Below are 72,089 nucleotides of genomic sequence, written 5' to 3'. Positions count from 1 at the left end.
GATTTTCGTAGACCAAAAATTATCATTTTAGTAGATCTTAACTTTTATTAATATGATTAATTTAAGGTAATCCAATCACACCTCATCAAAAAGGATTGGTGACGACTCCCTCTATTCGTTTTCATTTTTCAAAATCTAAGTCGATTCCCCTTTTTTTTTCAAAAAAATGGTTACGACAGCTTGGCGACTCCACTGGGGACAATAAGAGAGTCAAGCCACAAGTTGGTTAACTTTTGTCTTTTTATCAAAGATTGAAAATTTGGTTTTGAAATACGATCCTTTCGTTGCATTTCATCAGCTATTTTTGTGGTTTATGATATAATACCTGCTGCGTGTGTTTGAGTCTTTAAATAGTTTCGCATATTGCATTGCATGACCGTTGTGGTCACACCCTTTTAAATGGGAGCTAGAAACTACTCCTTCGTGAGGTTTTCACCTCCTTGCAGGATAGTGGGTCGCTTTCGGGATACATCCGTACCTATGTCCTCGTGAGATTTTCATCTCCGTGTAGCCATAGGGAAATGTATTCCCCTGAACTGAACTCGGTCCATATGAACCTATAATGGGTGAGGATCGAGGAATCTGTCGGTTCAGGTACCCTTACTCTAGAACTAAACCACATATAGAGAGACCTAGAAGCCCACCCTAGGTAGAGCCACTCCGAACCCCTAGTGGTCACCCAAATCGCTTTATTTGTTATTTATTTATCCTGTACTAACGTGTTTTGTTTTTTGTTTTATTTATAATTGCATTGCATTACATCATCACAGGAAGGAGGTGTTGATTCATATTTGATTGCTAAGTAGAACAGTTTGTCATAAGAAAATGAATTTTTTGATAAAGTGGATTATAACACGATTGTCTAAATATGGTCCAAGTAAACACAATGAAAGAAGGCTGATAGTCCGTGAAAAAATACAAGACTTTGCTTCATTGCCTGAGGATGCAAGCCGACAAAGATTATTCGAGAGTCGTCAAGTCTTGACTTTCTTAAAGGAGCTAACGAGTATCGCAGGGACAAGTGATTAATGAGTCGCTGCCTGGATCAAGCAAAAAGGAGCTAATATAGACATCTCTTAGAGAATTTGCAAGACTCGACCATAAGATCCAGATATGAAGAGGAAGATAGGTGTCTTCACTTGGAATATGAGAGAAAGGCCGTATATGTAGTCCGTTTCACATAAAGGATTTTTTTTTAGAAAAGTTGTTCTAATGAAATTGAATTCAGAATCAATGTCTTCCTTTCTTTTGCATTCATTTCATGCATTTGCATTGCATTGCATTATTTGCATTAGACTTTCCCTAAAAGAACCCTAATTAAGTGAAATTATTTCAGTTAACCTGGGAACCAACAAAAGTCAAGTGAATAGGCATCTTTACGGTATAAGGAAAATGATAATAGATATGGATCAAAGATTGGAAAGACGAGAACAACTTCAAAAAGAGATGCAAGACCAGTTACAACTGCAAATGCAAGAGCAATTGGCGAAGATCCAGCAAGATATAAGGGACCAAATGCTAGAGTCCCAAAGGAATATGATGAATCAGTTGTCCCAATTACTGATTAAGGGGCTAGGAAAAGGGAAAAAATTCCATGATCAATGCTGGGGAGGACAATGAGGAGCCTCTGTACCCTCCAGGTTTCACCCTGATAAACGATCAGAAATGTCCGCAGAATGTACCTATTGTTATTAGATCACAACAACATCAGGCCAATAACTCAGCACCCATGAACTACCCGACGAGCTTAGGTTCCAATCCAAGGAACAGTCCAACCAATCATAAAGTTCCTGATCTAGATGAAATGGAAGGAATAGAAAAAGCAAAGGTTGAACTAGCAAGACCACTCGAAGATCGATACAAGTGGTTAGAAGAAAAACTTAGAGTGATGGAGAATGCTGATTACCATCGCAGGATTGACGCTAAAGATCTCAGCTTGGTCCCAGATTTAGTACTCCCCCCGAAATTCAAGACTCTAGAATTTGAAAAATATAATGGGACTAGTTGTCCTGAAGCTCACATCATGATGTTCTACCGAAAAATGATAGGTTACGTTGATAACAATCAACTGTTAATTCATTGCTTCCAAGATAGTCTGATTGGGTCAGGGGCCAAGTGGTACAACCAACTGAGCCGTGCCAAAATTCATTCATGGAAGGACTTAGCACAAGCTTTCATGAAGCAATATGGCTACGTGACAGACATGGCACCCGACAGAATTACACTACTGAATATGGAAAAGAAGCGAAATAAGAGCTTCAAGCAATATGCCCAAAGATGGAGAGAGGTAGCGACGCAAGTCCAGCCGCCTCTTCTGGAAAAGGAGACCACGATGCTTTTCATCAATACTCTGAAAGCCCCGTTCATTAACCATATGTTAGGAAGCACTAATCTGAGCTTTTCAGATATAGTGATGTTCGGTGAGATGATTGAAAATGTAATCAGGAGCGGGAAGATCGATGTAGGAGAAAGCGGTAAAAGGTCAACCCCGAGAAACAGCGAAAATGAAGTGAACATTGTGAGCATGCCTTTCAAATTGCTCAACATAGGCCAACCGATGACTGTAACCACTAGCTATCAAGGCTCTTCGAGGCATGAATCTAACTCAAGGTCGAATACAGAAAGGCTCCGGTTTACACCCATCCCAATGTCATATAAGGAGTTGTATCAAAATCTCTTTGATGCACATGTGGTGTCTCCGTTCTACTGGAAACTCATGCAACCTCCATTCTGAAAATGGTATAATGAGAATGCTCAATGCGAATACCATACGGGAATAACGGGACACTCAACCGAAAACTGCACTACTTTTAAAAAGTTGGTCGAAAGGTTCATTAAAATGGGAGTTGTAAAGTTTGAAGATTCCTCAGAACTGAATCGCCCTGACAATGCAGTAAATACGATTTGAAAGTGGGGACAAGAGAATTGCAATGCCTTGAACAAGTCAAAATCCTGGAAAAAATATCGGGGAATCTGAATGACTTATCCGAAGAGGGATCCAGGGAATAAAAGTTTCCAAACCCTTGCATTACTTGGAAGTGTTTTGAACAATGGGACTGTGGAAGAGATCCCTTTATTTTTAGAGTTAATCTAGAGTAATATTCAAAACACGCTTGTTGCTTTAATCTTAGAAGCAATTAGACTCCTTTTGTGAAATAGGCTTGTGTCCTAAGTCTTTATTTCAATAAAATGCTTCTTTTTTGAGTAAATATTTTTTTATTTCATTTTATACTATACAAATAATTGTTCATAGATTCTTTTGTTCTTTGGACTAATTTCTTTCAAGTATTCATTTATTATTCATTCATGATCATACCATACAAATAAACATCCTTAGAATCATTTATTCTTTGGCATCTGCCTTTAATAGGTCCCCAGATATCAACGACATGAGCGATGTTGCTACTGACCCAGAATCTCCTTTTGAGCGAGATATGAGTCTTAAGAGCTCTTAGGACTTGGAAGATGACAGAGATTGTAACATATCTCTTGATGTGTTAAGGATGGTAGAGTAAGATAAAAACAGATCCTACCTTACAAAAGTCGGTAGACAGTAAGCCTAGGGCCAGAGAAAGAGGCAAAACATTAGAGTCTGCATCACTCCAAAGATAAAGTGAAACATCATTGAGTCGTTCCAAGAATTGAAAGATGTTTTCACATGATCGCATTAAGATATGCCTGGGCTACTAAGGGCTGTGGATGCAAAAAAGGGTCCATACGAGCGTCAGAAAGACACATGTTTATGGTCTTACATTAGCCAGAATAATCATAAGGTTTGGGCACTGTTGATCCACCATTGAAGGGGATTGTATCAGTCAAGCCATGAGTGCCAAATAGAGGAAGACAAAGACTTTTATGCCTCCTCAATCTCTTCACAAATTTTCTATATGAAGGGCACATATATTATGGGGATGATCTCTTCAAAAGCTTTTAACCGATACTGATTCATCTTTGGGGTCATCGATTACTTCGTGAAAAGGGTGAAAGTCATTTCATATGCCAATGTTACTAAGTCAACAATCATCAAATTCCAAAAAAAAAGAGAAAGAAAGAAAAAAGGTGCGAACAAAGAATGCCAGAAAAGATCATGTCTAACACAACTGTACAATGTCAAAAGTTTGCAGTTTGTACAAAGATTAGACGCTATATTGCAGTGCAGCAAAGGGAGCCTTGAAAAAATCGTGGAAGATAACCGAGACTTGTAAAATATGGCATAAGGAAGTGACCTTTTTACCCTTTATCCTTATCGAACGTTGGCTAGGACCTTAGCTGGGGCAACATATTGCTCATTGGTTTATGGGATAGAATCGACTTTTAAGATGAGAATCCTTTTCTCTAAGTCTCTTCAGAGTTGAAGTTGGATAAGGTAGAATGGATGCAATCCTGATAGGATTAATTAAATTTGAAGAGAGAGGGTTTAAAACTATCTATCGAAGTCCAATGCACCGAAAATAACTAATGCGAGCTTACGATAAAGAAGTTTATCCTAGAGAATTCCACGAAGGGAACTTGATGTTGAAGAATATCCCTCCTATACAAAAGGACATCAGAGGAAAGTGGATTTCAAACTAGGAAAGACCTTATATAGTAAAGAAGGCCTGTTCTGGAGGAGCATTGATTCTAGTCGAAATGAATGGCAAAGAATTGCCCAATCCGGTGAATTCAAATCCAATCAAGGAGCATTCTACCTAAAAGGAAAGAGGCCAAGGTGAAAACCCGCAAAGGGCACCTTGAAACAAAAAAAAAAAGAAAAATGAGAGGCCAAGGCGAAAACCAGCAAATGGCGCCTTGAGACCAAAGGGGATTTGAGTTGAAAACCCGAAAGCGGCAGCTCAAATTTGGATCAAAGTGGGGCATACATTAGTCTTGCTATGCCTGAATTAACAATGAAGAAGTATGCTACATCTTGGGGCATCAACAAAGTACCCCGGATCCCCTAAACACATATTAAGCTCAGAAAGGTCCTCAAGAAGTTGGTACAGGAAGCTCAAGCTGCTATATCTGGGGCATCTAGCTTCCATTTTTCCCATTTTGAATTTTTTATCTTTGATTCTTTTCACGATATGTCCGATAAATTTTCTTCTTATTGCATTGCTACCTTTGATTAACATATTCATTTTGAGTTAATTTCCTTCTTATTGCATTTGCAATTTTTGATTAATTTATTCATTTTGAGCTATGTTCCCAAACAATTTCCTTCTTGTCCATCGTTTTGATATTTTTCAAGCATTTTGCATTGAAATAACGATTAATGGACTAATAATACTTTCACAAAAGAAGTTCTGCATATTACTTTGGGAGCTTTTAAATAGTATAGGAGATTGAAACAGGACCATTATTCAGAACTCACTAAGCCTACGGGTTGGAAATATTTGAGCCCAAATTGAAATTATCTCATTGGGTTTTCTGTCAAAGATATTGGTTGAGCAGAAAAATTACATTGGTGTTATAATCCCGGCAAAGAACAAGCAATGGGATTATTCTCGAGAAAATAAAAATGGTATTATGTATTCATACAGATATCAAGCATATACATTTGTTCATTACACCTAAGAAATGGTGTAATAGATCAAATTGATTGAAGATGACGCAAATCCTATACCTCTGAGTGGCAGCAGGATGGATAGAAGAAATAAAATGATTATTCTCCTGAAATGCAACAGGAAGTACAAACTTTATGTCCTAGAAGGTACAGTGGAAGAAACTCTGAAATTATAGCGGGGCAAGCTTGCTGAGAAAAATGTGATTGTTTCTTTGATTTTTCTGTCAAGAATACCAACCGAACAAGATGGCAGCGTAATACGTCAGTGATAATGTCCTGATGAGCAACGAGCGATGATACCTTAAGCCTTTTTAAAGAGATCATTTTCATTCATATGTCATTCATAACACATCTAATTAGGAGCATTTGATTCATTTCGATCATAGCATCCTAATTATTTGACACATTCATAACACATCTAGTTAGGAGAATTTGATTCATTTCGATCATAGCATCCTAATCATTTGACATAAGTATAGATACATGAGACTGATTCGACAGGTCATGTCTCTAGAATCAGTGAATTCACAAGCCTTAACCCCCTAAGCAGTAGGGAAACAGACTGAATTGACAGATCTTAACCCCTAAGCAGTAGGGAAACAGATCGAAGATGATGGGATTTAACCCTCTAAGTAGTAGGGTAACAGGCTAAATTTACAGATCTTAAACCCCTAAGCAGTAGGGAAACAGATCAAAGATGATGGGCTTTAACCCCCTAAGTAGTAGGGTAATAGGCTGAATTTACAAATCTTAACCCCCTAAGCAATAGGGAAACAGATCGAAGATGATGGGCTTTAACCCCCTAAGTAGTAGGGTAACAGGCTAAATTTACAGATCTTAACCCCCTAAACAGTAGGGAAATAGATCGAAGGTGATGGTCTTTATCCCCATAAGCAGTAGGGTAACAAGCTGAATTTATAGACTTAAACCTCTAAGCAGTAGGGTAACAGGTTGAATTCACAAGCCTTATCTCCCTAAGCAGTAGGGTAATAGGCTGAATTTACAGATCTTAACCCCCTAAGCAGTAGGGAAACAGATCGAAGGCGACAGGCCTTAAACCCCTAAGCAGTAGGGTAACAGGCTGAATTTACAGATCTTAACCCCCTAAGCAGTAGGGAAAAAGATCGAAGATGACAAGTCTTAAACCCCTAAGCAGTAGGGTAACAGGCTGAATTTACAAATCTTAACCCCCTAAGCAGTAGGGAAATAGATCGAAGGCGATGGACCTTAAACCCCTAAGCAGTAGGGTAACAGGCTAAATTTACAGATCTTATCTCCCTAAGCAGTAGTGGAGCAGATCAAAGACGAAGGGCCTTAAACCCCTAAGTAGTAGGGTAACAGACTGAATTGCAGATCTTATCTCCCTAAGAAGTAGTAGAGTAGATCGAAGACGAAGGATCTTAACCCCCTAAGTAGTAAGGAAACAGATCAGAGGTGATGGGCCTTAAACCCCTATGCAGTAGGGTAACATGCTAGAAATTACACATATTTTCTCCCTAAGATGGCGTTGGAGCGGCTCGAAGCCACAACAGATCTCCTTGAAGTTTTAGTGGAGAATATGGAAGTCACAAGTCTTATCTCCTTGAAGTTGCAGCGGAGCAGACTGAAGATAGCGAATCTTATTTCCCTGAAGTTGCAGTGGAACAGATTGAAGCTATAAATAAAAAGATCTTATCTCTCTGAAATCGCAATAGAGCAGATCAAAACAAAACCTTATCTTACTAAAACTGCAGTGAAGCAGTGGAGCGGATCAAAGCAACAGGAGGCACTAGGCTAAATGATGTTACCTAAAGAAGATGAGCACCAAAGAAGTCAAGACTCGGCAACTGGGAAAATTGGTCTTTCTTGAAAGTCTTTGCTCTATTTTCATTACACGACAATGAGCAAAGAGGGGCAGCTGTACAAGCCCAATTTGCGGGCCCAAATTAATACCCAACTAAATGCCCCAAGCCCAAAAGAACCCTAGCCCAATACATTAAAGAGAAAAAAGGGAAACCTAAACACCCTAGCTGTTCAACCACCTGCCCTCTGACGCCTCTGCACCGCCACCTACTCCACCGCCTCGCAGCACCTCCACTTGCTCCACTTGCACCTGCAAAAGCCAAAAGAAGAAAAGACAGCAAGTATATATATAATAAAGTTTGTAAATGGCTATAAAAAGCCATACTAAAACCGATTGTAAAAAAAGGTTTTTTTGGAGAGACATTGAATAAAAACAAACAGTGATTCGAAAACAAATAACATCAATAAAATACAAAAGAAGAGCATCATCAAAAAAGGGGCTTCAATATACTAAATCACAGCAAGAACTAGCAAGGGCCGAATCGGAGGTCTTTTTTGCCTTTTTATCTCTTTTTTTCCTTTTTTCAATTTTATTGGTATATACAATATATATTCTATTAAAAACAATACATATATTACATATATATTAAATAATAAAAAAGGGGAAGGAAAATATACCTTTTGCGGTGGCCGACAACGGCGGACAGCGGTGGTTCGGCGACCGGGGCTCCGCCGGAGGGGAGAAGCTTGAGAGGATTTGGGGGAGAGTTTTCATCTTTTTCTGGAAAAGAATGCAAAAAATGAATTCTTTTTGAGAAAAACTTGCTTTTATAATAAGGTAAAACGGCACCGTTTTGTGCCTAGGGTTTGAACGCCAAAACGGCGTCGTTTCGTTTGACCCGCGGGCGACATAACCTGATGCCTAAGGATCCGCGTGTTTTGTTGCTACTGGGATAATTGCGTGCCCAGTCCTTCCGCTTTCTGGAGATGTTTTAATTTGGTCATTTTCATTTTTATAATTTTGGCCAAAGTTTGTTCATCTATTTCAATTTAATCCTCAAACTTCTTACTACACAAACCAACGAATGGCGTCGTTCTGGAAGCTGGGAATATTTCCCCTCAAGGTCCTTGTTCCTTTGTGCGCGTTACATTTGGGCCCCATACTTTCGTTTCATTTCAATTCGCTCCAAAAACTCCCATTTTAACTTCAATTCCGTCCTTTTCATATTATTATTATTATTATTATTATTATTATTATTATTATTATTATTATTATTATTATTATTATTATTATTATCATCATCATCATCATCATTATTTTGTTGCTATTGCTATTATAATTATATTTTATTTTTATATTTTATTTATTTATTCATTTTATTATTAATTCATTGATTTATCATTATTAACACATTCTTATTATTTTTATTAAAGTATTATTATTATTTGTTGTTCTATTTTTATTACTATTATTATCATTCTGAACATTATTATTAATATATTATTATTATTATTCTTATTGCTATTATCATTATCTCTTGTATGTTTATTCTTGTTAATATCGTTATTATAATCTTATTTTGTTACTTTTATTCTTATTAATATATTAATATTTTACCATATTATTATTTTCTATCTTTATATATATTATTATTATCGTCACTAACATGTATCATTATCATTAATATATTGTATTCTCTATTATTGTTGTTATTACTATTCTTATTATTCCTATATCTTTTTATTATTATTCCTTCTATTATGTATTATTAACATATTATTACTACTATCGTCACTATTATTATTATTGTTTCCTGTTATTATTTTCATCATTATTATTTATACCTTATTATTATTACTTATTTTTATTGTTATCTAATATACTATTATTATCACTATATTATTATTTTTCTAGTGTAATTTAATATTCTTGTCTTCATTATTATTATTATTATTACCACCCCTCTATTCTACTATTTGACACTCTTAAATCATACTATTACTGCTAACTTTTATTAGTATTATTACCATTGTATTATCTCTATATATATATATTACCCATTATTCTTTAAATACATTAAATTATTTCTACTCCTTATTCACATTATGTACTTATACATGTATATACACTTTTATATATCGTTCCGAACTTTAAAATATTTAGTACGTTTACTATCACCATTAGTATTATTGCCATTACTATTACTATCAAAACTTTTTAATAACTTTACGTAATATTTATAACTAGGTTTTTTTTAATACTATTAGATTATTTATCATTTCTTTTAGCTTATTTGTTATTTTATTTATTTTATTTTCGTCGTTATCATTCAAGTCTACATTTATGTTCATACTGTTATGCTCATTAATATGAGATTTGTATTCGTTTATTCATTCTTTATCTCATTATTACAAACTTATGTTATATTAACCTTGTCCCGACGGAAATAATTTTTTCATAAAAAGCGATACTCCGTATTTGGAATTTCAAGAAAATCGTGCCCTAACTTACTGGGTTTCGATTTTTCTCGTTTAACCTAAATAACGGAATATTCTTTTAAATCACGATACAAGTTTTAAAATGCTTATTCTTGGAGATACGAGGTGTGATGCCCTAACTTACCAGGTATGACATTTTGTTACCTCGAAATGAGATTTTTCGCAAATAAAGGCAATATTCGGTGTTCAAAAATTCGAGGAATCGTGCCCTAACTTACTGGGTTTCGATTTTCCTCATTCACCCTAACTAACTGAATATCCTTTTGAAGAGAAGTTAAAATACGTAGATTTTTAAGTAAAAAGCAAGCTCATTCTCAAAAGTTCGAGATGTCGTGTCCTAACTCACTGGATATGACATTTTGTTGCTTCGATATGAGAAGGCCTCTAACGTTCGAATGTTTTTACAAAAAGAGGAATCGTATTTTAAATTCTTTCGTGTTTTCAATATTTTCGACACTAAGACACTAATTAATCAACTAGGTACCAATTTTGGGCGTATCGAGGGTGCTAATCCCTCCTCATGTGTAACCGACTCCCAAACTCATCTTTTGATTTTCGTAGACCAAAAATTATCATTTTAGTAGATCTTAACTTTTTTTAAAATGATTAATTTAAGGTGATCCAATCACACCTCATCAAAAAGGATTGGTGGCGACTCCCTCTATTCGTTTTCATTTTTCAAAATCTAAGTCGATTCCCATTTTTTTTCAAAAAATGGTTACGACAATGAGAAAATCACTTAAGCACAAGACCAAATTCAAGGTTTTGAGAATAATGCAAAAAGTTAGGTTTCATGTTCACCCACCACACTTAAGATGTACATTGCCCTCAATGTACAGAGATAGATTATTCAAAATAAAGAAAATCATAAGAGGAAAGGAGGTGAAACTCCCTGTTAAATGGATGCGAAGCTTGATTCTAAGGCTGGAGTGTTTGGGAAAAGTAGTAGCTGCCATTGTTCTTAGCTAGATGAAGAAATTGGGTCATTGAACATGGCACTCGTGAGGTTTTGTTTCCCGTTTGTTTCCTCTTTCAATAAAATATTCCTAGCAGCTTTGCTTGGAAGTCTGTAGAATCATAAAGAGCTTATTAAGAGTTGGTGTGGAAGAGAGCGTAGTGGAATTACTTGTTAGAAATACTAGAAAGTGGAAAAAGTAAAATTTACTAATAGAGATATGTCTTTCGAAATAAAATAATAAAATTGAAATGAAAATAAAAATCAAAAGAAAAATAAAAATAAATAAAATAAAATAAGAATAAAAATAAGAATAATTAAAATTAAATAGGAGGATTCAATGATCCTCGTTAGTGGGACCCTCAGGTGGTGGTACTGGAGTGGCGATGTGAAAGTGTTAGCACAGTTGCTGCATCATGGCCTGCATGTCGTCCATCTGTCTGTCTCATTCTTGATCTCGCTCGTGGATCATCTCGAATTGTTTAGTGCAATACTGCTCGAAATGAGCGAGTCAGTCGAAAATGTGTGCCAATGAAGTAGCCGCATGAACTGGTCGCTCCCTAGGTGGCGCGGTGGAGGGTTCCTCATGCTGTGGGGGAACATCATCAGGGATGTCCTCAAGATCCTCCTCGTCAATCGCATGCGAGAGACGATACTGAGGAGGATCGGTCCCACATTGGTGCTCGATCATCCTCATGTGTAACATAGTCGTGATGCCCTATGGGGACATCTGACCTATCAGGCTAAGCGCTGATGATTGGGCCGCAGTGTTGAGGAGGCCAAAGTGTCTGGCAAGGCGCGTTACGTAGGGGCTGGTGGAGATCATTCCCTTCCTATGCCGCTCGGTCTGATGGCGAATAGCGAAAGCAATGAAGTATGCTAAGTCATTCACGTGTGTATTCGCCATGCACCATAAATATTAAGCGTCGTGGGTGTTAATGACACTGGTGCTCTCTCTCCTTCCGGTCAAGGTGTGTGCCAAAATGGCATGGAGATTTCGTAGGGAAGGGGCGAGAGCTGAGGCTTTCGAGCGGCTAGGGTCGTAGGTGTAAGAGAGTGGTGCCAAAGCCTTCCAGCACAAGGAGGGAGAAATGTGGATATTGTGTGGTAGTGCATTCATGTCCTCCTCCTCCATAAACTTATCAGTGTAAAGTCCCAGAGCAACTCCAAACTCTGAGATAGTCATCGCACGAACTAGACTGCCTAATCAGAAGTGAATGGTGCTTGGGTCATCATTGTTCGTCATCACCACCTGTAAATGAAAAGTAGAGCATAATTCTAAAGTTAGCTCTAAATAAGTGAGCTCGGTAATAGCGAAGAACCGTTCCCATGGGTCTGTGGATAGGAGGGCGCGGATGGCATCAGTGAGATGGACTTGCTCTATGGTAGCTTAGTCGATCCAATGACCTGTGGTGATGGGTCTTGCGCGTAGTATCTGAAATAGCTCCTCCTGTGAAGCTTGCGGAAATTAAAGGAACGGGTGCTAAATTTTGACTATAGCACGTACCGAGGAAGAACCCGGTCCCCTACATCTCTTTGAGGAAGGGACTGTGACCTTCTTTCCTCTTGATGTCGACATAATGTACCTAAAAATATATGAGCATTGATAGAATCCAAGAGACATCAGTGGTTAAGCAAGAGGCCTAAAACTAGTATATGTTATTTAGTGGCTTAATTAATTCAAATATAGAAAATTCTAAAGCAAATTACTAACTTGTCTAAAGCAAAATAGTACAATATCTATATAAAGCATGTAGAATACTAATGTAGTAATGCAAATTGGATAAATAAGGTTGAGAAAGTGAACCAAAGGCTGTTGTAATACAGTGCACGGGCATGTGGTGGCGAGCACGGCCGTGTGACTCGGGGAGGAAGCTGTGTGGTGGGAAAATGAAGGGTATAGGTAGGGGAAAATTGAATTTGAGGGTGGTTTGGGGTTTGGCAAGTGAGAATCTAGGGAATGGTGGCCGAAATAAGGATTAGGGGTTGGGGAGGGTAGATTTCGGCTAAGGTTTTGAAAGGAGGAAGAAGATGAAAAGTGGTTTGTTTATATAGGGGAGAGGCACACGGCCTAGGGCCACACTCGTGTACTTTAAGGGTGAGCCCGTATTTTTCGAATTTTGTGAGTTAGGTCTTGTCCGGCTACTATCACACGCCTGTGTGTCTTAGGCGTGTGTCAAACATGACAATGTCGCACGACCGTGCTGAGGTTTATTCACTTCTCCCACGCTCGTGTTTTATGGTAGCACGCTCGTGGATTGTTGTACATGGCTGAATGGCACGAGCGTGTCGTACTCCCGTGTCAAAGAAACAGAATCAAGCCTTGTCCCTAGCACGCCCATGGTTTTCTATCCCCACGCCTGTGTTTTTCCTATCCAGTTCACCCACGGCCATGTCGTACAGCCGTGGGGATTTATCGCACCCCGTTTTTTTGGGAAATCATGTCCTACTTCAACACGGTCGTATCGCACGGCCGTGTCTCTTACCTTGTTTGGCCACGGCTTTCGGTACGCCCGTGTGTCTGGCCGTGTGTGCTGAAAAACTTTTCAATTTAAAGACTAAGTTAATTGATTCGAAGTTTGAGAAGTTAAAAATAAAGAAATCAAAATATATTAGTGCCCGGGTTGCCTCCCGAGAAGCGCTTATTTATAGTCTAAGCTCGACTTACCTCTCCATTGATTTATCATGGTGGTTTGAGGAGTTCATACTCCTCGTTCCTGCTTTCAATCTTAAAATAAGGTTTTAATCGGGTGTTGTTTACCTTAAAAGTGTCGAACTTGGGATGACTCACCTCAACCGTACCGAATGGGAAAATACTGAGTACCGTAACAGGGATTTCCTCATTTGGTGTGGTAGTGACAATATGGGGATCTGCAGCATCTAGTAAGACTTTCTCGCCAACCTTAAGTTGATTAGGAGAGGTATCGGGCTTATTTTGGCATAGTTTTGGTTTATCATGTGTTCTAAGTTTGTGTTCTCGCCATTCGTCTAGCTCCTCTATTCGTAGCCTTCGTTCTTCATGGACGTCTTTGTTCTCTTCATGATAGTAGTGCACTGTCTCTGTTGTCTTGGTTTGAGGAGGTTCCTGCAAGGACGATTGAATATTAGTTTTATCATCGACAGGTTTTATAGCATTATCTTGAGTCTTAGAGGTTTTGACTGAGTCGCGTGCTTGGATTGTTACTGCATCGTCACCTGCACGAAGTGTTAGCTCACATATACCGACATTAATAATGGTTTTGGCAGTTTCTAAAAAGGGTCGTCCTAAAATTAACGGTACCTCGTTATCCTCATCCATATCTAAGAAGAAAAAATCTACTGGGTAAATAAACTTATCAATTTTAACGAGAACATCTTCAATAATACCTTTAGGAAATATAATTGTTTTGCCAGGCAATTGTATGCTCATTCTAGTCTGTTTGGGCTTACCGAGACCGAGTCATTTAAACATTTTATAGGGCATAACATTTATACTTGCCTCTAGATCAGCTAAAGCATTATTCACAGATAAACTACCAATTAAGCAAGGAATTGTAAAATTCCCTGGATCTTTCGATTTGTTAGGTAGCTTATTCTTTAGAATAGCTGAGCAGATTGCATTGAGTTCCACATGCTATGTAGTGTCTAATTTCCTTTTATTGCTCAGAAGTTCCATTAAGAATTTTGCTGAGTTGGGCATCTGTAAAAGAACTTCAATAAAGAGTAAGTTAATATGTAATTTCTTTAAGAGTTTGAAAAACTTACTGAATTGTTCTTCTATTCTGTCTTTCGTCATCGCTTTAGGATATGGCACACGAGATTCATGATTCGTACTTACCTGTTTGGGATCATTATTGTTTACCTCTTTTTGTCCTTTGTTCATCGCGTTATTTTGCTGTATTTCTGGCTCGGGTGTAATGAGCCCATCCTTATTTTGAATGCTAATTGCATTGAGGTGTTCCCTCGGATTAAGTTCAGTATTACTTGGTAAGCTACCTTGTGGTCATTCGAAGAGTAGTTTGGATAGCTGGCCTATCTGAGTTTCGAGTCCTTGGATCGATGCTTGTTGATTCTTAAGTGCTGTCTTGGTATTTTGGAAACGGGTTTTTGACACTGAGATGAATTTAGAAAGCATCTCTTCAAGGTTTGGTTTCTTCTCTTGTTGATAAGGTGGCTATTGAAAACCCTAAGGATTTTTTGGCTTTTGATTCCCTTGACCACCCTAGGAGAAATTTGGGTGGTTCCTCCAACCTGCATTATAGGTATTATTGTATGGGTTATTTTGAGATCTAAAGTTATTGTTACCCATATAGTTGACTTGTTCTTCTTCAGTTGTAGGATTGAAGGAATGGTATTCTATATGCACACCTCCTCCACTTGAGTCACACCTCATTACTGGATGTACTTGCGTAGAACCAAGTAAACCGTCAATCTTTTTATTGAGAAGTTCTACCTGATTAGAGAGCATGGTGACTGAATCGATGTTATAAATGTCGGCTGTTTTCTTTGGCTTTGTCCTCATAACTTGCCACTGATAGTTATTCAGTGACATCTCCTCTAAGAATTCATAGGCATCTTCCGGTATTTTATTGTTGATGGTTCCGCCAACAGCTGCGTCAATCATTTGTCTTGTCGAGGGATTCACACCATTGTAAAACGTTTGAACTTGCAGCCAAAGCGGTAACCCATGGTGAGGGCATCTTCTTAGTAAGTCCTTGTATCTCTCCCATGCATTGTAAAGTGTTTCTAAATCCATCTGCACAAAAGAAGAGATATCATTACGTAACTTAGCCATTTTAGCCAGTGAAAAATATTTTAATAGGAATTTTTCAGTCATTTGTTCCCAAGTAGTGATAGACCCTTGTGGTAACGAGTTCAACCACTGTTTAGCTTTGTTTCTCAGTGAAAATGGAAGTAGAAGATGAATGGCATCATCAGAAATGCCATTGATTTTGAATGTATCGCAAAATTCAAGAAAATTTGCCAAATGCATGTTGGGATCCTCATCCTGCAAACCATCAAACTGAACAAACTGCTGTATCATCTGAATTGTGTTAGGTTTTCGTTTGAAATTATTCACAGCAATAGCAGGTCTAACTATGCTAGATTCAGTTCCTATTAAAGAAGGTTTAGCATAATCATACATAGTACGTAGAGCATGATTTTGATTAGCCGCAATTACAAGAGGCAGCTAACTGCCTTGGTTTTCGGCCATCTCTTTGGTTGGGGGTTGAGTATCGTCTTCTTGCTCGTTCTCTGTGTATCTTAAGCTGTGCCTTATTTCTCTTTGATTTTTACGAATTGTACGATCGGTTTCTTCATCAAAAAGTAATGGTCCTGACGGGTTTCTTCTAGTCATAAACTATAAAAACCTGCCAAGAGAGAGAAAAAGTAAATTAATAAATAATAAAATAAAATAAAATTGCAAGAAAAATAAATGGCTAAAGTAATAAAAATTTAGTGTTCCTAATATTTCAGTTCCCCGGCAACGGCCCCAAAAACTTGGTCTCGTGATTCGTAATAAGTAATAAATATTTACAATGAAGATCAAATCTAGACTAACTATTATCACGACGAAAAGGCAAGCGCACCTATCGAACAATAGTATAGTAATGGCAAGACCGGGATATCGTACCCAAGGGAACCAAAAGTACTAGTAATAACTATCTTTTTATTATTTAGCCTAGGAATAAAAGGATTTGTTTATTAAACTAATTATCTAAACTAATTAACTAATTTAATTAAAGCAAAGAGAAAATTTGGAAGAAGACTTGAAGAAAAGCAATTGATAAAGACGACACCCAAGGAGAAATCCACCTAGGTTTCACTTGTTATTTGACTCTGAACCGAACGATTTATTCACTTGACTTAATCCGTGAGACTCCCTAACCTATGTTATTATCCCTTTCGAGACTAATAATGTCTAACCCTCAGTTGAATTCATCAAAATTTCTTTCTTAATTAAAACCCCTAAGGAAGCAGTAAATCACTCTATGGACTCCCATATTAGGTTTCACCCTAATCCGGCAAAATCTCGCAACCCTATTTCTAGGCGTTCGATCAAATCCACTTAATTATGCCAAATCTACTCTTAGGCAGGGTCTATTCCTCCTCTGCATAAGCACATCAAATCATGAATTAATACCCTGAATGTTAACTCAAGCATTAAGAACACATAATTAAGAACAAATCAAGTATTTATCATACAGTTCAGATAATAATAACAAGATCCATCATAGGTTTCATCCCCCTTAGGTAGCTAAGGGGTTTAGTTCATAATAAAATAAGAGTACATCTCAAAAGTATAAAAATAACAAAACATAAAGAAAACTCTAAAACCCCTGAAGGAATTCTGAAAGAGATCTTCCGTCTTGGAGCAGCTTCGGCTTTTGGGATGGATCGTCTGGCTTCCTTCAAGTAATTCCTGGCGTGTGGTTTTGTATTCCAAAAAAGTTCTAGAAGAGTGGCCCCCTTCTAGGTCACACTTAGGGTGTTTATATAGGCTTTGGATTGGCTTTCTTCCCCCCTAAGTATCCTTTTCCGTGTAAAATACAACTCTTTGAAAAAGGGACACGCCCGTGTGCCACGGCCGTGTGACGTGATTGCCAGGCCGTGTTCGATCCGTTAAATTTTACACGGCTCTGTGGGCTCAATGGCCAGGCCGTGTGAATCGTGAAAACCTTGGTCGACACCCCCGAAGGCCACGGGCATGTGAGATGCCCGTGTGGCAAGGCTTAGGCCGTGTCATCTTCTCGATTTGGTTCGTTTTGTCCCTTTTTAGCTCGTTTTTGGCTCTTTTTAACTCTTGGTGCTCTCCTGAGTACAAAACATGAAATAACCGGATTAAGAGCACCAAAATCCACAAATCTAGTAGTAAACATCCATAAATATGCTAAGTATTTGGGGTATAGATATGTATAATTTGGCGTTTATCAATTACAACTGGTGACGAACCCAATTCTCTTGATTCAACCCGTAGAACCTTACCATCCGGGCATTTTAACTTAATATACTTACTACCACAATTCACTGTTACATCATGAAGGGCTAACCAATCCATACCAAGTATTACATCAAATTCATCAAATGTTAACAACATAAGGTTAGCCAGGAAACAACAACCTTGAATCGTCAAAGGACAATTCTTACAACTTTATCAACTAGGACTAATCTACCTAGTGGGTTCGACACTCTAATAATATCTTCCGTATGTTTAACAAGTATGTTCATACTAGACGTCAATCTCATGCAGATATATGAATGCGTCGACCCCAGGTCAATTAAAGTAGCAACACTTATATTAAAAAGAGAGAAAGTACCCGTAATAACATCAGGAGCAGCAGCTTCCTTTCGAGCACGTATTGCATATGTTCTTGCCGGGGCTCGAACCTCTGATTTTGCAGCATCTTTAGTCACGACTCGATTGCCACTAGCACTCCCAGGGTATCTCGGAAGTCTACCTCGTAGAATGGGAGCACTCAACTTTGGAGCTATTTCCTCTTCTTTTTCAGCTCATTCTGGGCAGTCTCTGAGAAAGTGATCAAGAAAACATATCTGAAACATGCACCGGTTTTCATTCGGCACTCTCCGAAGTGAAATTTGTTGCAGCTCTTACACTTCAGTTTTTGATCATCTACACTCCCCACACTAGTCACCATCGGGGAGGAAGACTTTTGACCTCGTCGTTTAGAGCTTCTCGATCTACCCGAATATCCCACTGACAAAGTGGAGCGTTCATGTAGGCACTTGGCTTTCTTAGTGGAGAATGAGAGTGTTTTACCGCTAGACCTCTTGCTCGCAACCCGAGCCTCTTTCTTAGCTTGTTTTCTTTCATTATTAAGTTCCTCGGCCTTCTTGGCTCGATTGGCCAATGCAGCAAACTCCAGTATTTCCAAGATCCCAATCAACAACTTGATATCCTCATCCAGACCTTCCTCGAAGCGTTTACACATTTCTGATTCAGTTTGGACCCATTCAGTTGCGTACTAACTTAGTCGTATGAACTCTCTCTCATATTCTGCTACAGTCTTGTTCCCTTATTTGAGTTCTAAGAACTCCTTTTGCTTCGAGTCCAAAAATCGTTGGCTAATATATTTCTTCCTAAACTCTACTTGGAAGAAATCCTTAGTAATATTTTCTTTCGGCAAAACCAAGGATATGGTCTTCCAACAATTGTATGCAATGTCCTTCAAAAGAGACATAGCACACTACAAACATTCCTCGGGTGTGCATGACAAATCATCTAGCACCTGCGTAGTGTTCTCGAGCCAGAACTCAGCTCTTTCAGCATCATCATTAACTTTCGCTGTAAATTTCTGAGCCCCATACTTTCTAAGCTTATCTATAGGGGCTTTACCGATTCTCACTGGTGCCATACCTCGTGGCACATCATCATCAGGTTGGTTAGGGGGTGGGGGAGGTCTTGGAATATTAGGGCGATTTCTTAGATAATCCCCAAACCATTCATCCATCATATCAAAGAAGGCAGCTCGGGCCTCTTCTCGGCATTCTAACTCAGCCTTCTTCTACTACTAGATACAACTCGTTGTACGGAAGCTGGAGCATGGCTCTCGGCTCCCTCAGACTCATCTTGTGCTTGATTGGAAGACATTCACTATATTCAAAATAATTTAAACAATTAGGAGACGTCACGCTATCAAAATTCGAATAATGGCATGTATAGTGACCTTTAACATCCTCTACGGTAGTCCTAGAACCGACTAAACCTGGCTCTAATGCCAATAAATGTAACACCCCTCACCCGTACTCAATACCGGGATAGGGTTTGAGGTATTACTAGGACTTTACATTTAGAAACGTACCAAATTGGGTCACCAAGTTTTACTAAAATTTTAAGCTTGTCATCCATGAACAACTCGCCCCTTATCTACACCTTCGAGGCCTATAACATACCTAGATACAGTGCGGGACAAATTCGGGCATGTTCGATAAACCTTGTGCTCCTTAGAAAATTTTCCTTCTCATAAAGTGTTACACGCCCGTGTAGGTGGGCCGTGTGGACACACATGCCCGTGTGGCTTGGGGCACGCCCATGCCCTTCAGCCGTAGGCAACACTGACTTATCAACACGGCCATGGCACACAACCCTGCTGCCTGCCCTTGGACGACATTGCCTTTTTAACACGGCCATGGTGCACGCCCGTGTGGCCTACCCGTGTACAACTTTGAGCTGAAATTTTAAGTGCAGGGGACACACAGCCATAGCACACACCCATGAGATGGAGTCGTGGGTCAGACACGGCCTAGACACACGCCCGTGTGTCTAACCATTTGAACTCTAATAGGCTATTTTCAAGCCTTTAGTCACCCCTTTCTACTACTTGCTTAGTGGTTACCAAATTCAAAGTAAAACACAAATATACACTTGTAAGTAATCTTGATAAAACTAGTTGTATGGAAACCTCATATCATTGGTTTCATACCAGATAGGTTATTTCCCATTTAGTGTTTATGGGTTCCCATGTCACTTTAATTCATCCGAAATTGGCTCGTTCATGTAACTCAATGCCAAATGGGTAACAACACATCACTTGTAAATAAAACCATGCATAAATTCGTAGGTCATAGCCTACTTCAATTAAGCCAATTTTCGTGGCCATATACAAAGAGATAAACATATTTTTACATGCCTTCATTTGGAAAATCAAATGACACATATAACAAAATACTCAAAAATACTATACATGCCATTGAACAAAATGAACAAAGTCTTTATACCAAAGCTTGTCTAGTTGATAGTGTGTTGACTCTCCAATCGTCTTCCAGTCCTTATGAGTCCTCGAGCTCTGTGGAACAAGAGAAAAAGAGAGGGGTAAGCATTTACATGCTTAGTAAGCTTGAATAATCGGAAAGTAAACTTACCAAGTAATTAGCATACATCCATATTTAAATCATGAAATCATCAATTATGAAATGATTCCCTATCACATGCACTCAATCAATGAGTTAGTCACACAACAAAACATCATGTAATTTATGTAGATAAGCTCATCATTCATCATCTTATTGACATACATCATATTAATCCTGTTGAGTTTCTAGAAAATCTCGATGGAATACTCATTATCCGTCAATTCTTACGAATGATCATTTTACATATATGCACTTCCGCGAACCTCACATCTCATGGCAGGTTTACCAGTCCAGGCTAAATCCCCCATACCATGAACTCATAAGGTGATGTCAGGATTACGAGTCCAGGCTAAATCCCTTATAGAGAGCTCTAATCTGAATTACCAGTCCAGGATAAATTCAGACCCTAATTGAATTACCCGTCCGGGCTAAATCCATAATGCACGCATATTCTTCGAGAGGCTTGATCATTCAAGGATCACCCGTCTGGGCTAGATCTTTTTCATACTTGATATCACGGATTACCCGTCTGGGCTAAATCCTTACTACAACACATGCAGGATCTCTTTACACATATCAATGAGGGTTTATCCTTCGAATTCCCTTTGTCAACCTCAACCGAGACATTTTTCACATGTTACCATCAAATATGCATTTCTATGATTTTCATGCTAATAATAAATGCAATCATCATGCATTCATAAATCATTCAGTTATGCATATTAGGGGTTTACTTTAAGTTATCCGACCTTACCTGGTATTCTTTTCGGAGTTGTGTTTCGGTTATTTCGAAACCTTGCGTTTACCTTGATCAACCTCCAGAATTTGTTCCTCGGGGTCTATAACAACAAAATTAACTCATTAATACACTACATTATATATTTCAAGTTTAATATCTACCCCCGGTCCAAATGACCGTTTTGCCCCTAACCTTTCACATTTTTACTATTTAGTCCCTAGGCTCATATAATAAACACATGCACTTTTTATCTTACCCAAGCTAGCCGAACACTTTTCCTTCTTATGGTAGCCCACATTTTCCATTATTTTCTCATTTCTACCACACATTTACATCTTTTGCAAAATAGTCCCTATAAGGGTTTTTTTCATGAAAATTAACTAGGAAAAGATGTTTAATACACATTCATCTTTCATATTCCTCCATAATCCATCAAAATACAAGAAACTCATGCATGGGTAAATTTTTAAACATGAACCCTAGCATGAAATATGAGTAGAAATGGAGAGAGCAAGATACCGGGATTTCAAACATACAAAGAGCATGAAAAACGGGGCTTGGGAGCACTTACTATTGAGCTTGGAAAGCTTGAAAACCCTAGCTATAGAAACCCTTGAAATTTTGGCTGGACAAGGAAGAGAATGGGCTGATTTCGGTTCATTTTTCCCATTTTATTTCATTAAAATACCAAATGACCAAAATACCCTTAAGCCCTTTCCTTAAAATTCCATCCATAAAAGCCCAATTTTGTCCAAAAATTTAGAATTTGGGAAAATTTCTCTCCAAGACATTCTAATTCATAACCCAAAGCAATTTCATACAAATTGCTTCTAGAATTCAAGTTTTGCAATTTATTCAATTTAGTCCCTAATTTCCAATTAAACACCTTAATCAAAGAATTTCTTCATGAAACTTTAACACATGCATATACTCATATTCTAGGCCTCATAATAATGTTAAAGTAAATATTTTGATGCCAAATTTGTGGTCCCAAAACCACCATTCCGACTAGGCCCTATTTTGGGATGTTACATGGCCCATTAGGCCCAAATCACATTTAAATGGCCCATTTGGCCCAAATCACATTCACATGGCCCATTAGGCCCAATCACTTTCATATTCATGTTCTCATACAATTTTTCATCACATAGCATCAATTATCAATTTTTGCCTATTATGGGCCCAACAGCCCATCGGGCCCATTTAGCCCATTTTGGCTCGATTGGCCAATTCACAGCCTAAGTCCATGGAATCGCCCATGGGGCCTCAGGCAACCTATCAGTTTCCCCCTACGAGTGTTCGAGCACTCGTAAGACTATCATAGCTAAACTTTCGGCTTTTCGGTATTTCGGCTTTTACCGATCTACTTGACTGTTCAGTGTAACTACACACCTGGTAATAAAGCGTGTTGTAATTTCCTTAGCCGCAACCTACAATCTATATTACCCTTTAATTAATCGCATGCTTAATACATATTTTTACCAAAATCGAAACCTCACCTTTCACCTTACCTTACGGGACAAGTTATAGCAGCCCCTTCTTTAATCACTAACCACGATCAACTCCTAGATCTGCACCAATATTAACTATTAAAACCAGAATAATAGGTGAATTGTATCCAACACAAGTCCTCCTTCCCTTAACTATGACCATTCGGCCAACTAAGATCAGGAACAGTTACCAAAGTCTCTCACCTAAAGAGCAAATCGGCAGGGATCCAAAAGTCTGAGATTCGATACCTAATCCTACCAAAACAAATTAAAAGAAGTGAGGAACTGAATACTCGATACTTAACAAAAACTTATTGGGAGAGCAAACACTTACACTAGAATTGACTGAGTGGAAAGGGCAGTGGCAGCACCAAGGTATTCGGCCAAAGAGGTGTTCAGTCCTTGCAATTTGTTTGGCAAAAAAAAGGGCTATTTGGCACCAAGGGAAAAGAGAAGAAGAAATCGGCTCGACTAAAAGTGAATCACAGAGAATTGAATAGAGGAGGAAAATTTGCACAATGAGGAAAAAGAAAGAAGAACAAGGGTTTTCGGCTTTTAGAAGAAAGGATTTCTGGCAACAAGGTGAAGAAGAACTCGACATTAGCCTGGCAACCTTACATTCGGCACCTATATATAGCCTCTATAGCCGAATTTACCATATCCAAATTCCCATTTCGGCTCCACCTCTTCTTCACTCCTTATCTCCTCGTTTTTCTCTTTGATAACTCTTTAATCCTCTCCTCAAATTTCTCCTCTTATCACTCCCTACAGAGTTCATATCCAACGCCACCTCTGTCCATCTCTTAAGCAAAAATAAATCCCTCTTTTGAGCAAGGAGGGATTTGAACCCCTTACCTCCTTGCCTTGCACGTGACGCCACTTGCCACTCCACCACAAGGCTTCCTTGTGTCCAATTCTTCTTTCATTTATTCAAAAGCCCACCTACTTGCCATCAGGGTTCTTTTAATTATTAACCCACAATTTCCTTTACCCCTAGGTTTGAACTCACAACTTAACCAAGACCTACTATCACATAATTAACACTTGACTAAGAATGTTAAGCACAATTTTTATTGGAACCAAAAAAAAGAAAGTTCGGGATTTCAGGATTTTTGGAGCATTACAGTTTGTAATTTTTAGCGACATATCATTAAATGGTTTGGGTTGTGTTTTGATGCAGGAGGGTAAAGTGATAGCTTATGCCTTCAAATAGTTGAAACCACATGACAAGAATTATCCTACATATGATTTAGAATTGGCCGCTATTATGTTTGCATTAAAAATTTGGTGACATAATTTATACGGTGAAAAGTGGCATATCTTTACCGATCACAAGAGCTTAAAATATATAATGACTCAGAAATATCTGAATTTGCGACAACGAAGATGGCTTGAGTTGCTGAAAGACTATGAGTTGGTGATTAATTATAATCCAGGGAAAGTAAACATAGTCGCAGATGCTTTGAGTAGAAAATCATTATTTACTTTGAGAGCGATGAATATTCAGTTAACCTTGTCTAATGATGGTTTGATTCTAGCAGATTTGAAAGCTAAATCAGTATTTCTTTAGAAAATTTGTGAAGCTCAAAAGTATGATAATGAGTTGTAAGCTAAAAGAGTGCAATATGAGTCGACTAGTGATTCAGACTATCATATCGGATCCGATGATTGTTTAATGTTTAGAATTTGCGTACCAAAGAATTCCAAGCTCATTCAGAAAATTCTACATGAAGCACACAGTGGTTGTTTATCTGTTCACCAGGGGAGTACTAAAATGTACAATGACTTGAAATAGTTATATTGGTGGTCGGGCATGAAACGAGATATTTCAGAGTTTGTATCAAGATGTTTGGTTTGTCAGCAAACTGATGGTCAATCTGAGAGAGTGATACAAATTCTTGAAGATATGCTTCGTTGTTGTGTTTTAGAGTTCGAAGGCAACTGGGAGAAATATTTATCATTGGTTCAATTCGCATATAATAACAGTTTTCAATGGAGTATAAAAATGGAACCGTATGAAGCATTGTATGGTCTAAAAGATTCATGAGGTTGATTTGATTAGAGAGACTGAAAATAAAGTGAAAGTAATTCGCGATAGTCTAAAAGCAGCTTCAGATGGACAAAAATCATACGCGAATTTGAAACGAAAAGATATTGAATTTTAGATTTGTGACAGTATTTCTGAAAGTATCTCTGTGGAAGAAAATTATCTGATTTGGTCGCAAAGGCAAATTGAGTCCTCGATTCATCTGGCCGTATGAAATCATTGAAAAATTAAGGCTAGTAGCATATCGACTAGCGTTAACGTTAGAATTAAAAAAAGATCCACAATGTGTTTCATGTGTCGATGTTGCGCCGATATAGATTAGATCCATAACATGTAGTTTCCCCGTCAAAAATTGAAATTCAACCTAATATGACATATAATGAAGAACCAATTAGAATTTTAGCTTGAGAAGTTAAAGAATTGCGAAATAAAAGCATAGCTTTGGTGAAAGTTTTATGGCAACATCACAGGGTTGAAGAGGCTACATGGGAACCTAAGGAAGCTATGAGAAAACAGTACCCTAACCTCTTTTCTGGTAAGATTTTCTAGGACGAAAATTCCTAAGAGGGGAGAGTTATAACAGTTCGTTTTTAGTCAAATCAAAATAGTGGTTTTAGGACCACAAATATGAAGTTGAAATAATTATTTTATTAATATTTTAATGTTTACAGCATGATATTATGATTGTGTGAAAGTTTCATTTAGAAATTTTATCGTTTGAGTGTTTAATTTGATAAAAAGGGCTAAATCGTGTAAAGTACAAAACTTATGTTTTATTAGCAAAAGGTGTCTAATAGCTATAGAACCTTTAAGTGAAGGTTCTTATGTGGTAAATAGCCCATTATTTAGATAACTGATGATAATGGCTTGACATAATTGAAATTTTGAATTAGTAATAAGGTTAATTTTGGTATTTAGTAAATTAAGTTAATTAATTAAAACAAAACAAAAATTTAGCACATTCATCTTCTTCATTGTTGTTTCTTAAGGAAAGAAAAACACCATATCTAGGTTTTCATTCAGCCATGATATCTTTGCTCATTAAGGTACAGTTTTTGTTTTGTTTTTAATGATTTCTATGTTTTTGAGATCATTGCAAGTTAGTCTAGCTAGCCCAAGGACTAATTTGCAAAACTTTTAAAGGTTTAAGGTTTTTCCATTGATGAATGTTGATGCATTTTGATGTTTAATGGAAGAAAATGCATGCTTGTTGTTAGATAAACAACATTTGTTAAGTGATTTTTAGTAAAATGTCCAATTAGGGATTAATTTGTGAAATGTTGAAATTTGGTGGTTAAATTGTGAAATAAATGAAAAATATGGGCTGCTAGGGACCTAACTAAAATTTGGCTAGCTTGGGTTTTGATTGAATTGCATGAATTTGTGATTTTATGAAATAAGGACTAAATTCTAAAAATGTTGAAATATTAGGGGTAAAAGTGTAAATGTGCCTTAATGTATTTTTTGGACTAAATTGAATAGAGAGATTATTAAATAAGTTAATTTTTATTACATTTAGATCAAGAAAGGTGAAATACGAATTTAGATCGGGGAAAGAACAAAGTTTCAGATTAATCGATTTAATTCACCGTTTTTGTATCTGAGGTAAGTTCATATGTAATAAGCATTGTTATAATTGTGTTTTAAATACTTTGATATTGCATAAACTGTTAATACGACCTTACGGACACGTTCGATGACATTTCGACAAGTATGAAGTCTCGGTTGAACCTTAAGAATAGATTAGGATACAAATGACATGCCATTAGGGGTTATGTGATTTGGGTGCTAGTCCGTACGTCCTACTGGTGGCTGAGTTATCCGGCATGTGTTACGGATACTCTTCAGCTTGTGTGAGCAACACCGTGTAGCTTCATCATGACCGTCAGCTTGTGTGAGCAGACCCATTAATAGCTCTAGTGTGAGCAATATATGTGATACGAGATTGAGATAGCTTTGGCTATATATGTGGCACTTAGGGTGCGAGCTTCCCCAGTATCCGATAGTATTTCGAATGGTTCAACGGGTATATCAAAGATAAGGATAGGTATGAGATTGATACGAGATGGTATAGGTATGTACATGAATCGTATAAGTATTGAATCGATAAAAGCTGTGAAATTCATATCAAATTTGTAAATGAAAATGTGAAAGGTTTGTTAGTTAATATGAGTTATGTGTTGAAATATTCAAATGATTGAATTGTGTATTTATGAATAGTTGATTTTATTTCATACGAGCTTACTAAGCTTTATAGCTTACTAAGCTTTATAATTCCATGTTTTATAGTGAAATTAAGCTGGCTCGAATTCAGGGACTGTTGGAGATTTCATCACACTATCCTACTATCACCTTGGTACTTTTGAACTTAAGTATATTGAGTATATGGCATGTATAGGAACTTTGGTCATTTTGATATATGTGTTGGTAATGAATTTAACCATTTGAATTGGCTTGTAAATGTCTAAATTATGCTTTTCTATAAAGCCATGAGAGTTGGCTTAATTTGGTTGGTTTGGTTGTGTATACATATATGCATATGGTTTTGGTTATGTGTTAAATAATGGATATGTGATGCTTGTTGATAATAGGTATTGTGGATGTCAAATAGTAGATAAATTTAGAATTAGTATGCTTATGGGTTTAGGTAAATTGATGCATGTTTGAAAGTGTCCATTTAGTTGAATTGGAAATGTGAATTTAGTATAAAATGGAATAGCATTTTGTGGTACATGTGAGACTTGTTGTTGTTGGTGTTGAAATGGTATAATTTATGCTTGGTTGAGTTAGATGAATGCCTATATATGCTATGTTTTGGTGCTAAATGGGTTGGTTTAGGTGTGTACAAGTTTGGGTGGCAAATTGGCTTGGTAAATAGCCTATTTTTGTCTACATGGGCAGAGACACGGGCGTGTGTCCTAGCCATGTGTGACACAAGGTCTGGTTACACGGCTGTGTGTCCCCTAATGTTGAATTAAAAATCAAGTCAGTATACTCCGCACGGCCCAGCACATAGGCGTGTGATTGGCCATTTGGTCTAAGTCAGTATACCCTACAGGTTTGGTACGGCCTAGGACATTGCCTAGCACACGGGTGTGTGTGTTGCCATTTTTAGGGCACACAGACGTGTGTGTTGGTCATGCGACCCAAGTCAGAGAGTTACATAGGGTCAAACATGGACTGGGACACTGCTATGTGATCCCATTTCGAATGTCCACACGTCCTGTGACACGGGCGTGTGTCCCCTGTATTTTGTAAAATTTTCTAAGTTTTGTAAAAATTTCCTGAGTTATCGGTTTAGTCTTGAAGCTTTCCGAATGCATGTTTTGGGCCTCGTAGGCTTATAATAGGGACAATATGGTTGTTTGTGAATGTCGTTTTTATGGATTTGAAAATTGTATGTGAAATGAATGTTTAATTGTTTTATAAGTCTGATAATGCTCTGTAACCCTATTCCGACATTGAATACTAGTGAGAGGTGTTACATCATCTCTAATTTCATTGCGCATGTCAAACAAGTCTCTAGGGGTGTTTCGGAGTACAACATACCAACCGTATAAGTTGGATCTTTCGAGTAAAAAACTTGTTTGACTTGAAAAGAAAATACATATAGCTCGTCTATCAATTGTTGTCCAGTGTGAATTAATCGAGAAAAGTTCACCATTGTAAAACCAAATTGATCTTCTCCACCAAGTTTTACTTCATAAGGGAGATGGATTAGCAAGTGCACCATAATAGTGAAGAACGAAGGTGGAAAGATCTTCTCCAAGTTGTATAAAGGCAAGGCAACTCAATCTTCTACTTTTTCAAGTTCTTCAACAATCAAAACTTTGCCACAAATAGCAACTGGTAGTAAATCTTACATCAAGATGTGACAATTATGTGATTTTAGGGAATATAGTCTTCGATCTTTAAGACTTGCACATCGAGATATATTTGATGCATTCATATTTGGGACCTTTATATCTTTTAACACCGTATAGAACACATCTTTTTCTCTCTTTGACATTGCAAAGATGGAAGGCGACAACTGATATTTTCCATTCAGAAGTAATTAGGGATAAAGATCACGCTGAATTCCCATGTCAACTAGATCAAGTCGACTCTGACAATTGTCTTTCTATTTTCTATTGACATTCAGAATTGTGCCAATGATGTTCTTGCAAACATTCTTTTCAATATGCATGACACCAAGATTGTGTCGCAAAATGTGATGCTCCCAATAAGGCAACTAAAAAAATGCTTCATTTTTTCTACAAGTCTGGCTTATTAGGATTATCCTCTTCAACAGATTAATCATCACTCTGCCTGTCAACATCACCAACATATGCCTCCCTCGGTCTTCTCTTTGTTTGCGTGTTGGGTGGTTGATTCATCTTTCCATGAAATTGATATCTTTTAACATGAACAAGATTTCAAATCTATTGGTCTGAAATCAAATAGAGTCCTCTGAAATCAAAATTTATGATTTCCATCTAACCATTGATGATGCCTCATATAAGAGAACTTCTTCCCATTATATAACCATTTCGAACATGTTTACACCGTACAACAGGGACAAGCATAACGTCCTTTGGTACTCTAACTAGATAAATTGGCATAAGCCGGGAAATCATTAATAGTCCACAACAAAGCTGCATGTAAATAAAAGTTCTCCTTTCTCAAGACATCATATGTTTCAACACTCGCCCATAACTGTTTCAACTCTTCAATAAGTGGTTGTATATAAATGTCAATATCATTTTTGGGACCTTTCTCTCCAGGAATAACCATAGATAAGATAAATGAATATTGCTTAATGTAAATCTAGGAAGGTAAATTGTAAGGAACATGCACTACAAGCCAAGTACTTTACGAAGCACTCATGATTTTAAAAGGATTAAATCCATCAAATGCTAGCCCAAGCCTCACATTCCAAGGATCACTTGCAAAGCTTGGAAATTTTACTATCAAATGATTTCCAAGCTAAAGAATCCGTAGGATGCCTTAATAATCCATCATCGGTTCGTTGATTATGATGCCACCTCATAGACTCGGCTGTCTTTGACGACATGAAAAGCCTTTGAAGCCTTGGTATTAGTGGAAAATATCACAAAATATTTATTAACTTATTTCTTAACTGTGCCTCACCTTCATTCACATCTTCTACATTCCTATTCATCCAACGAGATTTACTGCAAACATGGCAAGACTGTTGGTTTTTCCGATCACCCCAATACAACACACAGTTATTTGGGCAACTTGAATTTTGTTGTACCCAAGGCCTAAATCCTTTATTAGTTTTTTCATATCTTTGCATAAATGAGGGATTTTTGCAAACGGAAACATATCTCTCAAAAACTCTAATAGTAGCGTAAAAGAGTTTTTGGCTCACCCTCCCAAATATTTTAAGTGAAAAAGACGAATGCAGAAGGATAGTTTTGAAAATTTCAATCCCTCATAAAGTTCTTCATTCATTTCATTAAGTAACTTGTAGAACTTCGCCGATTATCCATTTGGCTCTTCATCAGGTGCACTTCTTCCCATTTCGGTAAAAGCATTTCCACCAATATCACAATCATCAGATGCAATAATTTCAGGTGGAAACGGTTGCAAACCATGCCCGCAATATACCTTCCATGACATCTTCTCTAATAGACTGATCGTAAGCATTATGAGGATAAGTCGGACTAATCGTTAAAGAGGTTCTACAAGGTGTACACTCTCCATGGAAAATCCATTTCTTATACCCTCGAATAAAGCCATCAACAATTAGATGTTTGTAGACAACTTCACGAAAATGCCAATTGATGTTGTCATACTTCTTACACAGGCAAAGAATCATATTCTCTTGGCTTACATTTTGAAATGCAAAATTTAGAAAAATTTATCCTCCATTTCATTAATCGTTGCTTACCCTTGACAAATCCATCCAACTGTTATCCATTTCATAGTTCTTGGAGTCCTCAAATCAAAAAATATATATTGGTGACAACATTTTATGTTTGGCTATTCCAAATTCGCTATAAAAAAAATTACCTTGAAGATTTAATGCATTGTATTTTAATGAGTGTAAACTAATTCAGATAAATTGTTTATTTATAAGAATAATTAATAGTAGGGAAAACAATAGTGTAAGTTATTATAATCATTAACTTTAAATGTTTAAATGTTTATGTAAGTTATGATAATCATTTACTTTAAATGTTTAAATGTTTATGTAAGTTATATAATCATTATTTTGAAATATGATTATTTATTTAGTTAATCGAAAATTAATTAATTATTCATAAAATTATTATGAAATATGATTATTTAATTAATCAAAAATTAAATAAATATTCATAAAATTATTATGGAATATGATTATTTATTTAATTAACTGATAATTGATTATTCATAGAATTATTATAAAATATGGTTATTTAATAAATTAATCAAAAATTAATTAATTGTTCATAGAATTGTTATGAAATATGATTATTTAATTAATTAATCAAAAATGAATTAATTAGGGTTGCAAATCCACTATTGTCAACAAAAGGATAAAGATAAAATGTAAATGTCAAGCGGAGCAGCCAACTTTTTAGGAATATATCATTTCAATCCTTCCCTCGGCCGATCAGCCTAAATATAAATTAAATTAGAAAACTATATAAATTCTATAAAAAAACATATAAATTATAAAAATAAAAAATATGATAGTTGAAAAGAAATTATATGAAATTAATAATATTATTATAAAAATGTAAAGAAATATAAAATATATATAAAAATATATAAAATTTATTAAAAGTTAAATATTAAAAAGTTGAAAACCAGTTAAAAAATTTAAATTTTTTTTAAATTATTAAAAAAAGTGAAAATCATTAATTTTTTTTTCTAAAATGATTAGAAAATGTGAGAATTTTAAGAATTTATCCATTTTCGTCGTGGCATGAAAATGATAAGATATCAAATAAGGAGATGGTTGCATGAAAATTATATCTAAGCACTAATAAATGTATTAACGATAGAAGATTTTGTAGTAAAATCAAGAGTCTTAGTTAATTAAAAACATCTCATACATATAAAACATATGATCATAATTCTGAAATTTTCAATAAACTTAACTCTTAATATTTACATATTTTATCAATTTAATTTTAATTAAAAAATATTAAAAATATTTTTTTATAAAAATTATAAAAAAATATAATGAACCTATGATATAAATATTCATTTAGCTTTTGACTTGACACCTCTTCTCAATTTGGTATTTATAATCCCTGAATTTTTAATTTGATTTTTTTATAATTAAAACTAAATTAACAGAAAATATCAACGTGGAAAGCTAAAAACCAAATTGACAGAATCTACTAACATTTGAGAGGGAAAGATTAAATGGAAATGTGACCAGCAAATCAAATTTCCAAAATTAGTGACTAAATTTTTTTTCTTATAATTGTTTGATGAAAATAAAAATTTTTATAATTAGGTTGACTACCAATATAGCTTACTCTAGTCGTTTTATAATATTGCTCATAAAAGTAAGTAATTAATATCAGAGTAAATAGCATTTCGTATTGCTAAATTTAAACTAGTGTGTGAAACAGACACCACTAAACTAAGTGGCAGCTCATTCAAATATTAAAAGAAAATTGTATTAGTTTTTTTAATCAATTTTTATTAGGCTTAGTTAATACTTAAAAACAAAGAGAATATAACACATAATAAAGAATCCATGCATAAATAGGTAATTGATATATATCAGTCATATACCAATACAAAAAACAGTATACTTTTCAATTGATTGTATAAAACAAACAGAAACTAAACTCTTCCTATTACAGTTTACAGCAAATTAATCCATATACATAAAACAGTATACTTTTCAACCAAACTAAGAACATTACCCGAAATTTAAAAAAAATTAGATATAAAAAATAATTGAATGAAATGAAAATTTACCAGATTACTACTTTATCTTCTTTTCTAGGTTGCTATTTCTGGTGAAGTGTTTATCCAGAAGAGATGTTTCTGCGTTGCTAAATATTAGGATTTGAAAGATGAGAAAAAAAATTAACAAACAAACCAAATGAAAAAAATGAAACTTACATAGCGATGCAGCAAAGGGCTGCCGACAGAGAGGCACCAGAGGGCTGTTGACGGCGATGCAGCAGACGTTGGGGAAAAGATTTAGGGATTTCAGGGAAGGGTGGAACTGATTTGGGGAAAAAAAAGTTGGGGAAAAAATAAAGGGAATTAGGGAAAAAGTTAAGGATTTCAAGGAAAGGCAGAACTGATTTGGGGAAAATAAAATGGGGAAAAAAAAGAAAGGGATTTCGGGAAAAAATTAGGAATTTCGGGGAGGGGGAATTAAATTGGGGGAAATGAATTGCGGAAAAAGGGAAGGGTTCTAGGAAAAATACTTAGGGATTTTAGGGAGGGGGAACTAATTTGGGAAAAATGACCAAGGCATTTTGGGGCTAACAAAATGGAGCCTTTTCACAAAAAATTAATACATATTCGTGGCGTTTAGACCAAAAACACCACTATTGCGCACCTTTTGCGGCATTTTTAACGCCGCTAATGCTTTACCTTTTGTAGCTTTGTTCTTATAAACGCCGATATTGTTTTACTTATTGTGGCATTTTTGGTCCAAACACCACTAAAAACGCCGCTAAAGTCTTAATTTCCTTTAGTGCAAATCCAATTTCAGAATCTCATTTTTAGCTCAAGCAGGGCTCAACAAATCAACCGAAATGACCATATGGCCTACCAAGCCAAACCGTGTGGCCTACACGCCCTACCTGACTTGTTCGTGTAATCACACATGCCTAGGTGTTCCACACGGCCTGGCACATGACTGAGTGGCGTAGTCTTTCAAATTTGATTTTTCACTAAAAATTCAAATTTTCGTGACTTTTCACGGTGTCTACTGATTAGAACACACACCTGGATGCTCCTAAGATGTCGTCTCAACGGTAGTGAATTTAGAATCTATAAACGATATCTAAATTGAACTTATTAACAAACACACACCAAATCCGAGTTAAAGCATTCGCCATAAGATTACTTAATAAAACAACCCCTAAACTTCGGCGTTTGGTCACTTACTCAAAAAATTAGCAGTCTTACAACACTAAGTCGCTGGTGGAATATTGTGCGTAACGAACTTCATCTAACAAAGATTACAAAAACGTTTAAGTCGAGGATTTTTGGCCAAAATACAACCATCTACCTTTCGCATAAAGAAGTGAAAAGAAAACATCTTTACTACATGAAGAAGGAACTAACGAAATTTACACAGGGACAATAAGACCAACTATCCATCCAAAAGCTTGGCACAGAAACCAACACAAAAGAATCAATGACACAACATATGTGATAGCCCTAAAATGACCCTAGTCGGAAAGCGGTTTCGGGACCGCTAAACCGAGTCACCAAATTATTTGAATATGATATTTATTGTCTAAAATATGTGATTATGAATGTGTGAAAGTTTTAAGCTTCGATTTAGTAAATTGCATGTGAATTTAGTTAATAGGACTTATGTGTGACACTTCTGAAATGTGATAGGTTAACCTATAAGGATCTATTAGTGCATGTAATCATAGGGGTGGACTTGCATGTCAATTTCCCCCATTTAATTACTAGTGGCCGGCCATGACAAAGGGTGATGGGCAAAACATGTCATAGACATGTTATGTTGGTGCATCATGGGAGGAACAACAAAATAAAAAGTTAGTAATAAAGAAATGGAAAAAGGAAAATGATGAAAGAAAAAAAAAGGGATCATCATTCATGTTCTTGCTAGCCGAATCTAAAGAAAAAAAAAAGGGAACAAGAGCATTCGGTGATGAAAACAAGTTGTGTCCTTTGATTCTTCTTGGCCGAATTGAAAGGAGGAAGAAAGGAGTGAAGCAATCGACCATTTTAGGTCAATATTAAGGTAAGGTGTTCATATTAGTTCTTGAAATTTTAGTTGATCTTGAGTGAGATATCAAGTTATTTTTTTTGTAACCCATGATGAAATTTTGATTTTGGATTGAGTAAGGTTTTTGACTATGGTAGTTAATAATGGTGAGTTTTGTTGTTTCATGTTAAAGTTAGGTGAATGATGATGGATGAGTGTTTGAACCATAAAAAGAATTCGGCTACCTTGTTATGAACTAGGGCCGAATGTGAGTTGGTTGTGGTTGAATATTGCATGCTTGGTAGAATGGTGGATGAAAGTGCCGAATGTGGTCTTTGGTTTGGCATGAAGTGATAAATAAAGGTTTAAAAGATAGCTTAAGTTAATTGATACTCACTAATGAGTTCGAATGGAAGCTTTGTTATGTGGGAAATGAGTGGCCGAGAGAGAGAATTATGGACTATTTCCGAATGTATGTTGGATTGATAGAGTCTCCAAATTGATTTTATGTGTGTATGCATGACCGAATATAATCGGCCACATGAGTAAAGAAATGGGTTATTTGACATGTGGTAAAGTTAAGTGTTAAACGAAATGGAAATGAAATCATATTGGAATATGTATACTCGACCACATGAATGAGTACATAGGTTGATGTGTATGTTCGGCCATAGGTAAACATGTTGATGGCTTTATCTTGACTTAGAAAATTCGGCTAAGATGAATATTGGCTAATATGTTGAGTTGATTCATGATTTCATAAGTATGTGACTTTAGTGTCTAATGTATATATATGAGCTAAGTATCTTGAGTTCCTCTTTTGATGCTCAAATGATTAAATCAATTTATTTGTTAAATTATGCTCAAGAGCAAAGGGGAACTAAATCCGATAAAGGGAAGGAAAAAGTGGTCGAATAGCCATCGAAATCGTTCGACAACATTCAAGGTAAGTTTTCGAGCAATGAGACTTAGTTTATGATTTGATTAAGTCATAATGTATGTGCATAGAGATCGTGTTATAAAGCAAACTAAACCATGCTATTTGTATGTGGCTAGTGAGCCGAAATGGGAATGCTTAATACGTGACTTGTGTTTGAACTCTAATTATGAAAATGAAATTAGATGTGTCATGATTTATTGATATGTGCATGAATGTTCGGATGATAACCGGGCTAAGTCCCGAGAGCATTTGAGCTAGTGGCTAATTTCGGGCTAAGTCCCGAAGGCATTTGTGCGAGCTACTATATCCGGGCTAAGTCCCGAAGGCGTTTGTGTGAGCTATTATATCCGGGCTAAGTCCCGAAGGCATTTGTGCGAGTTATTATACCGGGCTAAGTCCCGAAGGCATTTGTGCAAGTTACTATAACCGGGCTAAGTCCCGAAGGCATTTGAGCTAGTGGCTATATCCGGCTAAACTCCGAAGGTACTTGGTTTGAGAACAAGTGATCTTGCTGTAATAATTTAAATTGATACGCTCGTAAAACCCAACGATGAGGTACGTTTCGTATATGCATTAGGGTGGTGATTCCGTTTAAATAGTATTCGCTCAGTAAATTAATGAGCTTCCGGCCTTGGATAAGTTAATCTTTTGTGTATGAATATAAGGGTTGGTAATGTGAAGTAAGTATGATATTGAGAATTTGTGCATATGAGATTATCCGTTTAGCCATATGAATGCTATTCTTTGGTTGTGTCTAATTTCATGGCTCAAACTTACTAAGCATTAAATGCTTACTCCGTTTCTTTGATTCTCTGTTTTATAGATTTTGGGTTCGTCAGCTATCGGACTCGGGATTGTTGAAGTCGAAGTCGTCCACACTATCAAAGCCCCTTTTTGGTACACTTTTGGTTGAACTTTGAAATGGCATGTATAGGACTACCCGTTTTGTTGTTGGTCATGGACCCTTTGGTTTTGTGTAAATTTGGATAGCCATGCGAAAATGGCTTATATACACTTTGAGCTTAGTATTATAATCGTCTTGTATGATGTTCATTCAGAGGTATGGAAATGTTTGGGAACGATTAGCCGTTGGAATGGTTAATCATGATCATATTTTGTGCTATATATGCTAAAGGGCTAGTTGAATCATGGAAACTATGTAATAGGTAAAGTCTACCTTAAAAATAGATGCTGATAGCAGCAGTGACGTGAATGTGAAAAATCACTAAAAATAGTAGAAATGGAATTAAATAGTGAATAAATTATGTAATCGAACCTTGATGAATCTATTTTCATAGAAAAGTAACAAAACGATCCTACGAACAGTATATTATGAGATATTTAAGTTTTCGCGAAACAAGGCGAGAACGGTTTCTGGATTCCCTTTTCCGACTTTGGAAATTCATTATAAATTAACCAGAGATAATTAAAAGTCATTCCATATATGTATAGATTTCGTTTTGAGTCTAGTTTCCATAGAAACAAACGGCATCAATATTGAAGCCCTGTACAGGGAGATATCTAGGTCGCAATGCAGGAAGGTCAAGGTAGTCGAACCCTGTAACAGGGGAGACTTTAACTAATAAACAGTACTAATTGGATCGACAAAAAATTCTAGAAAAAAATTTGTGGATGGATATATGAGTCTAGTTTTAGGGAAAAATTACAAAAATTATTTTCTAGTTTTGGAACTCAAGATATGATTTTTAAGGTGACAGTGACGCAATTAGTCAACTGTCTGGAAATTTTTAAAATGGACTGTGAAAATAAGTGAATTAAGTCTGTTAACCCCTCGTGTCCGACTCCGGAAACGGTCTTGGGTACGGGGTGTTACAACATAGATAAAAGTGATGCTAGAAACAGTAGCAGACAAATGGCTACTAGGAGAAATAGGGTTGAAAACAAAAGAAAGATGAAAAGAGACTAATAGAGGAAACCAAAGAGAAAAATCAATAGTCAAACACAAGAAAAGAAAACCGAAAGATAGAGACTAAGGGAGAGAGTTGGGCGGCAACAAAGGAGAAAATTTTGGGGATAACTTCCAATAATTTCAAAAATTAAATCAGATAAAATCCTATCTAATTTAATTAGTTACCAACCTATCAGTTTGTTTAACATTAAAGTTTGACCGAAACTCTAACATCATGGACGGCAGCAACAGTGACGACGCAAAAATTAGTTTCATTTTTGTACAAAATAAGATTTGAACTTGGAACTTAAAATGTAACACCCTAAACCTGACCTAGATGTCCAGACCGAGTTGGAGAGTTACATCATCCGTTCTAAAAGTCATACTATCATAACACAATCAAATTGAACCAATAGTCACATAATATTCATTACAACAATAATTTAAACATATAACCTTCATAAGTCCATAACATCATAAAACATAAATCCCCAATAGTAATGCTAAAAAGGAACATTAAGTGTTTGACCGAGCTCCCGTGACACCAACCCGTTCAAGACTAATTACCACCTAAAATCCAATCAATAAAAGGGTAAGTTGTGAACTCAGTGCGTAAAAAGGAATGTAATTCAACAACGGTTACTTATAAAGAAATTTCCATTTCAAAGATTCGATTCAACGTAGAAGCATGTTCAATCCAGATTCAAAGCAGAGGTGTTACATATAAGTACATATTTCCTTCCAGTTTAGATATAGTGCAGATCTGATTCAAATGCAATGTTCCTATTTCCATCCGCTACACACCAACTTCGACCATCCCAACACACCACTATGGACATTTAATGCTCATCCATCCCTGCATACCTTTAGAGTGTTCAATGAGACTTTCACAGAAACGCAGCTTAGCTACTAGATCAATATGCGACAAGCGCCAGAATCAGAGTGATACTCATTGTGGCATAGCCACAAATTTAGTATATACTCCCTTTCTCTTCACAATCTCCCACAACATGTTAATGCAGAATGCAATTATCCGTAACACATGTTTAGTCATTCTAATACATTACATAATTAATAAAACAGTTCAGTATCAGAGTGGTATTATAGTGCACATTCAAGTATCTGATTCACAGATCAATCTCAGTGTATCAGACAGTTCTTATATAAACAAATTCAATCATTTGTACATTGAGGAAACCAATATCAAAGTTTAGCAACATTCTCAGCCTCAGAAATAGTTTCTCAGACCCAATATCCTGCCACATGGCCTGGGCACATGCCCATGTACCTTGGCCATGTGGTTTTTAAGCACAAACAATGAGTTACATGACCTGGGCACACGCCCATGTCCCTAGCCATATGGTTTTTATTCCTCAAACAGTGAGTTACACGACCTGGGCACATGTCTGTGTCCCTGGCCTTGTGATTTTTATACTACAAACAGTGTTTTACACAGCATAGGCACATGCCCGTGTCCCTAGCCGTGTGATTTTTATACTACAAAAAGTTAGTTAAATGGCCTGGGCACACGTCCGTGTCCCTGGCTGTGTGAACCTTTCACTAGCATGGCCACACACGGCCTAGACACACACCTGTGTGGCGTCGACAACCACCATTTTTGGCGATCCAAAACTTGCAAATTAAAGTTTTCGGCACGCACCTGATTTTGTTTTGACAGTGAAGCAATACAGAGACTACCCGAAACCTAAATAATCATTCCACAATCAATTACACTATCAATTCCAACATTTAGCAAGATCACTTATCTTTAAAAACATGTCGAAAGGTTCGACACAATTCTATTCCAATTCGTACACTTACCTCGTACGAAACAGGAGAAATCAACCTAACACGGCGGATTATCTTCTTTTGCAATATCCCTGCCTAAACAAAATAGCCAGTCGAGTGTTTATCAGAAGATCAACTAAACGAGCAAAGTCCCATTTTTAACAAAAGAATGTTAACAGAACAGAAATCACAACGAAAGGAAGTTGCAACAGAACTTACACAAAATTGATCTCACGGGTAACAAGACTTCACAATCACACAAGATTAATTGCAGAAAAGAAGAAAGAAAAAAAAGAAATTAAAAGAAGGAAGAACTACAAAAATTAAAGAACCAAAGTTTTGAAAGAAAGAAAGAAAGAAAGAAAAAAAGAACGATAACTTTTTCTTAGACTGATTTAAATTAACCACCACCCTTCCCGACATTTGCAAAAATATTTTCCTAATGCGTACGATGGGATTTGAACTCGAAACCAAACAAAATACAGACAAATACATAACCAGTAAACCAGTAGGCTCATTCTTGTCACCATTTCACACTGAATTGAACTTAATCGGGTAACGCGGGCTCATGGGTTTATTTAAAAACACAAAAAAAATTCAATGAAGTGACTCGAACTCCAAATCTTAAACCCAAAAATAGAGCATAGTGCCAAAAATACAAAAGTTAATTATTGTAGATTCTCACAATTAAATTTTTAAAATTTTGGGGCGTTACATAAAAATAAGCTAAAACTTTACCATTAAATCAACAAACTCATTCTTGCCAACAAACATAAAACATAACCTATGTGTGAACGGCTAAATGAAGAGACAAAAGGAACAAAAATGTAATAAAGGGATTTGAACACTGAACGTTAGATTCGTAAATAAGACTCTTAACCACTAAATCAAATTAATTTACTTAACATAATTAAACTTAGAAATTATAAACTTTGGTGCATTACACAAAACTATTGAGGAAGTAATGATTCTTTTAAATGAAGTTTATAAATGTTTTGACTTTTGATAATACCATGACAATCCTTCAAGTTGCATGATTGTCTTTTTTTTTTTAATTTAATAGATTTCAATTTTCCACTACGTGCTAAATCTAAACTACTTGAAATTAACTCCATTTATAGCTTCTAATGTTCATCTCTGTTCCTCGTAGTTTGAATAACAAACACTAGAGTTTATTTTCTCTTTTATTGACAAAATTGAAACAGAATCATTAGTGATTCAATACATGGCTAGCATACAGGCTAGCAAGGCAAAAACAATTGACTTGTACATAACTGAAGTAGGCATCTTGCCATTGTCTTTTCGAAAAAGGAGTGCTTGGTATACTGGCAAGTTTATGGTAACCAAAACCAAGCAGAGCAGAATTTGCAACCCAAATTGGTCCAAAACCTTGGAGTCCTGATCTGCATCCATGGTGGCCTTCTTGATTGCCCCTAAGCTACCAAACAGATTCAACATTGCAAGTGTGGCTAAAATATCAAACATTGGTGAAGCAGCACCAAACTCAATCAGCTCTTGATCATATCTTTTTGAGACGTCTTCATCAGCTACTTTAGCAGTAACAACAAAGTTTAGCTGTGAATACCCTAATAGCTTCAAGATGGTTTCGAAGAAGGCAAATAAGTATGAAGTTGTTCTCTTGATCAACCACATCCGTTGATCATTGCACCAACCTCGGAATGTGCCTCCGCACCATAGAAATTCAGCAAGGCTATAGGCACGGTGTACAAAGGTAACATATACAAATGGGAGCACCCAGGGGCTTGATATCTGCACAAGGCCATGGTTTTACAGTCGCTCATATAGCACCCTAGGATATAGATACTTAAGAATTTAGGAGCTTCATACCTTAGGAAACAATGAGATGCCTTTAAGTAAGCAAAGACACGGGACAACAACAATATACCATGTAGCCAAGCAGTTTGCAGCCCACAAGTGGTGAGTTGAGTAAATAAGTTGAAGTTTAAGAGGGATCTTTCTATGTCCATACAATAAGGGGCAGTATCTTGAAAAGAACAATTGAAGTACACCTTCCACCCACCTCTTATGTTGTACCAGGTTCTGCAATAATGTTATTGGTGCAACTCCTAAGAAGCCTTTTCTTTCAGGGTTTAAGTATATGGATTTCCATCCATTACATTGTATACTCATCCCTGTAACTCCATCTTCCACAGGAGTTCCATACTTTAAACCCATCTGCCACCAAAAACTTATTATGTGATACCTTTAACCTATTAAATTCATGTAGTTATGTAACATTAAACATGTCAATGCTTAGAAATAGAGAAAAAGATTGCAAACGTTAGAATTCTAACTCAAACTAGTTAGATACCACCTCTTATGGGTAACTGTAATTAACTGACTAAATTAAAATACGGGATGGTGAGGAAGAATGAAATGCACCTCTTTCCCCCATGGTGTGTTGTGTTCAAAAGTACAACTTGCAAGAACTTTGCATGTTTCTTCAAGGAAGCTTGCACTTTCATTAACCTTCTTATCATTTATTTTCTTCCAATCAACCTTATAGTTTTTCTCATATTTCTTCCCGCAAAGAGTCTCTCTCCTGTGGAAGCATCCTGAGCCCATGTAGCTTGGTCCTCCATTTGCGTCAAATCCTAGAACCTCCAGCTTCATTGTTGATATTGTTGCGGAAGCGACGATAATATTAATAACAATATTATCAGAAATATTTAGATAATTATTATGCCAACAATTATACTAAGAAAATTCCCAGTTAAATTGGAGGGGTCACAATGGTCCCGCTTAAAACCCAACAACTAGACAGAACTCACTTAGATATTTATAGCAATAATAACTAAATAAATATAACCAACATAAAGCTATTAAATAAAAGCAAACAAATAAGAAATAAAATACCAGAGTTTTAACGAGGTTCGGCCAATTTAGCTTACGTCCTCGGACACTACCAAATTAATATTTCCTCTAGAAATATTACAAAGGAGAAGATTTTGGGATGATACAACCAAAGGGGGAGGGGTTCTATATATAACAAACCAAACCCCCTCCCTTTCTATCTTTTCCTAATGTGGGATATTGCCAATATTCAACAAATCTCCACCTTGGCGATATTCCACATCTTCGAACATCTTCTCATAACACAAACTTCAATAGTGTCTTCAAATTTGCGCCAACGACGCCATATCAAATGTGTCGGACATTGATCAAGTCTAAACAATGTTCAAACTTGGCCCTTGTAACCACCTTAGTCAGCATATCTGCAGGATTCTCCGTAGTGTGAATCTTTTGGAGAAGTATCTCCTCTTCTTCGAGAATTTCCCGCACAAAGTGATAGCGAACGTCTATGTGCTTCGTTCGTGCATGAAAAACTTGATTCTTTGCTAAATGAATAGCACTCTGACTGTCAGAATACACCTTAAGTTGTTTCTGACCAACTTCCAAGTCTTTAAGCAATCCATGAAGCCAAATTGCTTCCTTCACAGCCTCTGTAATTGCCATATACTCTGCCTCTGTTGTAGACAAAGCCACCGTGGACTGTAAGGTAGATTTCCAACTAACTGGCGCTTTCGCTAAAGTAAACAAATAGCCAGTTGTAGACCGTCGCTTATCCAAATCACCTGCATAATTAGAATCACAATATCCAACTATGCATTGACCAAATGATTCATCCTGCTCGAATGCCAATCCGACATCTATGGTATTTTGGAGATACCGCAGAATCCATTTCACAGCTTGCCAATGACCCCTGCCCGGATCATGCATGTACCTGCTAACAACACTAACAGCCTGTGAAATATCTGGTCTCGTACATACCATTGCATACATCAAGCTTCCAACTGCATTTGCATATGGGACTTTTGCCATGTACTCTTGTTCTTCCTTAGTCGTTGGAGATAACTGGTTACTTAGTTTAAAATGAGGAGCAAGTGGGGTACTTACAGGTTTTGTACCTTCAGACATACCGAAACGTTGTAGTACCTTCTCCAAATACTGTTTTTGTGACAGCCAAAGTTTGCCCCTCTTTCTATCCCGAGTTATTTCCATGCCGAGAATCTTCTTAGCTTCCCCTAAATCCTTCATCTCAAACTCTTTACTCAACTGAGCCTTCAGTCTATCAATCTCCATTTGGCTCTTTGCTGCAATCAGCATATCATCAACATACAAGAGTAAGTAGATGTAGGAATTATCTTGAAGCTTGCGCAAATACACACAATGATCGTATTTGCTTCTTTTGTACTTCTGGTCCTTCATGAACCTGTCAAATCGTTTGTACCATTGTCTCGGAGATTGTTTCAATCCGTACAACGATTTGCTAAGTTTACACACCCAATTTTCTTTACCAGCAACCCTGTATCCATCTGGCTGAGTCATATAGATTTCCTCCTTCAAATCACCGTGTAGAAACGCGGTCTTCACATCAAGTTGAGCTAGCTCCAAATTCAACTGCGCTACCAAGGCCAACAAAATTCTAATGGAGGAATGTTTAACAACTGGAGAAAATACCTCATTATAGTCAATTCCCTCCTTCTGAGCGTAGCCTTTAGCCACTAACCTTGCCTTGTAACGAACATCTTCTTTGTCGGGAAATCCTTCTTTCTTTGCAAATACCCATTTGCAACCAATCGCCTTCTTCCCTTTTGGTAGTTGTGCCAACTTCCACGTCTTGTTTTTCTCTAGAGATTGCATTTCCTCTTCCATTGCACCTAACCATCTATTATTCTCTAAACTCTGAATGGCTTCGGTGTAAGTGGATGGAATATTATCAACAACTGGAAGTGCATAAGCTACCATGTCAGTGAAACGAGCTGGTTTCTGAATTTCTCGTCTCTGCCTTCTGACTGCAATTGGCTCTGATTGCTGTTGAGGTTCTTGGGTAGAAACCTCTTCCTCATCTGACTCTGCATCTGCCAATGAAGAATCACTAGTGGTACCTTCTGCTGGAATTACCACACTCTGCTCAAACTCCACCTGCTGCGGAGTACACTCCACCTGCTGCGAAGTACTACTCACTCCTTCTGGATTTACCTTATTCAACATGGCAGATTCATGAAAGGTAACATCCCTACTGATTATCGTCTTCTTTGCCTCTAGACACCACAAACGATATCCCTTAACACCAGCATTGAAGCCCATGAATAGAGCCTTCTTTGCTCTTGGATCTAACTTTGATTCTTTCACATGATAATATGCAATAGAACCAAAAATGCGCAAGGTGTCATAATCAGTAGCAGGTTTTCCATACCATTTCTCCAAAGGAGTCTTGCCATTTATAGCAGATGATGGCAAATGATTGATGAGATGTTGAGCGTACGTCACAGCCTCAGTCCAAAACTTTCTATCTAATCCAGCATTAGATAACATACATCGAACTTTCTCCACAAGCGTTCGATTCATACGCTCTGCCACCCCATTCTGTTGCGGTGTTCCACCTACGGTGAAGTGCCTTACTATGCCACAATCTTGGCATATCTTCAGGAAAGGATCGCTTTTATATTCTCCACCGTTGTCTGATCGGAGAACCTTAATCTTCCTTCCTGTCTGATTTTCAACTTTAGTTTTCCACTTAAGGAAAACTTCAAGCACCTCATCTTTGTTCTTCATAGGGAACACCCAAACTCGTCTGGAAAAATCATCAATAAAGGTGACAAAATAACGTCTTCCTCCAAGTGATGGAGTCTTGGACGGTCCCCATACATCAGAATGCACATAATCCAGAATACCTTTAGTATTGTGAATCCCAGTGCCAAATTTCACCCTTCGTTGTTTTCCCAGAACACAATGCTCGCAAAATTCAAGTTTGCAAGTCTTTGTACCTTTCAATAATCCTTGCTTGGCTAGAGTTTGCAAGGATTTTTCACCAGCATGGCCCAAACGCATATGCCACAGCTGTGTTGCCTCAGCGTCCTTCTTGGTACTCGTAATTGCTGCTGCTGTTGTCCCGACCACTGTACTACCTTGGTAGTAATACAGATTGTTCTTTCTTATGCCTTTCAACATCACCAATGCTCCTGAAGTTGCTTTAAGAACTCCATCTCGTATTGTCACAACTAGGCCTTTAGATTCTAACGACCCCAAAGAGATGAGATTCTTCTTCAACTTTGGGACATATCGTACATCCCGCAAAATTCTAGTAGATCCATCATGACTCCTCAGTTTAATTGAACCTATCCCGGCTATTTTACATGTGTTATCATTACCCATGTAAACAACCCCTTCATCTAGTTTTTGAAATTCAAAGAACCATTCCCGAATGGGACACATATGATAGGAACAACCAGAATCCATGATCCACTCATCTGCATATAATGTTGAAGATGTCATACTAAGAGAAAAGTCTGACTCTGCTTCACTATTGCATTCTGCAACATTTGCATCTTGCGGAGTCTTCCCTTTTTTCTTCAATTTTGGACAATCTTTCTTCCAATGTCCTTTTTCTTTGCAAAAGGAACATTCATCTTTGGCAACAGCTCGACCTTTGGACTTTCTTCTCTTCCCATTAGACTGACTTTGCTGACGACCTCTTGTTACCAATGCTTCCACTGCTGCTTCACCTGAACCTTTCAACTTATCCTTTCGGCGTAGTTCATAGCTATACAATGCAGCAGTTACTTCATTGAAAGTTACTTCCGATTTTCCATGAAGTAGGGTAGTTTCAAGGTACTCAAACTCCTCAGGAAGCGATCCCAACAACATTAACGCCAAGTCTTCGTCTTCAAAAGTCACATCCAAATTCAACAAATCAGCCACCAGCTGATTAAAATTGGTAATGTGCTCGTTCATCGTGGTACCAGGAACATAACTGAAACGAAACAGTCTTTTCTTCATATGTAACTTATTTTGACTGTTCTTCTTCAGAAATTTCTCCTCCAATGCTTTCCACAATTTACTTGCAGAAGTCTCTTTACTGAATGTATACTTCTGCTCTCTGGAAAGACATGATCGAATTGTACCACATGCCAATCGGTTGATGGTCTTCCATTCTTTATCATCAACCCCTTCTGGTTTTTCTTCCTCAATGGCAATATCTAGACCCTGTTGAAAGAGGGCATCTAGAAGCTCACTTTGCCACATGCCGAAATGACCTGTTCCATCAAAAATTTCCACTACAAATCTCGTATTTGCAGTTCCAATCCTCGGCAAAATGTACGAAGTGGAAGTTGTTGATATGGATGGTTTTTCTTCTGTCATTTTTGCCATAGCTTCTACTTAATAGCCACCAAATGCAGAATACCCACAAGCTTTAGGAAATGTTTCTGATGTGTAAGATCAGACTAAGCTGCAAACACAGAGCATACTACAAAACCTTGGCTCGGATACCAATTGTTGCGGAAGCGACGATAATATTAATAACAATATTATCAGAAATATTTAGATAATTATTATGCCAACAATTATACTAAGAAAATTCCCAGTTAAATTGGAGGGGTCACAATGGTCCCGCTTAAAACCCAACAACTAGACAGAACTCACTTAGATATTTATAGCAATAATAACTAAATAAATATAACCAACATAAAGCTATTAAATAAAAGCAAACAAATAAGAAATAAAATACCAGAGTTTTAACGAGGTTCGGCCAATTTAGCTTACGTCCTCGGACACTACCAAATTAATATTTCCTCTAGAAATATTACAAAGGAGAAGATTTTGGGATGATACAACCAAAGGGGGAGGGGTTCTATATATAACAAACCAAACCCCCTCCCTTTCTATCTTTTCCTAATGTGGGATATTGCCAATATTCAACAGATATAACCAACAAAGACAGACCAAAGAGAACCAACAAGATCATCATCAAGATTAATCATCGTGTGCATAAAACCTTTTCAATTATAGGCTAAATTACTTACTTGTAGCATTACTCGTAAAGAGCTACCATAAATTTCATTTTTGGTGAGATTATAGAAACATTGAGGGAACTGTACATAACCAATTTCATCTCCTTTCTCTTCATCCATGAAAATGCACAAAGAAGATTTGATTGTTTTTGAATTGTTGGAATACATGTCGCAATCCACATTCAAAATAATTGGAGCATTGGTTATCTTTGATGATACCCTGATCTATATTCCACCATAAAAATCATTCAATAACAAGCAAATTAATATACCTTCTAGAAAAGATATAGCTATATATAACATGCTTTAGTATAAAAATATACTAAACTAAAGGTAAAAAATCATCCGAACTTAAATTGTTTTATGATTATCAATTAAGTTTCAAATATCTATTTTTACCCAGTTGACTCAATTGGACGAAAATTGATCGTCGCCTCTTACCAATTTTTCTTTTTTTTTCTTCAATCAACTACACTATTGGATGAATCGTATATAAAATTACTATAGGTATGATAACTTAAAAGTTTGCAATAAAACAAAAAAAAAAAGTTCCAACAATTATTTAATTTTATAAGCATTTTGTATTTTTTTTTTATATTTAAACATGCATAATATTAACTTACAAGAGCATTCATGGAACCAGCTTTGAAATGGTGGTGATATTGGGGTCTTTTCTCTCTTGCCAAATACACTAGAGTTGGCAAAGGGTTTCCTTCAATATCCGCAGCATTGGTGCCTCTTCCATCTATTAGTATCTAAGAATCATTAATTAAAGCACCATTAACTAATTAAGCTCAACTATTCAAAGCTTATCAATTAGGAATTTATGAAATGAGTAATTACTTGAAGGATGGTCTGATGATCATGTTTGCTTAAAACAAAGTCCCATTCACGAAATCCTTTGTGTTGTTTCTGAATGTATTCTGGAATTTGGTTCAATTTTGTGGTGGTTTCAATCCTCATTTTCATGTCCTCATATAATTTCTGCATTCATCAAAAACTATAAATAAGTATCCTCACATAAAAAATGTTTACGAAAAAATTAGAAATTTTAAGAAGTTATATAATTATATCAATCCTCATAAGAATATTAAATGGACTATAATTACTTTTTAATTCTATTGTTATTTTTTATAACACGTTAAAATGTTATCATGTTAAGAAGTTTTACTTAACATTCTATTAAAATGTTATCTCCTAAATGAAAGAAAAAATTCAATATTATAAATATAATTATAAAAAAATTATTTAACAATTGAATTATAAGTCGAGTGGTAACTTATATTTATAAAAAGAAATTCTCATTAATCTTCGGTCCAATTTTAAGACACTTAATTTCTAGTTATTTCATTTAAAAATTTAATTAAAATAAGAAAAAAAAACAGCCATATAATATTATTTATTACTTTCTTAAAAATAATTTTTTAATAGTTTCATTGATTAAATTGGAGCGATGAGCTGATAAAGTGGAAGATGAGGTACTTTTTAAGCACTTTTCTTATCCTTTTCTATTAATTTCATTAAATAATTTGTTCCCTTGTAAGATTATGGTGTTTTTTTCTTATTCATGTAAGTTGGGTGTTGTTTTGTTAAATAATTTCCCATCACAAAAGTCTACCTAACCATTTTGCTCTTTCAATAAGATTCCATCAATAATTGCACAATAAAGCAAAATTGGAAGCAATCATCCAACAAGATGCATGATTGGTCCATCTTCGGTGTACGAAAACAAGCCACTATTCAAAATTAAAATTTACCTTGACAGAAAGCCACTCTTGGACATTGACTAGTTCAGAAGCTGTCCTAAAGTAAGCCTCAGGAGACGTTGATTCAACTTGGAACTTCTTGCAGAAAGGCAGCCATGTCTTTGAGAAATTTGCAGCCTCTAACATGGCATAAAACGTTAAATTCGATCCCCCGTCATCTGATAGATATACGCTTAACTTCTCAGGTGGATAATCATATGCCATCATTGATAGAACTGTATTCACCACCAGGCTCGGTGGCTCTATCAACGGGTCTGCCGTGCACACAAATATGTCGATGCCCGGTAGTTCTTTTCCGAACCTTTCCAAGGTTGAAAGTAAGGAATTTAACGTAAATAGTCAATTATGAAATATAAAACAAACTAGCATGACAACATAATTAAGATATTTATGTACCTTTGAGAGAGCCTGTGTATGAATGGAATACGGATGACAGCGTTCCATCTACAAACAGTGGTGAGAAGCCAATAAAACGAGAACCATAGCTCAGAAAGAAACAAACCAATCCAAGTCCACCTCTCAGCTTTTCCTCCAACTGGGAAATATCTTATTCTATACATGATAATGAAGCAGATGCCAAGAAAGATTGAAGCTGCAATGCACCTGAACAGTATTCGTCCCTTAACTTTCCTCGTTTCGAACAGGGGGACATATTCTTTTTTTGCCATCTCTCTCTCTTCGCACAGCATTGAAATGGGAAGGGAGCTATATATTTATAAAGTGGGATCCCATCACCTTTCTTATTTTCAAGTAAATATGGGATTAATATGTAAACTCCAAATTAGTCTAACTCTAAAGAATTTAAACTTAAAATTAAATCAAACATAAAATGAGGTCAAACCATAATCATCAAAATAAATAATTTCAATTGCTTCAACTTAATTAAATTAAGCATATTTTAAAAAATAATTTAATAAAAACAATAATTATAAATTAAATCATTAGTTTGTAGTAGTTTATAACTAGGACTTTGTCTCGGTTAATTTATAAAAATATGTTAAAAAAACTGTGTTAAAATTCTACAAATTTACTGATTTATGTTGTTTTTGAAGAGACACTAAAAACGTATTCTACAGGGTAGTGAAAACACATCACGTAGGATGCATTTTTAGTGTTTCTCCTAAAAGCCCGTCCTATAAGGAGCGTTTTCACTGTTACATTAGTAAAAGCACGTCCTATGTGACAAGTTTTCATTGATGTGGTAGTAAAAACTAGTAGTAAAAACATTTCCTATAAGACATTTTTTTTTGTCTCTAAAAATAGTATAGATAAATAAATTTGTAAAATTTCACCGGAATTTCTAAAATAATTTCTTTTCTACATATTATTATTAATTAACCACGTTTTGTTTTGTTTAGAAATAACAAAAAAAATGCAAAACGAAGTCTGGATAGAAATCTTTTTTCATTATAATAAATGTGTTAGGTATCACATGTAGATTTTAATAAAAGTGGTCGACTTAAAAATGGTATTGTTTTGTTTAGAAATAACAAAAAAAAATGCAAAACGAAGTCTGGATAGAAATCTTTTTTCATTATAATAAATGTGTTAGGTATCACATGTAGATTTTAATAAAAGTGGTCGACTTAAAAATGGTAGTACGTTTATTATTTTTATTTTTCAATTTAACTTTTTTTTCAACTAAAAAAATTTGAAATGATTTTTTAATAAAAAATTAATTAAAATTTTAAAATTTTAAATATGATGGCTCATATGACAATTTATATGTACTCTGTGTTAATTTTTATAAACTTTTTATATTTTTAATTTTGATTTTGATTTATTTTAATCTTTTAATTTTTATATTTTTTAAATTATTTATTAACGTGACATATAAAATAAATAATATTATATTAGCATAATATACACATAAATTATCATACAAGTTATCACATCAATAATATTAAAAAATTATTATTTTAATTATTATTTCTATTAAAAAATAATTTAATTCTTTTTTAAAAGATTAAATATTAAATTCAGCTAAAAAAAATTAAATGAACAGAAAATGTTATCATTATGCCTTTAAGAAAAACACCATAAAAATTGATTTTTTTTTCTTAATTCACAAATTATACTTTAAACTACACGTCTTTACTTAACTGGATACATAAACTTTTTTCTATGAATAGTGAAATTTAAACAATTTGTCTGTTACCAAATCCTGACATCATCAGGAAAAAAATATTGACGAATTGTATAGTGCCACATTAGCATCCATACAGTGTTTTAAGTGCTTTTATAATTTTATAATTATTCTTAAAAAAATGCAAATTGATTGAGTACATTGCTTAAATCCATAAGAAAAGTTTTGGATGAAACCTGGGTTGAGATTTTCCTCTATTATTTTTTTTTCCAAAAAGATCTTTCCTTTTTTTTTAATGGATGTGTCATCTATCACACTTGACTTTAATAAAAGTAGTACATTTATAAAAGGTGTTAGATTAAATTTAGTTTTTTAATATTAAAATTTTTTTTTGTTAATTTTATTTTTATTATTATTTTAGTTAAATTTGACATTTAATTTTTAAAAAAGAGTTAAATTTAACTATTAATTTTTTAAAAAAAGTTAAAATGATTTTTAACAAGAATACCAATTAAAATATTATTTTTTTAAATACGATAGTCTACATGACAATCCACATATACTCAATGCTAATTTTTATATTTTATTGATTTTGATTTTGATTTATTAATTTTTTAATTTTTATAATTTGTGAGCTCTTTTTTATGTCACATCTCAAAAACCAGGTTAGAAGAAATTGGGTTAGTAAAATCAAGAGTGGTCACGTTCTATTTTTGAATTTAAGTTGTAGGAATTTTGTTAAATGAATTGATCTATTGTAGTGGTTAAGTGTTGTGCTTGTATGTAAGAGGTTCTGGGTTTGAATTCTCTTTATTGATTTTTTTGCTATTTTTTGTCTCAATCTTTATCTTTGAACCTCTGGTTAATAAATTATTTTCTGGGCAAGTATAAATAAGAATTAGTCTGTTGATTTACTGGTAAGGATTTAACTTACCCTTAGTCCTGTGTTTGAATTACTCTGTGAGCGAAGTGGAATTCTTTTTGCTAGTCTCTATTTGAGTCACCCATTTAGTGGAATTTGGGTCAGCTTTGAACTCTAAGAACTTTGTTTGATAAGGATCAAATAGTGGCGTTGTGGGTGGTTTTGGATTTGTTTTGTTTTTATTTTATTTTATTTTATTTTTATTGTATGTACTCTTTCTTTGTTAAAAAAATAGTAGAAATATTTTGTTCCTTAATTTTTCCCAATTTTGTTTCCACATTCTCCACTTCTTTTCTTCAACCCTTTCTCTTTGCTACTCTTTACAAAATTTTCCTTTTTTTGTAGTTTTCGTTTCTTTTATCCTCTCCACCAAGATTGCTATAATCAAAATCATTGCTTTTTAAGTATTTCTCCTTTGTTCTAAATTTGGTGCATTCTTGAGGTTGGGCAAGTTTTCCTGGATTCTTGTTGGTTGATATTTATGTTGGGAAATATGCCCATATAGTAGTAAACATGTAATTGTTTTCTATTTATTTGAACTATAAATAAATAAATAAAGTTAATTTCACATTTCACTATTATGTCTTTTGTATTTCTGTCTTTTATATTTTGCATGCATAGCGAAATTGTGGCAAGCAAATATTAGCTCATTGATTGCCTAAGTTCAAACTAAATATAGGTGGCATTGTAAAAACGTTTATATTGCAAGAAAGACAAATTACTTCAGTAAATAATCTAAATAAGTCTGTAATCCCTTAAAAGAATCGAAGTGAGCATTTGATTCAAATACTGAGAATGATAATTATGTCGTCTACAATTCCAATTGTGCATATGGCTAATCTTGGCTATCGGAACAAATGACTTCATGATCATGGATGATATCGCAATCACAATAAGTTTTATAAATTTTTACAAATGATCGCTCTTGAAAACTAACTATCACGACAAAGGCAAGCGCACCTGTCGAACAGTAGTATAGCTTTAGCAAGACTGGATTGTCGAACCCAAATGAGCTAAAAATACTAGTATTAACTTTCTTTCTATTATCTAGCCTAAAAATTAAGGGTTTTGTTTATCTAAACTAATTAACTAAATTAAGAATGCACAGAAAGAAAATTGGGAAAAACTTTTGGGAAAACTGATTGATTAAGACAATACCCAAGGAAAATTTCACCTAGACTTCACTTGTTAGTTGACTCTGAATCAGACGATTTATTCATTTGACTTGATCCGTATAAATTCCTAATTTATATTATTATCTCTCTCGAGACTGACAACGTCTAACCCTAGGTTGATTAATTGAAATCTCTTTCTAATTAACTCTCTAGTGTTGCATTAACTCGATCTATGGAATCCCTTATTAGGTTTCACTCTAATCCGACAAAATCTTGTCACCCTATCTCTAGGCGTACAATCAACTCCGCTTAATTATGCTAGATCTACTGTTAGGCAGGGACTTTTGCTCCTCTGACTAAGCACATCAATACTTGAATAAATATCCTGGAATATCAAAATAAGAATTAAGAACACATAATTAAGAACAAGTCAAATATTTATCATAAAATTCAGATAATAATAACAGGATCCGTGTAACACCCCGAACCCGAGGCCGTCGCCGGAGTCGAACACGAGGTGTTAACAGACTTCAAACCACTTAAAAAAATTTCCCAGACAAGCTGCCAATCTGCGTACTAGTCGCTTTAAAAATCATATCTTGAGTTCTGAAACTCGAAATCCAGTTCCGTAAATTTTCCCTGAAACTAGACTCATATGCCCATCTACATATTTTTTTCTAGAATTTTTGGTCAGGCCAATTAGTACAGTTTATTAGTCAAAGTCTCCCATGTTACAGGGATCAACTACACTGACCTTTGCGCATTAAGACTTAGATATCTCCCTGCACAGAGCTTCAATACTGATATCGTTTGTTTCTATAGAAACTAGACTCAGAGAGGAATCTATACATATATGGCATGACTCCTAATTATCTCTGGTTAATTTATAATGAATTTCCAAAGTCGGAACAGGGAATCCAGAAACCATTCTGGCCCTGTCTCACGAGAACCTGAATATCTCTTAACATACTGTCCATATGATCATCTCGTTACTTTCCTATGAAAATAGATTCATCAAGGTTCGTTTACATAATTTATTCATTATTTAATTCCAATCCTACTATTTTTAGTGATTTTCCCAAATCTACATCACTGCTGCTGCCAGCATCTGCCTTTAAGGTAGACTTTACCTATTTCATAGTTTCCATGATTCAACTAGCCCTTTTTGCATAAATAGCACAAATTATGATAGTGATTAACCATTCCATACCAAATGATTATAACATTATGCTCAAACATATATAAGCCATTTTCGTATGGCTATATACATTAACCAAAATATTCTTCCGCCACTAGTCTATTTTATACATGCCATAAGATAATCCAAAACATAGCAGTACCAAACAGTGGATAGTGATAGTGTGACTAGTTGCTGACGATCCCCGAGACTGTAGCTTCGCAATGAGATCTATAAAACAGAGGAAACAGAGTAAACGGAGTAAGCATTACAATGCTTAGTAAGTTTTAAGCAATGTCAACAGATAACAATCAAATTATAACATAGTTATTCGTATTTTTATTTCACTCTTCCTTCGGGCATACCATCCCTTTACCGAATATGCACATCTCATCATATACAATAGGCAGATAAACTTTCACATAAAAGTGAGCTCATGTGACATAGATATATCGTATGATTTCACATCACCTCTCACACTGATCCGATGTCACATAATCATAGGAATAGTCTCATAGATTGCTCTCGTATGCATCACATAACTACCTTATGATTTAGTGCAAATCAAGCTCACATATAAACTTGGAGTACATACCTGTTTAACCTTTCGCATTAAATATATTTATAAGCAATTCTTATTACGAAGTCTTACCCGGACATAATCTCCACACGAAGTTATCGGGTCTTACCCGGACAAAATTCCCACACGTAGTCATCGGGTCTTTAGAGCTCGGATATTGTACGAGCACGAAGCTTACGGACATTGATCAGTGATAATATTCTCGCATAAAGCCTGCGGGGTTTTAACCCGGATATAGTACTGACACAAATGCCCTTCGGGACTTATCACATTTATGCACTTTCACATCCATCACGTTGGCCACTCGGCCCTGTCACATATATACACTTTCACATTCACACATCGGCCATTAGGCCTTATCACATATATACACTTTCACATTCATCACATCGGCTATTAGGCCTTATCACACATATACACTTTCACATTCATCACATCGGCCATTAGGCCTTATCACATATATACACTTTCACATTCATCACATCGGCCATTAGGCCTTACTATCATTTCATATTCGAATACTCATAAACTTACAATATCACGATTTAGAATTCAAGTATGGGTTTAATCAATAGCTTATGAGCAACTAAAACAAGTTTATCAAGGTTCACAACATAATCTCAACTTCAGCACAAGCTGTTTTTCCTGAGCAATAGTCACTAAATTATTTATAACTGGAGCTACAAAACTCCAAATCACTTTCCGTTAATTTCTCCTGAATATAGACTCGTATATCTTCCATCCATAAAATTTCCAGAATTTTAGGTTTGGCCAATCAATACCAGATTTTTCTTAAAGTTTCCCCTGTTTCACTGTTTGACTAATCTGACCACTCTTCACTACGAATCAAATTTCTCATTTTACTGAATTCAAAATGTGTTGTATTTGATTTCATTTGAAACTAGACTCATTAAGGAGTCTAAGCATATAAATTTTATCTTATAACCATTTTTGTACAATTTATAATGATTTTCTAAACACAGAACAGAGGATTACAGTGTCATTCTGCGCTGTCTCACACAACTTTAAGTATCTCATTATCGGAAATTCCTTTGCTTACACGGTTTCTTTTATAAGAAACTAGAGTCATTAAGCTTTAATTTCATGTCTCATTCAGCCTCTAATTCAAATCCATAAATTTATGGTGATTTTCTAAATTCACGTTACTGCTGCTGTCCTAAGCAGACTATTTCAAATTACCCTTAAATTCCCAAGCTCAAACACTTAAGAACTTACCATTTGAACTTAGAACATATCATGGCCACATCATATCTTATTAAATCAACTTATCATGTCCTATTATAATTGAATTTACTCAACGTTTAATCACTTAAAACTTACCTCGGAAGTGGTCGACGACTAGATATCCACGGCTATTCGTTTACTTTCTCTTTTCCCCTATCCGACTTTGATCCTCTTTGCTCTTAAGCTTAAGTAAAACAATAGATTTGCTTAAGTACTTAACTAATATTATTCACTTAACAATCACATTTGGCAATCACGTATCATTTAATCTACATCTAAAACAATAGATTTCAATATGTATCATATTTAATAAAACATGCCATGATTCGATTTCATGCTTATTTAATTTATATCTAATTCACATTCTAAATAAAAGTTTATCAAGCTTCCATCTTCATTTAACTATGTACCATTTAGAACTATCAATAGTTTACACCCTTTAACAAATTATAATCAATTGCCAAATACATCTTTGACAATTTAAACCACACAACTCAAATTCTTACAATTTAAGCTTAGAAATTTCTATTCATGTAAATTTTAGCAACATGGAGTCCATTAAACACTCCAAAATTCCATTTGAACAACAATTGTTCAACCTTCTAGCATAATTTCAATCTGGACAGCAAGCATTATTTAACAACCATTGTTTTCTTTTATTTCAAACATGCAGCAGACCAATTCCTCCACATATTACAGCACATTCAAATCAGCATTTACATGCTGGAACAATTTGTTTTCAAGCTGGAGTTTCCAGCAATCATTTATGCATTTAATTGTCACATTGTTACGTCACTACTAACAACTGAAACTTAGTAAGAATAACATAATATTTTAGCTATTAGACTCAATTTATCAATCCCTAATCGGCATGAAAATAGAACCATTAATTTGTTCAAATTTTGGACAGCATAACGAAGGCACAAAATTGGACAGTAGTAATTTTTACAACTAATCAAAGAGCTTTTCTTTTCTACCACCCGCATCCATGCCTTCCAACCACAATCCATCATCATTTTTCTTTACAAAAAAGTTAAAGATAGAGGGGAGCTTAGAAAACTTACCAACTTAGGATACAACTCTTAAACAAGCTAAATCCTTAGTTTCCTTCAACATGCAAACTGTCTCCATTTTTCTTTTTGTTGCAGCCCTCTTCCTCTTCTTTGATGGATTACCGAGTTACTTGAAATTTCAGCTACCTAACTAGCTAAAATCATAGTTTTTCCTCCTTCTAGCCATCTTCTAAGCCAAAAATTAAAGCAACCAAACTTTCTTCTTCCTCCCTCAAGTCACGGCAATGGAGGAGCAACCTAGCTAATTTTTTTTGTTTCTCCCCTACTAACCACTATTATTTTATTACCCATGTTCTTTATTTTATTATTTCTAACATAAAACACTAACATAAAATGTTTATAATACATTTCATCCCATAGCATGGCCGGCCACTACTTGTCATAGGTGGAAATTTGACATGCAAACCCATTATTTTCATAACATGCACTAATAGATCCTTATAGATTAACCCATCACATTTCAAAGTGTCACACATAAGTCCTATTACTAAAATTCACTTTCAATTAACAAAATTCAAACATGAAATTTTCACACATGCATATATACATATAATAAGCATCAAGTATGACGGTTAATTATTTTTATGACTCGGTTTTGTGGTCCCGAAACCACTTTCCGACTAGGGTCACATTAGGGGTGTCACAACTCTTCCCCCCTTTAGGGATTTTCGTCCTCGAAAATTTCTACCGATGCATAGTTTAGGATAACGTCCTCTTATTGAATTATATCCATATAAACATTAGCTCATCGGTAGCAATTGTAATTCATTACTGATTTCGCATCGATCTATAAAATCATTTTCTTATCTTAAAACAAATACATAAACATTTCTACAAGTATGCACATATATCTCATTTTCTTGATTTCATAAGCAATAATCACTTAATTTAATTCACAATTGCATCTCAAACACATATTAAGCACATATTAATATGTATAATTCACATCATCAACCCACATATTTGTAACCCATGTTTTCATATGTATAAGCTATAACCTAACCGAAAGTACACATATACTCAAACATCCCAATAAATATCCTTTATAACTTTATCACATCTCAATATCCAACTTAACTCATTTCCAAAAGAAAAGTCAACTCCACGTACCTGAACATTTAGTTCATTTAGCACATTCAATCATAGTTAACGTTACCCGTATACAGTCGAATAGGCATAAAGCCTAATATAACACTCTGGCATGAGATTTATTCTAGCGCATAACTCGTATATCCAAAATTATCAACATTCATCAAAAATTCTTTCAAACTTTCGAATGTCGAAACTTAATCAAAATAATTTCTTGAACAAGATTAACAAAATAGTGTCCATTCAGCAATAGCACATATAGCTCTTACAATGCCATATCCTAGATATGGTCCTACATATTCTCACATATCGAGCCGATGCCATGTCCCGGACATGGTCTTACACACTATCTCAAATCAATGCCTTCGTCCCAAACGAGGTCTTACATGAATTCCACTTCACACACTTAGTGCCCACTGACCGATCTCGCACTCATAGTGCTCGGTTAAAGGAATTCGCACACACACAGTGCCTCTAATTATTCACATACATAGTGCTCTTATTCATTCGTTAATACACATTGATATGACTTAACCAAGTCTATAAACATCATGTATGTACACTTTTAAACATATCATCTCATTTAAATTTGAATTCGTATAGTAATGAATACTTAAACTTTGCTCAAATTACCAGCACGAAGCCTACTAGGCACGAAGGCCCGAATACACGTCACCAGCATGATTGCTCTTCGGGATTTAGCACGGATATATCACTAGCACGAATGCTCTTCGGAACTTAGCCCGGATACATCACTAGCATGAATGCTCTTCGGGACTTAGCCCGGATTTAGTAACTCGCACCAATGCCTTCGGATCTTAGTCCGGATATGGTCACTTAGCACAAAGCCTTCGGGACTTAGCCCGGACATCATTCGAATAACCATGCACATTTAACAATAAATCATGACACATTCGTATTTCATTTTCATTCGCAAAACTCAAACACAAGACACTTATCGTTCTTGCAATTTCGGCTCAATAGCCACACACAAAGAGCATGATTTTGATTTGCTTAAAACATGATCTAATCAAATCATAATTTAAGCTCTATTACTCAAGAACTTACCCCTTTCCGCTGTCCGAAATCGACTTGGTAAGGTCGCACCCTTAATATAAATAATTGATAGAAAATATATATATAGTGGGTTCGCACACATAGTGCTTAATAATCAACCACGCACACTTAGTGCCATGTACTTTAAACTCGCACACTTAGTGCCATGCATTTCAAGCCCGCACACTTAGTGCCAATCTCACAACCGTGAACACTTAACACTTATTGCCCGCACACTTAGTGCCAATCTCACAACCGTGAACACTTATTGCCCGCACACTTAGTGCTGAAAACCAACCACTCTATACGCTTCACTGCCTTTTTACATTCGACAATTTCGTCTCTACATACATATACACATATAGCAATACACATTAGTATATCATTTACATTACTTGAATACAAACACAACATGCTTATCGACCATTCAACTTCCAGTTCCATAGCCACATACAAAAATCACATTTATAGTCATAACACTCCTTCAAAATTGCATCACTTATACCCTTATAATCCAATCCAAATCGAAATTCAAATACGAGTACATGATACGTACCTGATCAACTTAATAATTTAGGCATATCTAAATGAAGTTATATCGCAAATTCTCATAGTCAGAAGCTTGCTACAGCTCGATCGGGATCAAGATTCATTACAATACAGCAAACACATTTTAATAGCCAAAAATCATCACACTGTCATTTTATCACTTTATGGCATGTATAAATAGACTCACGCGAGCTACGTTAGTCCTAGAATTGACTAAACCGTAGCTCTGATACCAATCAAATGTAACACCCCGAACCCGAGGCCGTCGCCGGAGTCGAACACGAGGTGTTAACAGACTTCAAACCACTTAAAAAAAATTTCCCAGACAAGCTGCCAATCTGCGTACTAGTCGCTTTAAAAATCATATCTTGAGTTCTGAAACTCGAAATCCAGTTCCGTAAATTTTCCCTGAAACTAGACTCATATGCCCATCTACATATTTTTTTCTAGAATTTTTGGTCTGGCTAATTAGTACAGTTTATTAGTCATAGTCTCCCATGTTACAGGGATCGACTACACTGACCTTTGCGCATTAAGACTTGGATATCTCCCTGCACAGAGCTTCAATACTGATGCCGTTTGTTTCTATGGAAACTAGACTCAGAGAGGAATCTATAAATATATGGCATGACTCCTAATTAACTCTGGTTAATTTATAATGAATTTCCAAAGTCGGAACAGGGAATCCAGAAACCATTCTGGCCCTGTCTCACGAGAACCTGAATATCTCTTAACATACTGTCCATATGATCGTCTCGTTACTTTCCTATGAAAATAGATTCATCAAGGTTCGTTTACATAATTTATTCATTATTTAATTCCAATCCTACTATTTTTAGTGATTTTCCCAAATCTACATCACTGCTGCTGCCAGCATCTGCCTTTAAGGTAGACTTTACCTATTTCATAGTTTCCATGATTCAACTAGCCCTTTTTGCATAAATAGCACAAATTATGATAGTGATTAACCATTCCATACCAAATGATTATAACATTATGCTCAAACATATATAAGCCATTTTCGCATGGCTATATACATTAACCAAAATATTCTTCCGCCACTAGTCTATTTTATACATGCCATAAGATAATCCAAAACATAGCAGTACCAAACAGTGGATAGTGATAGTGTGACTAGTTGCTGACGATCCCCGAGATTGTAGCTTCGCAATGAGATCTATAAAATAGAGGAAACAGAGTAAACAGAGTAAGCATTACAATGCTTAGTAAGTTTTAAGCAGTGTCAACAGATAACAATCAAATTATAACATAGTTGTTCGTATTTTTATTTCACTCTTCCTTCGGGCATACCATCCCTTTACCGAATATGCACATCTCATCATATACAATAGGCAGATAAACTTTCACATAAAAGTGAGCTCATGTGACATAGATATATCGTATGATTTCACATCACCTCTCACACTGATCCGATGTCACATAATCATAGGAATAGTCTCATAGATTGCTCTCGTATGCATCACATAACTACCTTATGATTTAGTGCAAATCAAGCTCACATATAAACTTGGAGTACATAACTGTTTAACCTTTCGCATTGAATATATTTATAAGCAATTCTTATTACGAAGTCTTACCCGGACATAATCTCCACACGAAGTTATCGGGTCTTACCCGGACAAAATTCCCACACTTAGTCATCGGGTCTTTAGAGCTCGGATATTGTACGAGCACGAAGCTTACGGACATTGATCAGTGATAATATTCTCGCATAAAGCCTGCGGGGTTTTAACCCGGATATAGTATTGACACAAATGCCCTTCGGGACTTATCACAATTATGCACTTTCACATCCATCACGTTGGCCACTCGGCCCTGTCACATATATACACTTTCACATTCACACATCGGCCATTAGGCCTTATCACATATATACACTTTCACATTCATCACATCGGCTATTAGGCCTTATTACATATATACACTTTCACATTCATCACATCGGCTATTAGGCCTTATCACATATGTACACTTTCACATTCATCACATCGGCTATTAGGCCTTATCACACATATACACTTTCACATTCATCACATCGGCTATTAGGCCTTATCACACATATACACTTTCACATTCATCACATCGGCCATTAGGCCTTATCACATATATACACTTTCACATTCATCACATCGACCATTAGGCCTTACTATCATTTCATATTCGAATACTCATAAACTTACAATATCACGATTTAGAATTCAAGTATGGGTTTAATCAATAGCTTATGAGCAACTAAAACAAGTTTATCAAGGTTCACAACATAATCTCAACTTCAGCACAAGCTGTTTTTCCTGAGCAATAGTCACTAAATTATTTATAACTGGAGCTACAAAACTCCAAATCACTTTCCGTTAATTTTTCCTGAATATAGACTCGTATATCTTCCATCCATAAAATTTTCAGAATTTTAGGTTTGGCCAATCAATACCAGATTTTTCTTAAAGTTTCCCCTGTTTCACTGTTTGACTAATCTGACCACTCTTCACTACGAATCAAATTTCTCATTTTACTGAATTCAAAATGTGTTTTATTTGATTTCATTTGAAACTATACTCATTAAGGAGTCTAAGCATATAAATTTTATCTTATAACCATTTTTGTACAATTTATAATGATTTTCTAAAAACAGAACAGAGGATTACAGTGTCATTCTGCGCTGTCTCACACAACTTTAAGTATCTCATTATCGGAAATTCCTTTGCTTACACGGTTTCTTTTATAAGAAACTAGACTCATTAAGATTTAATTTCATGTCTCATTAAGCCTCTAATTCAAATCCATAAATTTATGGTGATATTCTAAAGTCACGTTACTGCTGCTGTCCTAAGCAGACTATTTCAAATTACCCTTAAATTCCCAAGCTCAAACACTTAAGAACTTACCATTTGAACTTAGAACATATCATGGCCACATCATATCTTATTAAATCAACTCATCATTTTCTATTATAATTGAATTTACTCAACGTTTAATCACTTAAAACTTACCTCGGAAGTGGTCGACGACTAGATATCCACGGCTATTCGTTTACTTTCTCTTTTCCCCTATCCGACTTTGATCCTCTTTGCTCTTAAGCTTAAGTAAAACAATAGATTTGCTTAAGTACTTAACTAATATTATTCACTTAACAATCACATTTGGCAATCACATATCATTTAATCTACATCTAAAACAATAGATTTCAATATGTATCATATTTAATAAAACATGCCATGATTCGATTTCATGCTTATTTAATTTATATCTAATTCACATTCTAAATAAAAGTTTATCAAGCTTCCATCTTCATTTAACTATGTACCATTTAGAACTATCAATAGTTTACACCCTTTAACAAATTATAATCAATTGCCAAATACATCTTTGACAATTTAAACCACACAACTCAAATTCTTACAATTTAAGCTTAGAAATTTCTATTCATGTAAATTTTAGCAACATGGAGTCCATTAAACACTCCAAAATTCCATTTGAACAACAATTGTTCAACCTTCTAGCATAATTTCAATCTGGACAGCAAGCATTATTTAACAACCATTGTTTTCTTTTATTTCAAACATTCAGCAGACCAATTCCTCCACATATTACAGCACATTCAAATCAGCATTTACATGCTGGAACAATTTGTTTTCAAGCTGGAGTTTCCAGCAATCATTTATGCATTTAATTGTCACATTGTTACGTCACTACTAACAACTGAAACTTAGTAAGAATAACATAATATTTTAGCTATTAGACTCAATTTATCAATCCCTAATCGGCATGAAAATAGAACCATTAATTTGTTCAAATTTTGGACAGCATAACGAAGGCACAAAATTGGACAGTAGTAATTTTTACAACTAATCAAAGAGCTTTTCTTTTCTACCACCCGCATCCATGCCTTCCAACCACAATCCATCATCATTTTTCTTTACAACAAAGTTAAAGATAGAGGGGAGCTTAGAAAACTTACCAACTTAGGATACAACTCTTAAACAAGCTAAATCCTTAGTTTCCTTCAACATGCAAACTGTCTCCATTTTTCTTTTTGTTGCAGCCCTCTTCCTCTTCTTCGATGGATTACCGAGTTACTTGAAATTTCAGCTACCTAACTAGCTAAAATCATAGTTTTTCCTCCTTCTAGCCATCTTCTAAGCCAAAAATTAAAGCAACCAAACTTTCTTCTTCCTCCCTCAAGTCACGGCAATGGAGGAGCAACCTAGCTAATTTTTTTTGTTTCTCCCCTACTAACCACTATTATTTTATTACCCATGTTCTTTATTTTATTATTTCTAACATAAAACACTAACATAAAATGTTTATAATACATTTCATCCCATAGCATGGCCGGCCACTACTTGTCATAGGTGGAAATTTGACATGCAAACCCATTATTTTCATAACATGCACTAATAGGTCCTTATAGATTAACCCATCACATTTCAAAGTGTCACACATAAGTCCTATTACTAAAATTCACTTTCAATTAACAAAATTCAAACATGAAATTTTCACACATGCATATATACATATAATAAGCATCAAGTATGACGGTTAATTATTTTTATGACTCGGTTTTGTGGTCCCGAAATATGATGGTTCATATGACAATCTATATGTACTCTATGTTAATTTTTGTAATTTTTTTATATTTTTAATTTTGATTTTAATTTTAATTTATTTTAATATTTTTAATTTTATATTTTTTAAATTATTTATTAACGTGACATATAAAATAAATAATATTATATTAGCATAATGCATACATAGATTACTATACAAGTTATCACACATTAATTATCATTTCGGTTAAAAAATAATTTGATTCTTTTTAAAAAAATTAAATATTAAATTCAGCTAAAATAATTAAATGGACAGAAAATGTTATAATTATGCATTTAAGAAAAACACGATAAAAATTAATTTTTTTCTTAATTCACAAATTATACTCTAAACTACACCCCTTTTTTTAACTGGATACCTAAACTTTTTTTTATGAGTAGTGATATTTAACGGGTTTTTTACCTATATAATATAAAATAATAATAAAAAAAACCAAAATGGTACTAAGGCCAAATTATTGACGAAAATGGTATGGGCAGGGTGGTGCCGCCTATGGCAGAGGCGTGGCCACCCTGCCACCTGACACAAACAGTTGAAAAAAGTAAAAAAAAAAATTGAATCCATAAAAAAAATTGAAAAAAATAATAAAATATTGGTCTTGCCTCTATCAGAGGCGGCACTAGTCTTGCCTCTATTAGAGGCGGCACCAGTTGATGATTAGACAGAGGCAGCACCGACGCCCCAATCCCCTATTTAAACCCCTCAGTGTTAAAATAAAGCACACAGCAGTGAAAAAAAACTTGCAGAAGAAGAGAGGAAGGGAGAAGAGAAGAAAAAAAGAAATAAGGAAAAAAAATTTCAGTAAAAAAAATTACAGAAGAGAAAAAATAAAAAGTATCTTTTTTTTTTGTTATTTTTAAATTGAACAGATTATGATAAGAAAAAAATTATTTTATTAGTATTAATATAGTTTGTTTAGTGTTATTTTTATGTTTTGTTTTGAAAGTTATTTTGTTTATTGTGATTTTTTTAGTAAGTTTTGTATTTAGATTAATTATGTGTTTATTGTGAATGTTATGTTTTATTTTAATATATTTAAAATTGCATATTGATTAATTAATTTTTTATTTAAGTAATTTATTTGCTGTTGAGAAATTTTGTTTATTTTTTAATAGATTGAGTATTGAAGATGGATAATCAGTTTTTCGTATGCGTTTATTTCGATGGAATCATCTTGACAACAACCGTTGGATGCATATTTGAATGTCGGCAACAAATAGCAATGAGATTTAATAGAAATGTCTCGTTGGATGATATGAATGGAAGGATTAACGCAAAAATTGTTAGACATTGTGGGAAAAGGATCTCGAAACTTTTTTACAAGTTTCCAATTTTGACAGATCCCATCAAATTCACCGAAATAGAACTTGTAGACGACGAAGACGTGGAGACAATGATCGCTCTTTACTGTGGGAATGGGAGTGACAAAAAATGCACCGATTCACTTATTTGTTGAATTAGCTGGTATGGAGCAAAATGATGATCTCAATGCATATGATGAAGAACATGGAGCTCAAGAATCGTGCATGGTGGCTCCAATATCGTACGTTGATAGTGAATCGACTATACGTGGGATCGATATCGATATTAATTTTACACCCGATATTGATGTGGTTGGTGATAATGGATACGATAGTAGTGATTCTTGTGATCAAGAGGTTGATAGTGATACTGATCCCGATGTGGATGATGTTCCCAATGATATTGACGATGAAGACGTGAATGACGATGGAAACATTAACGATTCATCGGTTGGGAACCAGATGCGACGCATTGTGATACACAATAATCCTGGGCTACACATGTCGCTCATAGACCCCGACACGGCGCATACAGCTGAGTTCTCAGAGTACCCTGAAATACTTCCTGCTCACCGGCTGGCCGTAAGTTCAGAATCTGAGGAGTTGTTCGTAGGCCAAAGATTCGAATGTAAAGAAAAGTGTGTTTTTGCTATTAAGCGGTATAGCATGAATATATCAGTGGATTACAAAATTGCAGTGTCTAAACTAACATTATATATTGGGGAATGTTGGAAGTCGGGGGAAGGCTGCAATTGTCAGGTACGAGCTGCATTTATTCAAAATTTGCATATGTGGGAGATACGCAAATTTGTTGGGCCTCACACATACACATCAACACGTATGTCAAAAGATCATCAAAAACTTGATTCCAAAACTATCTGTACGTGTATCATGCCAATGGTGAAGGACATGCTGACAATTAAAGTTTCGATATTGATAGCTGAGATACAGGTACGATTTCAGTATCGAGTATCATATCCAAAGGCGTGGATAGCTAAACAGATGGCAATAGAACAATTGTATGGGGATTTCGATGCGTCGTATAACAAGCTATAATGATGGATATCCGCCATGCGAGAGTACGTACCGGAGACTGTAATTGAGTTACAGACACGACCTTATTACGGCCCAGATGACCAATTACAGTCAGGAAAAATAATTTTTCATCGGATGTTCTGGACTTTTGATCCATGTGTACGCGTATTTCCCCACTGCAAGCCGTTTGTGCAAGTGGATGGGACCTGGCTATATGGAAAATATACACAGATCTTACTTCTTGCGGTTGCTCAAGACGGCAACAGGAACGTGCTCCCGATAGCATTTACCATCGTAGATAAGGAGAACATGGAATCGTGGGAATTCTTCCTTACCAACCTGCGGAGGTATGTTATTAGCAACGATAATATTTGCATCATCTCCTATAGAGGGAAAGGATTAATTGCTGCCATTAGACGTTCCGGTGTACCATAGAGATCCGTTTATTACATTCGACATATCACGGCTAACTTCTATTGAGATTATAAAAATACAGACTGGAAGAGGCAAGTTTTGAAAATGGGTAAATGATTACCTCATATTTTCAATATAAGTTTTAATGTTTTAGGGAAATACTGTAACTTATCTTTTCTTTATACATATACAGCGCATGAGCTAGAGCCACACATTTTTCGCCAAAGAATGATTCGACTTGAGAGTGACATGGAGGGTCAAACGAATACATCTTTTCGATAGTGGTTGGGTACTATGGAGCGTGGCAATGGGCTCAAAGTTTTGACGAGGGCTTTCGTTATGGTCAGATGACCACAAACTTAGTGGAGGAGGTCAACGCTGTGTTGTTGAAAACACGACATATTCCAATTTCATCTATTTTCTCGGCTACATTCTACAGGTTGGCTACTTTGATGCCAAGAATAGGTCAGTAACAAGTCAACCAGATTGAGGTAGGACACGTGTTTGTCGAAGATGTTAGAGATCCAATGGTTGTAAACCGTCGGATGGCGAGGTCGATGAATGTAGAAATATATTCACGACGCCTTGAAACGTTTCGTGTTACGGAGACCATTGGTCGTCGACCCGGCATACCACCTAGGTCCTATAGAGTTGATCTCCGGAATAGACAGTGAAATTGCAAGAGATTCCAAACACTTCAATATCCATGTGCGCATGTCTTGTTAGCGTGTGCTAAAGTGAACCTTAATGTTGAATAATTTATCGATGATGTATACACACTTGAGCGCACGTTATGTGTCTGGGAAATGGGTTCCCCGTCCTACCTGACCTGCCTACGTAGGAGGTGCCTCTAACGACTTTTGAACTTGTCCCAGATAGAGGGCTACGCAGGAATCCGAGAGGTCATCCGCAATCATCTAGAATCCGCAATGAAATGGACATTAGGGAGAAATCTGACGGTAAGCGTTATGGATTATGCAGGCTAGCTGGTCATTTTCGGAACAAATGCCCGCAGCGAAACTATCATGTTGGACAATCGTTATGATCCGGTAGGAATTGAGCTTATGTTGTAATGTATTTAATTTATGTAAAAAAAATTTATTGCAAAGTTTGTTCCAATTTGATTAATGTTGTAATGTATTTAATTTATATAAAAAAAATTATATTGCAAAGTTTGTTCCAATTAGATTAATGTTGTAATGTATTTAATTTATATTAGTAGACTAAATTTGTTACAAGTTTTTGTGTTTTAATGTTAAAAAATGTCCAAATTAATCTAATTTACATTATGGTCAAATATTGTTCCACTTTTCAAAGTTCCAATTAATCTAATTAAATATATCAAAAAAATAAAGTTCCAATTAATCTAATTAAATATATAAAAAAATACAAACTTTTTAATATCAAAACCCCAAGAGACCCCTAAAATTGATGGTTCAGTGGTGTGATCCTAGGGGTATATTTCTGCGGAGGTCGACGTTCACGTTGTGGGTAATTGCGACGACAAGCATCATCTTCAGTCGCAAGTGGGGGTGTCTGATACATAGAAGAAAAATCATATGGCTCGAATGGCATCGATGAACTTGAGCCGGGAGGAGTGCCCTGCTACGGTAGATACAACCCAATAGAAGTGGAGTACTGCAGTGGATAGGGGCAGTGTAACACCCCGAACCCGAAACCGACACCGGAGTCGAACACGAGGTGTTAACTGACTTTAACCCCTTATAAAATTTATTTTCCAGACACTGCCCAATCTGGGTACTAGTCGTTTTAAAAATCATATCTTGAGTTTCGTAACTCGAAAATCAGTTTTGTAATTTTTCCCAGAAACTAGACTCATGTGCCCATCTATGTATTTTTTTCTAGAATTTTTGGTCGGGCCAATTAGTACAGTTTATTAGTCAAAGTCTCCCATGTTGCAGGGGTCGACTACACTGACCTTTTCCCATTACGACTTGAATATCTCTCTGCACGGGGCTTCAATACTGATGCCGTTTGTTTCTATGAAAACTAGACTCAGAGAGGAATCTATACATATATGGTACAACCCCTAATTATCTCTGGTTAATTTATAATGAATTTCCAAAGTTGGAGCAGGGAATCCAGAAACCGTTCTGGCCCTGTCCCACAAAAATCTGATTATCTCTTAATATACTGCCCATATGATCTTTTCGTTACTTCCTCATAAAAACAGACTCATCGAGCTTCGATTACATAATTATTCATCAATTAATTCCACTCCTACTATTTTTAGTGATTTTTCAATCTCATGACACTGCTGCTGCCAGCATCTGTTACGAAAGTAACTAGGTCCATTTCATGCCTACCCTTGATCCAACTCAATCGAACATTCGTGCCATTTTCGCATGGCTTAAAGTTTACATGCCAAAGTTCAAACACAACGTAATAGCTTATACATGCCAAAATGTTCTTCTAAGCCAACTAAGAAGAAAGTACCAAAACTTGTTATCCGGTGTGATGACTTCGATGACGACCTGACCCCGCAAAAATAGATGAGTCCAAGCAACCTATAATGGGTGACAAGGAAACACCGAGTGAGTTTATAACTCAGTAAGTCATAAGCAATGTACTACCATCCATCAATAACATTATCACAAGGGGAAACAAAATGGAACGAGACAATTTACTCCATCCATACCGAACCATACCATAGTTCCTCCCCCCTATCGATTCAATTTCATATCAATTCATGCATTCACATTCCATATACTCATCAATAGGACATTGAAGCATTTTCATAAATCAATTTATTTTCGTTACAATCAAATGACTAAACGGCCTTTCACCCATCCTACGATAAATTTTATGTACGTGACTTCAAGTATATTTGTCACATAGGTTCAAACTTACCGGGCTCAACACCAAGTATAAGCATAGCACCTATTAGCCATGTACTCAGGACACTTACCCGATCCGCTGTCCGCGATCGACTCAATGGTGTCGCACACATAGTGTCCATAATGATTCACGAATGTATATTGAGTCCGCACACTCAGTGCTATATAATCAACTCGCACACTTAGTGCTACGTAATCAAATCGCACACTTAGTGCTACATAGTCAAACTCGCACACTTAGTGCCGCATGGTCAATTCGCACACTTAGTGCATCATATTCATTTCGCACACTTAGTGCAACATAGTCAAATCGCACACTTAGTGCTGTACAATTTAATCCCGCGCACTTAGCGCCAATCTCATGGTCATAAATGGTTATACCCGCACGTTTAGTGCCGAGATCAACAACTCAGTACATCTTACCTCTTTTCTTTTCATTCAACAATTTCATCATCACATACGTACATGCATATATATATATGTATATTTATTCATTCCATTCAGCATCAATACATAAACATTATGACCATTTGAAATAATACCAACTACATGCTTAATGACTTACCTCGTGTTGGGTAAGACGGTTCCAACTCGGCTACTCGATGACCTTTTCTTTGCCTTTGCTCGATTCACCTCCTTTAACTCCTTGAGCTAAATCAAACAAATTTAACTCATTAAGGTCTCATTTTGCTAGCTTATGGCCGAATATGACAAGGAGTTTGATGGGTCATATGGCCACCTTTTAGCTCAAATACACAATGGTCATATGCATTTTTAATCACATCAAATGATTCAATACAATTCACTCGAACCTCAAAGAGAACCTCAAGGTACTTAGTCCATATACACATTAGACATTAGAGTCACATATGTACGAATTCACGAATCGAATTCGACATATTAGCTAATTTTCCCTTTAGCCGAACCTTCTAAGTCAAGATAAAGCCATCAACATGCTTACCTTTGGCCGAACATACACATCAACTTAGGTGCTCATTTATGTGGCCGAACACACACATGTCTATGTTAAGGCCGATTGCAACACTCAATACATCCTACAAGTATGGACACTTGCATTGACTAAACACCATTTCTATTATTTTTACTCCAAAGCCGAATGCCTCTCAAGCCCTAAGCTCATGATCCTTTCATCATTAAGCAAGTGTTATAGCACAACTAACATCCATTTTCAATTTGAACACCAACATAAAAATATTAAACATGAAAATCCATAGCCGAAACCTATACATGACATTACTCATTCCACCCATCGAAACAATATTTGTTCAAGACATCAAGCATTTTTATTTGGGTATTACATATATGAGCATTTAGAATTTATATTTTTAGCAAGATCAATTTCTTTCCTCAACACATTCTTCATCAAAACTTAAAGGAAGTAATCAAATTTCCTTCTTTAATAGCCATAGCCGAATGCTCCATCCATCCATCAAAGTTAAAAATTTTGCATGGTCTAAGTAAGAATCATGATAATTAACCTAAAACAAGCTAAAATTTCACAACTTTAACACAATATACTAACCTTATTAAGCATTCAAATGGCCGAAAGTTCTTTGCCCCTATTCCTTCCTTCACATTCGGCTTAGAAGAAACAAAGATGAACACTTAGTTTTCTTCACCCATTTCCCCCCCTTCTCAAGCTTCAAGTGACCGAATGTTTGCCCCAATTCTTTCTTTCAATCCGGCCAAGAAGACAAAGATGATGCTTTGTCTTCATTACTTTTCTTTTTATTCTTTCTTTAATCTATTTCCTTTCTTTTGCATAAAATAATGGCCATTTAATTAAGATTTAATACATATTATATATATATGACCATCATGGCCGGCCACCACTTAAAATAAAAGGGGTATTTGACATGCAAGTACAACTATTTGCAACATGCATAAATGGGCCACCTTACATTAGCCTAGCACATTTCTAAATTTTCTCACATAAGTC

At 35.6% G+C, this 72,089-nt stretch overlaps 1 protein-coding gene and 1 non-coding gene across 3 annotated transcripts; one reads left to right on the top strand and one right to left on the bottom strand.

Moving 5' to 3' along the window:
• Positions 1-15,439: 15,439 nt before the first annotated feature.
• LOC121210571 (small nucleolar RNA R71) lies at positions 15,440-15,546 on the top strand. Its single transcript, XR_005905686.1, has one exon. It is a non-coding gene; the product is annotated as a small nucleolar RNA R71 (small nucleolar RNA).
• Positions 15,547-40,516: 24,970 nt separating this feature from the next.
• On the bottom strand, positions 40,517-49,705 carry LOC107951165 (cellulose synthase-like protein E1). 2 transcript variants are annotated; one of them, XM_016886105.2, is made up of 8 exons: positions 49,400-49,705; positions 48,995-49,304; positions 48,081-48,221; positions 47,861-47,992; positions 47,250-47,462; positions 41,824-42,048; positions 41,269-41,616; positions 40,517-41,190 (listed from the first exon to the last, which is right to left on the bottom strand). In XM_016886105.2, exons 1-8 carry the CDS (start codon positions 49,690-49,692, stop codon positions 40,639-40,641), a joined length of 2,214 nt encoding a protein of 737 aa, XP_016741594.2. In that variant the 5' UTR covers positions 49,693-49,705; the 3' UTR covers positions 40,517-40,638. The 2 variants fall into 2 exon arrangements, with proteins under 2 accessions (XP_016741594.2, XP_040937838.1); XM_041081904.1 differs by lacking the exon at positions 47,250-47,462.
• Between the last annotated feature and the right edge of the window lie 22,384 nt (positions 49,706-72,089).

Source organism: Gossypium hirsutum, chromosome A11, assembly GCF_007990345.1.
Source record: "Gossypium hirsutum isolate 1008001.06 chromosome A11, Gossypium_hirsutum_v2.1, whole genome shotgun sequence".
Classification (NCBI taxonomy): Eukaryota; Viridiplantae; Streptophyta; class Magnoliopsida; order Malvales; family Malvaceae; genus Gossypium; species Gossypium hirsutum.
The sequence above is the reverse complement of the archived record's forward strand: the minus strand, read 5'-3'. Positions and strand labels throughout refer to the sequence as shown.

What these genes read in the sequence shown, in the direction of transcription:
- LOC107951165 (XM_016886105.2), bottom strand. Translation starts at nt 49,692, where the DNA reads ATGCTGTGCGAAGAGAGAGAGATGGCAAAAAAAGAATATGTCCCCCTG. An exon ending in CTTTACGAGTAATGCTACAA is followed by an intron (nt 42,049 to 47,249) that starts GTAAGTAATTTA and finishes TCAACAATGAAG; the next exon opens with CTGGAGGTTCTAGGATTTGA. An exon ending in GCATCTCATTGTTTCCTAAG is followed by an intron (nt 41,191 to 41,268) that starts GTATGAAGCTCC and finishes GGCCTTGTGCAG; the next exon opens with ATATCAAGCCCCTGGGTGCT.